Source organism: Amblyomma mixtum, chromosome 10 (assembly GCF_055824585.1).
Source record: "Amblyomma mixtum isolate Tamu chromosome 10, ASM5582458v1, whole genome shotgun sequence".
NCBI classification, from domain to species: Eukaryota; Metazoa; Arthropoda; class Arachnida; order Ixodida; family Ixodidae; genus Amblyomma; species Amblyomma mixtum.
Genome location: NC_143021.1, coordinates 86,088,896 through 86,160,519, shown reverse-complemented (window position 1 = coordinate 86,160,519; position 71,624 = coordinate 86,088,896). Strand labels below are relative to the sequence as shown.

General features: G+C 46.5%; 3 protein-coding genes and 1 pseudogene across 4 annotated transcripts; 2 read left to right on the top strand and 2 right to left on the bottom strand.

Annotated features, from left to right (window-relative positions):
• Positions 1-11,240: 11,240 nt before the first annotated feature.
• Positions 11,241-13,118, top strand: LOC149326352 (uncharacterized). Its single transcript, XM_089564546.1, has 3 exons — positions 11,241-11,692; positions 12,158-12,314; positions 12,753-13,118. Exons 1-3 carry the CDS (start codon positions 11,421-11,423, stop codon positions 13,116-13,118), a joined length of 795 nt encoding a protein of 264 aa, XP_089420672.1. The 5' UTR covers positions 11,241-11,420.
• Positions 13,119-13,818: 700 nt separating this feature from the next.
• LOC149326351 (uncharacterized) lies at positions 13,819-16,410 on the bottom strand. Its single transcript, XM_089562968.1, has 2 exons — positions 15,683-16,410; positions 13,819-14,436 (listed from the first exon to the last, which is right to left on the bottom strand). Exons 1-2 carry the CDS (start codon positions 16,384-16,386, stop codon positions 13,845-13,847), a joined length of 1,296 nt encoding a protein of 431 aa, XP_089419094.1. The 5' UTR covers positions 16,387-16,410; the 3' UTR covers positions 13,819-13,844.
• Positions 16,411-26,725: 10,315 nt separating this feature from the next.
• On the bottom strand, positions 26,726-28,105 carry LOC149326350 (uncharacterized). Its single transcript, XM_089564545.1, has one exon. It carries the CDS (start codon positions 28,103-28,105, stop codon positions 26,840-26,842), a length of 1,266 nt encoding a protein of 421 aa, XP_089420671.1. The 3' UTR covers positions 26,726-26,839.
• A 2,640-nt stretch (positions 28,106-30,745) lies between these two features.
• Positions 30,746-53,297, top strand: LOC149326349 (uncharacterized; annotated as a pseudogene). Its single transcript, XR_016286529.1, has 9 exons — positions 30,746-30,929; positions 31,007-31,095; positions 37,408-37,661; positions 38,340-38,438; positions 39,206-39,556; positions 46,268-46,329; positions 47,691-47,913; positions 51,229-51,345; positions 52,968-53,297. The product of XR_016286529.1 is annotated as an uncharacterized LOC149326349 (transcript).
• Positions 53,298-71,624: the final 18,327 nt, after the last annotated feature.

Sequence of the window (71,624 nt, the reverse complement as noted above, 5' to 3'; positions counted from 1 at the left end):
CCTGGCGTTGGCAGAAAAAAGAGATTGTTTATCGGCGCAACCGTATGCCTTGCAGGGGAGGGCAGGGCGTAGTTAGACCTGTTGCGGATGACGAGGCACCTGCGTGTGCTCAGTGATACATATTTATGTTGTACAAGTGTCCAGTAAAGATAGTTGAAGTCTAGCGGGTGTCCTGTGTGTGTGTGTGTCTTGGTGTTGTGTGTGTTTCTTACTGCTAAGAATATGATTCCTTCACTATCAGAGTTAGGCGTCTAGTTGCCATTAGAGATTTATAGCAGTTACATGCACTGGAGGGGTTTCTTTCCCTGTGTGCTTTCAAAAGCGCATGTATTTTCGAACGATGCAGCCAAATTTTGTCGAGCCACAGCGGCGAAAGTAATCATGTTTTGTACATTCCAGAAACTGATATGGCTACTACGAACAACTGGCTAAAAGTCTCTAACTGCAACCAGTTGCAAACCTGTGTTAGTTAAAAAGTTAATTATCAGAAATTAGTTAACCAGCTTACTAAATACACCTCACCGGCTTTCTGGTGTCTGCTAACACTGGTAATATTATGCAGCAAAAGCCATATTTTTGAAAACTACTTATTCTTCCCTGAAACATTTGGTGCATATAAATACTGCTCACTTTCCTGTACAACACAGAAACGAAATAATTTCTTCTGTAACATGAAAGTTCCATGAGCCACATAACAAACCCGTGGAAAAAAACTGCATGCATACACACACATCTCTCCAAAACAGCTAAAAAATCCCACACAGTGAAACAATGCTTACACTGTCTTAAGACCAACATTAAAGGCTGCAAACACTAGCGAATTAAAAGTCAAACAAATGCCAAACATATGCTAAATGTCCCCATGGATGTAGATATTAAGCTATGAGCTGATTTTATTAAAAATGCATCAGCACAGAACTGCTTAAGAGACTTTGTTGGTGCACTATCCTGACACTTGTCCTCAATATCAGGCAGCCTGCTTGTTGTTCATCATCATCATAAGCCTGACTATGCCCACTGCAGGGCAAAGGCCTCTCCCATGCCTCTCCAATTAACCCTGTCGTTACTTGTCTGCATCACCAGTGGAAGAGGTAGCGTCCTAGTGATGAGACGTGTGCACGAACAGGTAGCCTTCTCCATGGCAGAATGCAGCAGCAAGAGAACTGCACAAGAAAACATTCAAAGTATACAGTTATAGTAACTTCTAATAGAATCAAACACGGAGCAGCAACAATCAGTTAAATGTGCACTAAAATGCAGCACTCCGAGTGAGTTTGATAAGGCTGCTGAGTAATAGCATAAGCAGCAGTCACAAGACTAGAACTAAATGTAATGCGTCCTTGAACAAGAAAAAGCTATAACATGCTGTTGTGTTCAATTCTGCCCCCACATTCGAAGACTGAATGATATTCACAGGAACTGACATTAACGTGTTACATCTAATTAGGCAGGCTCGAGACAAGGCGGTAGGTGACTATAGGTTCTAGGAACAGTAGGGGAGAGTTATTAGTACAGTTCGCAGATAGAAATAGTTTACGGATTATGAATACCTTCTTCCGCAAACGAGCAAACAGGAAGTGGACGTGGAAGAGCCCCAATGGTGAGACTAAACATGAAATAGACTTCATACTGTGTGCACACCCTGGCATCGTAGAGGATGTGGAGGTCCTCGGTAAGGTCCGTTGTAGCGACCACAGAATGGTAAGGTCTCGTGTTAGCTTAGATTTGAAGAGGGAACGGAGGAAACTGGTGAAGCGAAAGGCTATTAACGAGTTAGCATTAAGAGGGAAGGTAGAGGAATTCAGACTGTCGCTGCAAAACAGATTTTCCGCTTTAACTGAAGAAGACGACCGCAGTGTAGAAACAATGAATGATAATCTTACAGCTATCGTTACAGAGTGCGCCGCAGAAGTAGGTGGTAGGATGGTTCGACAGGATACCAGCCAGCTATCTCAGGAGACTAAAGATCTGATTAAGAAACGCCAAAGCATGAGGACTTCTAACTCCACAGACAGGATAGAACTAGCAGATCTATCGAAGTTAATAAATAAGCGCAAGGTAGCCGACATAAGAAAGTTTAACGTGGAGAAAATCGAGCATGCTCTAAGGAAAGGAGGTAGCCTAAAATCAGTCAGGAGAAAACTGGACATAGGTAAAAACCAGATGTATGCGCTAAAAGACAAACAGGGCAATGTCATCAGCAATATGGATAAGATAGTTGAATTAGCCGAAGAATTCTACACAAATCTATACAGTAGCGAATGTAATCATCAAGTTACTGAGGGAGGCAGTCGAGCACAGCAATGGGACATCCTGCCAGTAACGAAGGAGGAAGTAAAGAAAGCCTTAGGAGCAATGCAAAGAGGGAAAGCAGCTGGTGAGGATCAGGTAACAGCAGATTTGTTGAAGTATGGAGGAGAGATTGTGCTACAAAAACTAGACACCCTGTATACGCAGTGCCTTGTGACCTCGAGAGTACCAGAAGCTTGGAAGAACGCTAACATTATCTTAATTCATAAGAAAGGAGACGTCAAGGACTTGAAGAATTACAGACCAATCAGCTTATTGTCCGTTGCCTACAAGGTATTTACTAAGGTAATCGCTAATAGAGTCAGGAAAACCTTGGACTTTAGTCAACCAAATGATCAGGCAGGCTTTCGTAAAGGATACTCGACAATAGACCACATTCACACTACCAATCAGGTGATAGAAAAATGCGCGGAATATAACCAACCCCTATATATAGCCTTCATTGATTACGAGAAAGCATTTGACTCAGTGGAAACCTCAGCTGTCATGCAGGCATTGCGGAATCAGGGTGTGGAAGAGTGTTATGTGAAAATATTGGAAGATATTTATAACGATTGCACAGCTACTATAGTTCTCCATAAAGTCAGCAATAAAATTCCAATACGGAAAGGTGTCAGGCAGGGAGACATGATCTCGCCAATGCTCTTCAATGCCTGCTTACAGGAGGTATTCCGGGGACTGGAATGGGAACAGTTAGGGATAAGAGTTAATGGAGAATACCTGAGTAATTTGCGATTCGCTGATGACATTGCCTTGCTAAGCCACTCAGGACAAGAACTGCAAAGCATGATCAACCAGTTAGACAGGCAGAGCAGAACGGTGGGGCTAAGAATTAACATGCAGAAAACCAAAGTAATGTTCAACAGCCTAGCAAGGGAACAGCAGTTCGCAATTGGTAGCGAGGTGCTGGAAGTAGTAAGAGAATATGTCTACTTAGGGCAGGTAGTGACCGCAGATCCGGATCATGAGAGGGAAATAACTAGAAGAATAAGAATGGGGTGGAGCGCATATAGCAGATTCTCTCAGATCATGATTGGTAGCTTACCAATATCCCTGAAGAGAAAAGTATACAACAGCTGTATCCTACCGGTACTCACCTATGGGGCAGAAACGTGAAGGCTAACAAAGAGGGTTCAGCTTAAGTTAAGAACAACACAGCGAGCTATGGAAAGGAAAATGATAGGTGTAACGTTAAGAGATCGGAAGAGGGCGGAGTGGGTGAGGGAACAAACGCGGGTTAATGACATCTTAGTTGAAATCAAGAAGAAATGGGCTTGGGCAGGGCATGTAATGCGAAGGCAAGATAACCGCTGGTCCTCAAGGGTAACGGAGTGGATTCCAAGAGAAAGCAAACGCAGCAGGGGACGGCAGAAAGTTAGGTGGTCGGATGAGATTAAGAAGTTTGCGGGGATACAGGGGCGGCAAGTGACAAAGGACAGGGTTAATTGGAGAGACATGGGAGAGGCCTTTGCCCTGCAGTGGGTGTAGTCAGGCTGATGATGATGATGACCAAATTAGGCTACCACGAAGAGATATTTAGCCATTCCAGTCATATGAAGATAACATGCAGGCCATAAAATATAAAAATTATTTTGTGTTTCTGATTTGTCTGCACAAAAATTCAGGCAGCTTTTGTTTTCAAAAGTGATGGCACAAAGACATTGCAATATAATGCACATGTTGCTGTAGATAATGTATCATTTGGAGCTATACCAGGTGTTAGGGGAAAATGTATGAACAAAGAGTACAAAGGTGAGCAAATTCGTCAGGGCAAGAGTGGCACACTCTAAAGCAAATTAATCAAAATATTAAGGCACACACTGCGTCAGATACAATACTTGTAAGTAAAGCTGCATAGAACTACAAGCGATAAAAGCCTCAGAAACGTGCCCCTAAGGGAGCAGCTGGACTGGTAGTTTTTTATTTGTCCCGCAGCACATCCCTCTAGTGCTGAGGCCTGCTCATATCTGTTTAAGTTAAGAATACAAGGGAAACAAGCAAACAAGTGTTCCAAAGAAGATAAAAATGTGCACTTAGGTTGTTCTTTAGGAAATTACCTGTCACTAATTGCAGCAATAAATACCTCGAGAAAGAAAATAAGTTATTTACACAGCTTATTACAAACCTTGATGGCACGGGAGAAAGGCAACCTCAAATGCATCGGTTCAAGTAAAGCCAGGGGTCTTGTTAAGGTCACAGCAATATTTGTTGACTTAGGCTCAGCTAGTGTAATGCAATCAGTAACTGAACGTTGGCATGAATAAAAAAAACAATGCACCAATACTCAATTCCAAATGCATTTCAACTGTACAGTGCAGTCAGTTGTGACAAAGGGAGTGTGAAAGAAAACCTCAGCAATGCTCATGACATCGAATAAGCACCTTTCTTCTGTACAGCTAAAATATAAGCTTTGCAGGGTTTCATGTAATGCAAGGATAACCTGGTAAGGTATCAATTATTGATGCTAGCAACAAATATGCTTCTAAAGCAGAGTGCTCCACTTGAACGCCAATATTCAATTATGCATTGCCCGTTAGGCCATGCCTATCACATCACTGGTTCACTTCAAACATGCCATACCTTGTAAGAGGTAGGTACTGCTGAAGTAAACCTATAAAATTTATTTTCTGCTTTTAGACTGCTGTATAAAGGTCATGAAGCAGATAATTGTTTTAATTTGGTCTATACAGTGGTCAAGATTTCCAAGCACGAGAGGCATGAGGGAAAAAACTATAGAAAGCATTTCACACTATAACACAATGCACTTGACTAGGGGAGTGCTTTCATGACGCCCGCAATATCTTTTCCCTTTCTCTTGGTCCTCTTTGAAAAGAAAAAAAAACGAAAGAGAGAGGGAGCCTGGACCAGAAGATTTTTGGCAGGCTAAAAAAGACAAGGAAAATATACCCACTTGTCTACCTATCCTTTTACAAGTGGCACATGCTTGATATCCAGTGTCAATGTCTGATAGGCTGAACCAGCAGGTCTTGATGTCATTTGCCTCTGGTTGAGGTAGCATTGGCTCGATGACAGATGAAAGCTGGTGCAAAAGTAGCGTGATGATACCGGTGGAGCAGATGTACAGGGCTTGACTGCGGGTGCATTTGAAGAAAGGCTGCATTAGAGACATGCTTTCATAAACATCACAGAAGCCACATCCCATTAAAACCTCTAGCTGTTCAGTCCAATGTGTTCATGAGTGGAGGCTAATTATTAATTACCTATGCCTCCAATAGTTAGCAAAAAAATGGTTTACAAAGCTTGTCATACTTTTCTTAAAGCTATTATTCGCGAATCACGTTATACTTTTATCGCTTCAGACTGAAAATGGGGGAATGACATAAATGTAGTGAACGTAAAAAAATAAAATGACAACAAACCTTCCATTGTGCGATTACCTCAGCTGCACTGCAATGGAATGGTTCTGCTATTTTTAATCGTCGTTTCGTTGACCAGAACTATCAAGAAACACAGCACTTGATGTGACTGCGACGTAGAACGGGCAATGCTCCTTATCCAGTAAAAACTCAGGCAGCAGAATCAAAAGACGCACGCCGCTACAAGCACTTTTCGTTCTTATGGTCTCCTTTTCACGCGCTGCTCCTGTTCAGTCGGAATAACGAATCAAGCAGCACCCCATAGTTCTCGGCGTGCAACCAAATTCTATCACATAACTCCTGCGCCGAGGAGCTGACGCAAACAGCGTGAGGCGGCGGGTTAAAGTTGCATAGTTGGCAAGCGAGCGTGTCAGAACACCTTCTCTCTGCAAACGATCGCGTGGTGCCCGCATTTTGCACCTCACTGCGAACAAGACGTGAAGACCAACCCAAATGCATTCGCAGCCCTCAATCATACCCCCGACACATCGCAGAAGTCATTTTCCAGTTCTGTACTTACATTTGTCAACGTTCACGGCAAGCCGTTTCTTCTATCGGGCATCGGTCGCCGGCCGCTCTCGGCGTGGTTGCGTGCAGTACGCCAGAGCAGTTTTTGAGCACTGCGTGCGCGTAAGAACGTCTTCCGCAGCACTGGAGCCATCTGTCACCTTCCGAGTTCAGCCACACTACCACAACACTAACGAGGCCGCACATTTAACACAAACAAACTGAAGAAACGCACCCACATCACAACCGTCGCACCCCGCCAACAAAGAGTCGTTTCAGCGTCCTAAAAAAGATAGTGTAGCGCGCGGCCAACATGAGACTCGCAATCCGCCGCCAGCGAACGGAAAGGTGGCGCTAATGTCGCCTAACTTTACACGCGTTAAAAAAAGAATTGATAAAGCCCTTTTTGCCACAAATTTGTTGCATTAAACGACAAAATATTTTGTTTCAATTACAAAGTCAGCAAATTGGAATGATTGCGGTGAAAAAATGCGACTACTCACAAGCATCTGTTTCTGACGGCACTGCGAACGAAAGCTTGGAAAACCGGGCAGCATGCCGGGCAGCTACAGGCGACGCATCTGGGGCCAGGAAAGCCGCAGCCGCTGCACGGCTGCACTGTCTGCCTAGTTCTAAGGCTATAACTCAGCTCCCCGTAACTGCGTCGCAGAATAAGGAATGATGATGATGTTGCCAAACGCTACTGGTTTCGGTTTTTATTTTCGCATATTGTGTGGCTTAGCGTACTCTACACAGCTTGGCTCATGCGATTTAGTGTACGTGTGTGTACCTAGGGAACACGAGCGTTCGCACGCCGCTCTAGCGTGACGCGCGAAACTTTCAAGGCTGCGCTGCAGCATCGCCTCAGTTTTGTGTTTGTTTATATCACGTCATTGGACACCTTGCACGCTCTTTGCTCGAGCGAGCCCCGCCGACAGTCGCGCTACCGTAGTCTTCTTGTGTGCTTCCTTGATTGCTTTTTGCCTCTGCCTTATGCGGTCCTCGGCTCGGCCTCACGTCCGCTGATGGCAGTAAGAAAAGGCGAAGACTGAACACATGCTTTCGCGCGTCTACTCCGTATGACTACGTTAAAACCCAACACTTTATTCCAGGATTCCTTAGTCATTGCATTACGGGAAGATAGAAAATACAGCTCTCACCACGTTTTCCCTCGCCACAGCTTCGTACCGTGTTTGCGTTGAAGGAGATGCAAGTGAAGATGCGGAAGAGGCACTGCGCCTGTGTTTTAGCGGTGCTCAAAGTGGGGGCTGCTCTCACCCTAGCTTTTTCCATACTGGAAGCTCCTCTGTGGCTCAGTACTACCGAAAAATGTAACAAGTCAAGAATGAGGGCTTATAGTGCTCCAATTGCCGTGCACCTTCCTCATGCAAAGCCCTTGTTACCGCAGTTGAGTACAGCGGGCCGCTGTTACCTGTTTTGTTTCTCTATACTTCTCTTTATAGTATCGGCCGCCGAACATGAATAAAAATTAATATTGCCTTGCCTGAAATTTCGCATGTACAGTCGCTGAGGAACGAAGCAACTTGAGTTCTCGAAGCTGTAAGCCTGCACACGTTACACAGAATTTACTCAGAGCGCGAAGCGGTGCGGCCCTTTTCGCGCGGGGTTTTTCAGTCCCGTGCGATCAGCCATTGCTGGTCGCTCGAGGAGGAGGGTAGTGCGAGGGTTAAAATTGGGCGCTCCCACGTGGAGTCGCATAGTGTACCGGGCACTTTTGCATGGCGGGCAGTGTGCAGGGAAAGTGTGCTTGCGGTGCAGGTTCAGGAAGCTGGTGATATAATTTGGGCGCCATTTGGGCTAGCGAGAACGTGTCATTCAATGAGTGTGGAAACACATCGGTGCAATGCTAAACTTGAATTTTTTTGTAGCTCGCAACAATAATCCCTCTGAAACCTCAGAGCGAAACGCTCTTAATGCTAGTGTGTTTTAGCACCGTCGTACGGTACATCACTGTTCAACTGCACGTTAAAATATGACCTATCAAGAATTACAACAATATCAACACCAACGTGTTTCGAATTGGCAGAGTTGTTGTACAGCTCTGCTGAAATTCTTTGTTAGTTCTGAAATGTTAAATCTGTTTAATGACTGCCTGAGTACAGAATTTAAGGACGAATACGCAGCAGAAAGCATTGTTTTCGTGTAGAATGAGCCATCAGCGAAACTGATTCGCTGTAACGAAGTCATCATTGCGCTTATGTAACACAATATGTCACTAGCTCCTATTTTTTCTTAAAGTTCTTTTAATTTCCTTGAAGTGCAAGGCAATAATACTTGAGTATTCTATGAATTCATTCACTTTGTACCAAAATTATTTCGTTTGCTGGTAACTTTTTTCGTAGACTTTATACAATCAAAAATTGTCACTAAATGTCTTCAATTCAAGGCACGTTTCTGAATTTCGGGATAAATGTTCTGTTATGAACTTTTCCCTTTTCCCCGCACTCAAAAATGCGGAAGCAGTAAATCTAGTATTGAGAAAATTGAACTGAAATTTCTAAAAATCCCCAGCGTGCTCGGCTATGGGAATGTGATTGCAAATTTTTGTTTCGTCTTCAAGGTTAGTTAAGTTGCCGGTTTGAAGTTGTCGGCTACAGTACTTGATTATTTTTGGCTTTCATTTGTTTATTCGCATCACCAAAATGCTTTCTCGGTTCGTAGTATATTTCTATTGACAGCAGTATATAAGCAGTAAGAAAATTGTATGAACTTTCTATCAACAAATGTTGATAAAATATGCCCTAAGAAAATGTGACTGCAAATGTTTGTTTCGTGTTCAAGGTTGCTTTAGTTGCATTGACATGTTAGGCTAGAGTACTTAATTAATTTAGGCATTTATTCTCATTATAAAACGTTCTGTCGGTGTCTATAGTATGTTTCTACTGACAGCAGTACATAGAAAGCAGTAAGGAAATTGTATGAACTTCCTATCAACGAATGTTAATAGAATATGCTTGGCTAAGGGAATGTGAGTGTAATGTTTGTTTCGTGTTCAAGGTTGTTTTCATAGCTTTGAAGTGTTCGCCTACAGTACATGATTTGAGGCATCTATTCGCATGACCAAAAATGTTTTGTCACTTTCTAGAGTATTTCTGCTCACAGCAGTCCGTAAAGAACATAAAGTATTAAAATGGAATATATCTTCTGTTTTAAAACGTTTTCCCATATCCTGATTACATTCCAAACGCATTTGCTGCGAATAATGTTGGTCGCTTTTCGATATAGTGAAATTGTTGACTAGCTGCAACAGATTCCACCATGCAATCAGGTAAGATGTCGTCACGATTATGCGAACAAGATAGCGTTAATCACCTCGAACACCATGCAGTTTGTTCATTTACTTCTCTCAACGTGTCAAACTGCACCCAGCTTTTCTAGTAACTTTCTATTGACAGGAGTAAATACAAAGAAGTAACAGTCTACCAACATTGTATTGACAAAGGTACATAGAATGTAAAAATTATTTTCTAGTAACTTTCTATTGACAGGAGTACATACAAAGAAGTAACTTCTATCAACGTTGTATGAACAATTGTTGATAGAATGTAAAAGTTACTACAAGGTTACTAGAGTCAATAGAATGTTAATACAAATTCTAAAGAAAGTTGATATCCATTTTTGTAAGGGCACCCACACCCTCAATGCACCTCCTCACCCCTGCCCACCTTCATTCTTAAAACTGAACACCCATGCACTCATCAACTCAACTCTATCCCCCATAACAGCATCCAACCACCAGCCCAACCACCACTGCCCTCCACAAGGCTTCCACTCACAGCGAAGCGCTCGTAGCAGCGGAAGGAAAATCGACGAGGAAGTCCATTCAAATACGCAGTGGGAAAGCCAGCTGTCCTACGGATGCTCCAACCACCAGCCATGACCCCTCCCTACCGTTTAAGTAGCAGGCTGCCTGCCGAGTCATCACAACCATCGACTCACCTCACCTCTGTCTTCTATAAGCACCGACCACATCTGCCACCTTCACTCCCAGAATTATGCTGTTGTGTGAGTAAAGCCTCAGCTCAGAGTGAAAGAATCAATCTAATCATCGAGGGTTAATCAGTCGGTTTCCACAGGAACCAGAAGGCCTACCATCCTCCTTTTTTGTACAATTGACGCAGGACCCAAAGTTACGTGAGGGACAAGAGGGTTCCCCGAAGGCTAGGCACCAGTACATGGACAACAAACAAAGTATGATGCTGCACTCTTAAGACTTTTACTTCAACTCGGAAGTACCGCAGCGACGCATCAGATGAGTATCAAGCTGAAAAAATTGGTTCGAGAGACGATGAAGCCATCCTTGCACTTTAAGCACAAGACTCGCCAACGCTCGTTTCTGCGAGTGCTGAAGGGGTGGTTGACAAGGCCGAATACCGACATGGGGTGAGTGTGGGACACCTTTTGTAACATGAAAATCCTTGAAAATTTTGTCATAAAAATGGCTCAAAACGCCGGTTTTTTAAGCGCCTCATTCGATGAGGTCCATTGATCGCACCCCAATGTCTTTTCTTTCCGACGATGTACACTTGCCCGAACTCATGTCTAGAGCGCTCAAACGGTGTGCCCTGATTAGCATTAAATGACAAACCGCCACTGTCTAGTGAGCCCCATACATTTTTAAAGCATGAGAAGGTTAGCTTAACCCCACTGAATGCAGAGTCGCTTTAAGATCAGGTTTTGAGTGCAGGGCAACTACTAAACTAAGTAATACCCCTGTCAAGCGGGCAAGTTAAGTGCACTTAACGAGAGTGTACTTCGCTGTAAGTACACTTTGCCGCATCTAAACGACGCAAGAGAAGTGTCACTCGCGGGAGAGTGTACTCCGCTGAGAGTGCGTTCGCGGACCACACTTTGCTGGCCGAGTGCGTAGCCTCGACGCCAGCCGTTTCAATGGTACAAAATATAATGCATAGAAAAAGTACACAGAAGTTCATTTTACTTCTTTACTACCTTTTAAGAAATTAATTTGGTTTGAGTGATAAGCGAAACAGCACAATAAAGAGACGAAAATAATTTATCGTGTACGCAACTATCTACGCGATGCGGAACTGCGGCGTCGCCATTTTCATTTCGGTCGTGTTTATGTTTTGATACGAGCACGTGCTACCCACGCCGGTCGAATTTGAATCGCGTGGCGGCCTTTGCGGTGGTGTCGCGACTGGTGATCTCCGCGAACTCCGTTTTTCTGCCGAGATCAAGAACGCCATGGCATGCTCTGAGGATTCTTGTGCCACGCCTGCTTCAAATACGGCGGTGGATAATGATGAAAGCTGCCGAAGCAAGGAAAGAACAACGTGGACGGACGAGGAGACAAGAGCATTGATCAACATATGGGAGGATATGTTGCCGGACCTGCGTGCCGCCAAAAGAAATTTAAAAATTTATATGACGATAGCAGAGCGCCTCCGGGCAGTAGGTGTCCGGAAGAACACCAAAGAAGTGAAGAAAAAAATCCAGAATATGAGCAACAAGTACAGGTAAGAGCCTGTTTATGTTCTACTCTAGTACCTACAGCCTCATTGTGCATGTTTTACCTGTGGCAGTTAAATTATTTCATTTATTCGCCATCTCATCCTTGCTGGAATTTCCGTTTGCCCCAAAGCTACATTTGGGCCACTAGAGAAGGCATTGTGGACAGCTCCGGTTAAATTTAGACGACCCGGGGCTCTCTACCGTGCAGCGACATTGCACAGCGCTGTCTCACATTTGAAGCTCGCCGTGTAAATGCAGCTGGAGTTGGCAGGATTTGAATCTGCGGCTCAGCAGCCGAAAGCCAAAGCCGCCGCGGCTGGTAAGAAATTGCGGTCGCAGCAGTTACGCTACAGAATTAAGTTTGCGGCTGCTTTATTTCGCTTTCACAACAAAAAAAGTGTTCTTGAGGTTGTGCATTGCTGGAAACGTTGCAGCAACCTGCGGAGCCATTTTTTTTTTTGCCATTTCAGGCTGCTCACCAGGACGGGCACCAAAACCGGATCCGGGTGCATACCATGGAAATTCTATTGGGATCTGCACCGCTTCCTTGGCTCCCTTCCTGCGAATGATGCGAGCCTAATGGAAGAAAGTGGCTTTAGTGCCATTGATGATGTAACTCCAGAAGAGGTATTCACCATAACAGCATTCAGTAGTAACTGATGCAGGTGTCGGACAGTCGAGTTTATTTAGTACAATACAGTGACTTTCAAATTCATATTCAGTGCAAGAGGTATTTTGTTGGCTAAAAATTCAGCCTTTGGCAAATTCTTTCATCCTCTTACACATTCAAAAACAGTATAAAAACAGATAAACAAAGAACATCAAGTAAAAAGGCAAGTACAGAATTAATTTATTGCCAGTAAAGTAACAGAAGCCATCGCTCTGTGAGCACATATATTGTTCAGAGATGTTGGTTTATCCGTACACTTTTTTTTTTGCTTACAGCAATGTGTTTTCATTCTTGAAAGAAATTCGTACACCAAAAAAGTACATTCTTTCAAGATGATGTACCAACTAACCCGTCAAAAAGTTCTACTACAGCATCTGTTTTTATTCTTTCTTCAGCTCTTCGACGGCATGGTGCACAGTGGCACAGGCCCAGGTCTGTCCCAGGAACTGCAGACAGGTGTGCTGCTTGCTGAAGAGAGTTTCATTCATCAAGAGGGCGAAACCGCCCCGTTGGAGCCTGCTGCTGCTGTTGCACCCGCAGCACCACCAGATACACCAGTTGCAGGAAAGAAAAGGCTGGCTGCGCCTGCTAAGCTCATGGCACAGCTATTGGAAGAGCAGCGCCAATTGCGCTCTGCACTAGAGCGCCACCGTGCCGAAACTGTAGCAATCCAGAAGGAGCGGCTAGAAATACTGAAGCGAAATGAAGCTCGCGAAGATAGGCTGCTCGATATCTTGGAAAAGATGCACAAAGACAAATAAATTATGCGTGAAAGGGTGTATGTCCTTGCAGTTCTTTGTCTGTTCCGTTATGCCATCCTCTGCTGCGCTACAGCTTGCTTGTCAGGTAAATACATAAGTATGCTTTTGTTGCCGCTGTCATGCATTTCTTTTCTGTGCCTGCCTTGGGTAGCACTTTATTTCTGAAGACATGCCACGGCAACACGACAAAACTGCCACATTAGTTGAAGAACACATCACGAGCTAGTTGGTTTTCCACCACAACGAAAACAGCGCAAACTTCACGAACGACTGCAGAAAGAGGAGACGAGATGGAGGCGCTGACTAACAACTGAAATTTTATTGCTCTGACACATTGGTAAATATACTCAAGGCATCAAAAACAACAAGAAGGATGAGACATGACTCACAGACAATCGCACCTGGATAAGGAATTTCGTTTCCTTTCGACAGCTCAGCAGTCGTGATTTTCTGCTCGTTTCCTGCTGCAATTGTCTATGATTCATGTCTCATCCTTCTTGTTGTTTTTGATGCCTTGAGTATATTTACCGATGTGTAAGAGCAATAAAATTTCAGTTGTTTGTCACCGCCTGTGTCTCGTCTCCCCTTTCTGCGTCATTTGTGAAGTTTGCACTGTTTTCGATGTCACATTAGTCGAACAACAAAAGCCAGCATCCACCTTAAAACACTACAATGACCTAGTCAAAAACACCTGCTTCAGTTTAGTCTGGCTGATATTGCGCTCATTCATGGCACGTGTTGATGCTGTGCCTTCTTCCAAAAATAAGTTGCTAGGGCGTCCCTCACAGCTTGCCCTCCCCCAGTGCACTCTTCGGTGTTGCGTGATGGCTGGGCATACAAGTCCAATGCACGTGCTTCACTTTCCCACTGGGGCTCTACGCTGTCTTTCATTGCCTCACAGATATTGTGAAGGATACAAGCAGCCCGAACAGCCAGTTTTGCCTTCTTCAGCCGGCACTCCATCCTCTTCATCACAAAGCGAAAGCGTGCCTTTAGCCTCCCAAAACCATTCTCGACAATCCTCCTGGTCTTCGAAAGATTGTAGTTGAAAACTGCTTCACGGCTTCCAGGATTAGCATTTGGAAACGGCTTTTGGAGGTTTGGTGACATGGGAAATGCCTGATCACATAGAAGAATTGGTGGAACATTGGTGCCCTCTATCAGTGCCGTGGGAGAGCTGAAGGTCCCATTCTCGATTAGAGTATGGAGCTTAGAGCGGCCATAAACACTGGCATCATGGCATCTTCCGGGACAACCGATGTTTATATACCGAAAATGGTATTTATGGTCCACTACTGCCAGGAGTATAATGCTGTACCTGTGTGGGAGAGCAAATATGGGTTCATCAGCATTGGTTGCAAAGATAACGCATGCAAACAGTCATCATCACAGTTGCTTACACCCTTGAAATGGCTCCCTGTTGCGTACAGGAATGGCAATTTTTAGGTTTGATTTATTGGGGTTCAACGTCCCAAAGCGACTCAGGCTATGAGAGACGCCGTAGTGAAGGGCTCTGAAAATTTCAACCACCTGGGGTTCTTGCGCTGACATGCGCTGACATGCGCTGACATTGCACAGTAAACGGGCCTCTGGAATTTCGCCTTCATCGCAATTCGACCGCCGTGGCCAGGATCGAACCTGCGTCTTTTGGGTCAGCAGCCGAGTGCCATAACCACTGAGCCATCATGGTGGCCTTGCAATTTTAAGCAGGCACTCAGTAGTCAGGCGGATATGCATACAAATTGCCGTGTGAATTGCAATGCATTGAATATACAGTAGCCGAGCTAGGATTTAATTTTTTCTGTACTGATGCACACTGCTTTAGTAGAGTGGACAAGTGTGCTGACTGCAAAGAAATGCACAAAGCACAAATGCAAAAATGCATGAAGCACAAATGCAGACTTGCACAAATAAATGCACACACAGATCAAGGCATACTAGATTTGATTGGGAATGATGAACTAGGGAACAATGCAGCAAAGACAGCATGCAGAGAATCCCAACAGGAAATTCTGGTATTATGAGGCGAATAGGTTTAAAAAAATAATATTATTGAGATGGCTGCTGCTAATGAAATTTATATTCAAAGCATTAAACAGAAGGAACTTATTAAACTGGCACATACGAACGCACATATACAATATGAAGCATGGGTTGTTACAAATTATAGGAAGAGGATATCCATCAGAAGCAGTGCAGTTAAATATGCAATAATGAGACATCAGTCATTAAAAAATCAAGCACACCAGGAGTGCACTTTTACATCATCCACACACACCAGATACTTTTATGCACAAATCTCGAGTAACAGAAAATTTGGGGGTAATTACGGTGACGTCTTCTGCCACTGCTTTTAATATTCCATCATGAACAGAAGTTCGGACTCTATTAAGCACGCTACTAGGTAGTACGCAACTTGAACACATATACAATGTCTGATAAGTATATATACAATCCTGCATAAATCCTTCACCACAAAGAAAAGTGTTATTCATTATGGCGTGATAACGACGTAAAATTGTGCAAAGTGCAAAAATGAGTCTGCCGGAAGCAAAGGAACCTACCAGCCTTTGTAATTATAATAGTCCGTGGCATGCTCCTTCGGTGGCGACACGGGAAAGTGGCAGCCATCCAAGGCGCCGATGGCTTGGGGAAAGCCTGTTATAGCGTAGAATTCACGCATGTGGGCACTCATTTTCATCGGATGCACCATTTGCAGCCATTCCCCTTCAAGAAGGTCGACCACTGCGGCACAAAATTCTTGATGTAGGACGTTCACAGTGGAACGACCTACTCCAAAGAGGTGCGCAACAGTTCTGTCCTCTGCGCTTGAACACAAGCGGTACAGACCCACGGCGACACGTTTTTCCACAGAGATGGGCTTCATCATGGTCGTGGTTTGCCGCTCAAGAACCGGGCGGCACGATTCCACTATATATCGAAAAGTGGAAGGCGACACACGCAGCGCTTGCCTGAAATGAAATTCGCTGAGGTTCGGTAACGTGTCCTCAAACCAAGTGTCATTCCGTACAAAGCGCAACCGCTCTCGGTGAGCGGAAGGATAGTGCTCTGCCAGGACGGTCGCGATGGCGAAATTGTTGGCCATGATCTGGTCCTCCAAGTGCCTGAAAGTTGACACGGCATCTTCAAGTTCATCGTCTAATTGTTCTTCCTGACGTCGGCGCCGGGCTCTTGCGTGAAGATAACTGCATAGAATTTGCTCATATTTTCTAGCGGTACCACACACTCCCTCGTCGCACGCCGCCATGTTGGTCTGGATAGGCTAGGAAGTCGTCTTGGCCGGCTTTGACTTGCAATGTTCTTGTAATAAAAAACGTATTTTCGCTTTTTTTGACAAAAAATCGGTTAGATTTGTTTTTATCCACGACACGACGTAAAGCAATCAATTATTAGAAGTTTTTATATATTTAAAACAAATCTTTAAAAAAACGCGTCCTTAGCCTCTCGCCATTTTTTTTACTGAAAGTACACTCTCTTTTCCCGTTTAGCACCGCGTAGCCTAAAGTGTCACTCGGGGTCCCGAAGTGCGCTTTCCGTAAGTGCACTTAACTTGCCCGCTTGACAGGGGTATAAGTCTACTCCTGGATGCGTCGTTCGAGTGCTCTAGACAGGTGTGTTGATGACTGTGCGTCTCACCTGACGCTCATTTTACCTCAGCGCTACCAAAATAGCTGACCACTGCGCTGAGGGTTAAGCAAAAGCACTTAAAAATTCCGAAGGCACACTTAAGGGTGGTTACCCGATCGAAAAACACGACAGCAGTTTCTGTCGCACGACAGATTCTCCTGTCTTGCGACAGAGAGTCCGGTCGTGTAGTCTGTCGCACGACAGCGACTTGTGTCGTGGTTCTGCCTTGCGACAGAGGTGCCTGTCGTTGGTTCTGCCTTGCGACAGAGCCACCTGTCGCGGGTTTTGTCTCACGACAGAGCTGCCTGTCGTGGGTTCTGTCGCGCGACAGGCAGCTGTCGTGAGCTCTGTCGCACGACAGACGTACCTGTCGTGGCTTCTGTCGCGGGTTCTATCTTGCGACAGACTCCTTACACACCTGTCGCGCGAGAAAAGGACCTGTCGTGGGTCCTGTCCCGCGACAGACTGTACAGATGCCTGTGGCTCAGTGGCCACCGCTGTGACTCAGTGGTTATGGCACTCGGCTGCAGACCCGAAAGACGGGGGTTCGACCCGGCCGCGGCGGCCGAATTCCGATGCAGGCGAAATTCAAGAGGCTCGTGTACTGTGCAATGTCAGTGCAGGTTAAGAACCTCAGGTGGTTGAAATTTTCATTGCCCTCCACTACAGCGTCCCTCGTAGCCTGAGTCACTTTGGGACGTTAAACCCTCATAAGCTAAAAAATTGATGTCTGTTGTATGGGATTTGCCGTGACGTACTTTATTTTCTCACGACAGAAGTGTCACTATAGCCATCACAAGATGTATCTTCGTGGTCATGAAATATCAGCATAACCTTTTTCGATCTGCATATTTTCTGGGCTAAAATTTTTTCTTACTTGTTTACTTATCTTGGCACATGCCTCTTTTATAACACCTTCTGCAGGGCGTATTCAGCAAAAATTAGACTTGGTAATTATTTGGTGAGAGCTCTGGCAATCCGATTTATATATATGCATGCATGTAACTGTTTGAGCATGCAGAATAATTCTGGTGGGGAAACGGAACGAAATGCAATTCAGGCAGCATGATACGTATACATGCAAGCGAACTAATTTTTGTCTGCAAATCAATCATTATTTTGAGAATGAGCATTATGCCATTGTATGACACAACTAGAATATTCTGATGTTCAAAGCACTCGAGCAGTCATGGCAAACGTCACGATTAAATGCTCTCTATGCTCGTGTAATTTTTTGCCAGAGGCTTGAGCTTACTGCTTAATAAACTGTCTACAATAAATGATCATCATAAGAAATATTGCACTTTATTAATGTATGTACAATAGATTTTCAAGGACAATATGAAATATATATATGAATCACAATTAATACAAACATATGCAAGAGATGGGCTCCCAACAATTTTGAAACAATTTTTTTACAAAGGTAACAGACAAGCACATCTATACATGTCATAACTTATTTCACAAAACAACAATGAGCAATGAACATAATGTAGATGCCAGAGTAAAATACGCAGCAGACAATAAAAGCTGCCTGCTGCAAGCTTTCTCTAAAACTGCATAGCACTCACTTGTACATTTAGAGCTGATCTCCTGAGGAAGTGCTCCAACCAATCTCATACCAAAAGTGCACTGCAGCTTCCTTTAAATAGATGTGTCTGACATATGTTGCTGTATAGCAATGAGATACTGCACAGGCATATTCAAAATGACCCAAAAACAAAATTAAGATATCAACATTTGCAGACCTCTCTAAAAGAAGCAGTTTCAGCAGCACATATAACACAAGCAATACACTCGATCATGCCTCGTTACTGGGCAATAGTTCTAAGCAAAACTAAAAACTGCGAGTTGTCCATAAAAACAAATCATGATGAGAACAAAGAAAAGTACTTAAAAACACTTAGCCATAAACATCTGCTTCTGTACATAGTAGTGGGCAGTGAAGTGAAAACTAAACAAAATCCTGGGCATTTATAATGTACTAGTATCATATAATGTGATGCAGTATGAAGCGCCTAGTGATCTATGAGCCATGTGGTGGTGTCTCATGGAATGACAACATATCTCCTACAACTGTTCACATACCTCTAACCACTCACACATATATGGGCTCATGTCACCGCTTTCAACATAGCACAAGACGCAAAGAAAATTTATTCACAATTGTATGTGTAATATAGCAAAAGGTGAGGCGTCTCAACTAGACACCTTTGCAGTGCGAAGCATAAAACTAGATAAAACAAGTCCATCACTCAGGCATCTGCACTTTCTCAATACGAGGAAGGAATTACCTGGTTAGAAAAGTTGAGACTCTGTTCTTATTGCTCTCTATATTAATGTGACAAAAATATATGGGCACCAATAGGTGCTGTGCATTTTCACCCTGTCCACTGTCCAGACAGAGAGTTTCCATATTAAGTAGGCATTAACAAATTCAAAAATTTGGTCCCCAAAAAAACTGCCCGCAATACGAGTTTAAAGGCAAACAAACCATAAGTAAAATTTCTGATTCATGCCCACAAAAGCTTCAAATTCAAGGCTATCTAGAAAGAACACTGGTACAGGAAGAAAAAGCTTCTGATTTTTTTTCAAGATATATTGTTGCGGGAAAGAATATATTTACAGATATTTACAAATAGACAAGAACAGCTGCGAGCGGCACCGAGAACACAGTCCGAACTTCGTTGTCGTCTTCTACTCTTCCCACTCGTGGCATCGCTCTTTGTCGTCGTCGTCTACCCGCATCAGGACCTCCGGCTGCTGAAACGCCGTCTCGGCGTTAGGGCGGCGACGTATGGGCGTCGTGATAAGGTTTAAGGCGACAGACGTGGACGATGTCGGTGGTGGCGCCTGGGGACGATGGCGAGGTTTCAAGGGGAGCAATTTCATAGTTCACGTCGGTAACACGGCGCACGACACGGTAAGGGCCACGGTAGTGCGAAAGGAGCTTCTCGGAGAGACCGACGCTGCGAGAGGGCGTCCAGAGAAGGACGAGTGATCCCGGGGTAAATTCGACGGCCTGGTGACGGCGGTCGTAGGCTGACTTCTGGGAAACTTGAGAGGCTTGGAGCCTACTACGTGCTATTTGGCGCGCCAGCGCGGCCTGGTAGATGGCGTTCCGAGGGTAAGCAGTGGTGGGGGCTGAAGAAGGCGGCAAGAGTGTGTCCAAAGGCAAGGTGGGATGCCTACCAAACAAAAGGTAGAAAGGAGAATAGCCTGTTCTGTCATGAAGGGAAGAGTTATATGCAAATGTCACATAAGGCAAGGATCCGTCCCAATCTCGGTGGTCTGGCGATACGTACATGGCTAACATGTCGGTGAGCGTGCGGTTGAACCTTTCCGTAAGCCCATTGGTTTGTGGGTGGTAAGCTGTCGCGAGCTGGTGCTGAGTGTCACACGAACGAAGAAGGTCGTGAACTACTCTGGATAGAAAATAACGACCGCGGTCGGTGAGCAGTTGACGAGGGGCGCCGTGGTGAAGGATGACGTCTTGCAGAAGAAAATCGGCAACATCGGTAGCGCAGCTGGACCGCAAAGCACGCGTGATGGCGTACCGAGTCGTATAATCAGTTGCGACAGCGATCCACTTGTTGCCGGAGAGAGACGTCGGAAAAGGGCCAAGAAGGTCGAGGCCAACACGGTGAAAAGGTTCCGGAGGTATGTCGATGGGTTGCAGAAGACCGGCAGGCAAAGTGGAGGGCCTTTTCTGACGTTGACACAGGTCGCAAGCGGCCACGTAACGCTTGACGGAACGATAGAGACCAGGCCAAAAGAAGCGATGCCGCACCCGAGCGTACGTGCGGGACACGCCAAGGTGACCGGCTGTCGGCAGGTCGTGCAGTTCTTCAAGGACAGAAGAGCGTAGACGTTGGGGTATCACGAGCAGGAGCGGAGGGCCATCGGAGCGTAGGTTTCGGCGATACAAAATGCCGTTCTGGAGCACATAAAGGTTCAGAGACAGAGATCGGTTTGCAGAACGGATGCCATCAAAGATAGGACGTAAAGATGAGTCGTGGCGCTGTTCGTTGGCAATATCGGCAAGATCGGAGATAGCTAAGAGGCAGGGCAGGGTCTCAGCATCCTCTAGGTCAGGTGGTTCCACAGGGTATCGGGATAAACAGTCAGCGTCCTGGTGATGGCGCCCTGACTTGTACATGACGGAGTATGAGTATTCTTGCCCATGCGCCCAAGCCAAGCGACCAAGGCGACCGGTGGGATCTTTTAGTGAAGACAGCCAACAGAGAGCGTGGTGATCAGTGACAACAGCGAATGAACGGCCGAACAGGTAGGGTCTGAATTTAGCCACTGCCCAGACAAGGGCAAGACACTCGCGCTCAGTAATGGTGTAATTTTGCTCTGCGGCTGAAAGTAGGCGGCTGGCATAAGCGATGACTCGATCTTGACCCTGTTGACGTTGGGCAAGTACGGCGCCGATGCCATATCCGGAGGCGTCCGTGCGAACCTCTGTGGGAGACGACAGGTCAAAATGTGCTAAGATGGGCGGAGTGGTCAGCAGATGGACGAGGGATGAAAATGAGTTCTCTTGAGCAGGGCCCCAGGTAAAGGGGGTGTCGTTCTTCAGAAGATCGGTGAGGGGACGAGCGATGCCGGCGAAATCTTTGATAAAACGGCGAAAATACGAGCACAAGCCGACAAAGCTGCGCACATCTTTCGACGACCTTGGAAGAGGAAAGCCCTCACAGCTTGAATTTTGATGGGATCTGGGCGTACACCAGAAGCGTCAACGAGGTGTCCGAGAATAGTGAGTTGGGACGACCGAACTTGCATTTCGATGAGTTCAGCTGAAGGCCGGCATTACGAAACACTGTCAGAATATTGGAGAGGCGCTCGAGGTGCGTGGCAAAAGTAGGCGAGAAAACCACAACATCGTCTAGGTAACCGAGGCAAGTGGACCATTTAAAGCCACGAAGAAGGGAGTCCATCATTCGTTCGAAGGTAGCCGGGGCATTACAGAGGCCGAACGGCATGACTTTAAACTGGTATAAGCCATCAGGCGTCACGAAGGCGGTCTTCTCGCGGTCCTTTTCATCAACGGCAATTTGCCAGTACCCCGATCGAAGATCAATTGAAGAGAAATATTTGGCGCCGTGGAGGCAGTCTAATGCATCATCAATCCTTGGGAGTGGATATACGTCTTTTTTTGTGATGCGGTTGAGGTGCCGATAATCAACGCAGAAGCGCCAGCTGCCGTCCTTCTTTTTCACCAGGACGACTGGTGAAGCCCAAGGACTTGACGAGGGCTTGATGATGTCTTTTGTGAGCATCTTGTCCACCTCTTGATTTATGACGGTGCGTTCGGCGCTGGACACTCGGTACGGACGTATGCGGAGAGGAGCGGAATCACCGGTGTTTATGTGATGCGTCACCACAGAGGTCCGAGCCAAAACATGGGTATCAAAGTCGAAGATGTCGCGGAAAGATGATAAGAGACACCTAAGATCGCGAGCTTGCATTGGCGGTAGGTCAGAAGCGATCATGTCGGCGTAGTCGTCCGTTGGGTTCTCAGTTGATGGGGCCGCAGGCAGCCGGCATTGCTGAGTGGAAGGTAAGCAGGTGTCCACCACTGATATCACACATTCGGCAGCAGGGCACAGCGTGGCGAGTGAGATGCCTTGCGGGAGCGGTTGGATGGATGAACCAAAGTTCAGGACCGGAAGGTACGCTCGGTTGGCCGACATTGTACATACAATGTGTGGAAGCGCAATGCTGCGCGTCAGGGCGACGTCAAGTTCCGGAGTGACTACGTAGTGACCATCAGGTACGGGGGGAACAGATGAGAAAGAAATGTAAGTTGCGGCTTGAGGCGGTAGACGGACAAAGTCGACAGCACAAAGACGGTGTATAACTGGGGACGGCGACTCAGCAGAAAGAGGAAGGTCAAGCTGAACAACATTAGTGGCGCAGTCAATGAGGGCTGAATGCTCAGACAGGAAGTCGAGGCCAAGAATGACTTCATGAGGGCACTGGTCCAGAACAGAGAACAGAACGGATGTATGGCGGCCGGATATGGTCACACGGGCTGTGCATAGTCCAACAACATGAGGCGTTCCGCCGTCGGCAACGCGGAGAACGGCTTTGGGTGCAGGGGTCAGTACTTTTCGGAGGCGGCGTCGTAGGGCTGAACTCATGACGGATACGTGCGCGCCTGTATCGATCAGGGCTCGCACAGGCACTCCATCGACATGAATGGCGAGCAAATTATGGTGTGCGCGAAGGGCTAATCGAGGATTTTGGGACTGGGGCTGTACTGCAGCATCACCTCCAGACACTGCAGCGTCTAATTTTCCGCTTGCGAGCGTCCGTAGGGGCCAGGAGAGGAGCGACGGCGTTGGGGCGAACGAGACTGTCGACGCAGGGGGGACGGGGAGCGGCTGGAGCGGGGAATCTGGCCGTCGACTGAAGCACTGTGCTGGGCTGGAGGGGGCGTGTAGTGGCTGGGCTGTTCGTCGTCGCGGTGGGAGCTGAGAGGACGGTATGTGCTGCGACGGTACCAATAATTTCGACAGTGGCGGGAGATGTGGCCAATGCGGTGGCAATGGAAACAAATGGGCCTGTCGTCGGTTGTCCGCCAATCGTTAGGGTTTCGCCGACGTGGAGTGAAGTACGAAGGTCGTCCAGGAGCAATCGCAGTGATTTCGGGTGGTGGTGAAGACCGTACAGGGCTGACGGGCTGGAAACCAAGGTTTGCAAGCTCTTGGCGGACGACAGCCTGTACCAGAGAGATGGTAGGCAAGCGGTTGTCGCCATCATGTAGATGCAGGGGGGCAGGGCCATTGCTTCGAGCTCGAGTCGGATGATGCGGGTCACATTTTCTGGGGGCGCTGGAGTTTCCCGGTGTCGCAGGTCTTCACATGAAGAAGTCGCAGCCGTGTTGGGGAGGCGTATGTACGGCTGGCTTATACGCCTGCTTTTGGCTTCCTCGAAGCGTGGACATTCCTTAATAATTCCGTCGACTGTAGTGCAGCTCTTGTATACGAGCAAGTTGAAGGCATCGTCGGCGATTCCCTTCAACACGTGGCCGACTTTGTCAGACTCGGGCATGTTGGCGTCAACTTTGTGACAGAGGGCCAGCACATCTTGAATGTACGACACATAGGACTCTGTAGATGTTTGAGCTCGGGAGGCGAGGTCCTTCTTAGCGGCAAGCGTTCGGCCGAGCGGCCGTCCAAACAATTCGCGGAGTTTCTCTTTGCACACGTCCCAGCTGGTCAGATGGTCTTCGTGCGTCTCATACCAGACCCGGGCGGTGTCTTTTAGATAGAATATTACATTTGCGAGCATGAGGGTCGGATCCCAGCGGTTGTAGGTACTCACTCGCTCGTACATGTTGATCCAGTCGTCGACGTCAGTGTTGTCGGTACCAGAAAAGGTCCCAGGGTCACGAGGGGGAGAAAGAACGAGTGATGTCATGGCCGGGGCTGAGGTTTGCTGGGCGGCGTCTTGGGTCATGATGAGTGAAGGCAACTGGCGGCCGCTACGGAGCTCCGTCGTCGGTAGACGTAGGGGAAAGCCCGCACCTCCACCAAATATGTTGCGGGAAAGAATATATTTACAGATATTTACAAATAGACAACAACAGCTGCGAGCGGCACCGAGAACACAGTCCGAACTTCGTTGTCGTCTTCTACTCTTCCCACTCGTGCCATCGCTCTTTGTCGTCGTCGTCTACCCGCATCAATATCATCAGTGGTTATAGTGCTCGGCTGCTCACCATAAATACGCAGGTTCGATCCTAGTCGCGGAGGTCACATTTGATGAGGGCGAAATACTAAAGGCCTGTGTACAAACTGTGTGATGTCAGTGCACGTTAAAGAACAAAGGAGGTCAAAATTACTCAGAGCTCTCCACTACGACATTCCTCACAGTATGAGCCACTTTCGGAAGTCAAACCCCATCAACAAAGAATATACAGAAGACAATCAGATGTAAATAAGTTTCTGCAAACCTTCAATCCATCTTATAATTATTTGGTATGTCACAGACATAAGATGCCTCTCCCAGGTCAAGCAAAACACACTGTGAAGCAACATCTTCGAGAGAGTAGAGGAACATGTTACGGCCTGGAGGTGGAAGCTTGCTGCTATGTATATAAGTGACGTTCCTGATTGCAGGCTCAGAAATTACCAATTTCTGGCACACGAGATCAACCTTTTGGACATTCACAATGAATGCACAGATGTCAGTTATTATGCAGTAAGCTCCATCAATCATTTTCACACAGTATGAACACGTTTTTAATGCCCTACTGTACTGAGTGCTGCAAATATGGAAACCATTAGTTTCAGCACGGGCATAGTGATTAATGCTTGGCACCATTCCATACTCTCTGAAAAACATTCCTGCTACAACTTCTTCTAAATGAACAGGTCTCAGAGGGGCTCCTAATACCTGTGCAGTAGTTCCCTGCCTGTCATGCATGTTGATTATTTGGTTCCGTCTTTGAGCTAAAGACGTCGAAAGCTCAACAAACCTACTGGAAGTTTTGAGCCATGATTTCATTATGCAACGTTCTGCAATTTGTAGTGGCACACCCTGTGCAGCTGTCACAAGTTTCAGAATCTGTCCATTTCCATTTTCAAACGGGAATGTGGATGTACCCCACAAAGGGCCCAACATTTCCACACTTTTTGCCAGGTGTAAAAGCTGGTGCACATTAAATGTGGCACTGGTGTCTCCATACAATGAACAAATTCTGCTTACAAAGCAAGACAGAAGCTGGTCTGCTTCCTGAAGGTCAGCCTCACTTAGAGTAGTCTGAAGAAGAAGAAAAACACCTTGACATAGTAGAGAAAAATGGCTGACATATCTTAAAGGGATCAAACCGGATACACATGGTAGAGAGTAGTACAAAAGCCAGAATAGCCATTCAGTGGCTTTCCAGTTCTTCCGTTCTGAGATTGGCCGTGGTAAGCGACAAAATGATATCGGTGGCCTTAATACTTTAATGCGCCTTTCCAGCTCATGGAAATTCCGGCCAATATGGAAAGCTTTCCCAAAAGCACTCAGCCACAACTCAGTTATCTGCTGTGTAACGCCTTCCAATACACAGTGCATAAAGTCTGGTGGCAAGGACCACACAAGGTTGAATCCTTGGAGCTGATTTAGTGAAGAAGGCCCTTTGACACCATGAACTGGCCGGCCTTGCTCGTAGGCATCCCGCATATCTTCCAACATAATGCTGTGTGTGCGTGGAGCTGCTGGCATTTCTCCAGGAATGTAATGCAGGGTACCTGGGACGAAAATGAAAAAATACCAACATTCAGCACTTGAAGACGCTGAAGACACTGTAGATGGGAAAAATAATATATGGGAAAAATCTACAGTCCACTTCTAACTAGGACTGCATATGCTATCTAGCCCAAGCCCTGTTCTATGTTGCAGAAGATTAGTGCACAACTAAGTTCTAAAAGAGCACTTATAGTAGTGGACCAGTAGTGTGGAAACATAGGGGGAGGAGGTATGAAGGGTCAGTTTGGTTGCTGTCAGTCTGCAATGCCATGTTTTATCTGCTTGGAGCAGCTCTGAACTGTACAAGTAGAATGAAAGAGTGAATCCTGAATATTCGTGCCGTTCAGGTAAATTAAATTTAGTGATACAAATAAAATTCCATGTATCTAAGCATTTGAAAATATCTTCCCTATGCTCCTCTATTATTATTATTATTAATACTCAAGGCAAGCTTACTGCATCAAAATGCATTGCAATAAACAACAAACAATAGTTCATTCCAGACATATTTAACACAAAAGCATGAGGCAGCTTGTGCTTGTTTAAAACCATGTTGAGAAAGTATGAATAATTCCCATGTTTGCTTGCAATGAGGCACGTCGCTGCCACACAAAGCTGCGTTTTCATGAAATGATCACTAAGTAAGGAGATTGCACTGCTGTCTCAGCTGCGATATACGCTGCCTGCTCTGTACCGGTCTTACCAGATAGTGATCAATGTGGCATGGTTAGAAATTTACCAAGCTTCTGGGGGCTAAATCTGGCTTGCAATGAAGCTTTCTAAACCTTTTTTCCTCAGGACAGCACATGCCAATCATCTCAATCTGTTTTTTCAACTTCTAATAAAGTTGACTTACGTTCAACAACTGTTCCTTCTTCGAAGCACCAGGAGCAACCAAAGTAGCCGTTAAATTGCTTCATGTTGAGCAACGCAGCTCTTGCTGGCGAGTCCACTGAGCAACACGTCACGAACACCTTAGACAGCACTGTTTCTCCAGCATGCCGCCACGCTATCGATCCAATATTGTTGAAGACCTCCACAAACGTTTTCATGAACAAGTGCTGTGGTGGATGCTTCTTCGCGAACCAGAGAGCTCCGACGATCACGTTTTGAAATCGGACGTTGAACGGCAATTCATTAATAATGAGCTGAATAGGCCATACACTCGATTTGCTAGATTTGAAGACAGGTGATCCGTCGGTGTTTAGCGTGACAGTGAAGTCGCACCACTTCGCATTCACGCCACGTCTAATGCTTCGGTAGAGGCGGCCGTCGGTGATATCAGCATAAGCACCATGAACAACGACTGTGGCTTCTTTCAGCCGTGAATACAATGCTTGAGAGTAGCCTGTAATAATACTGTGCAGTTGCTCCTTCAGATTGAAAATTAGAAAAAAGCAGCCTTTCGCCATTAGTGACCGCACGGTCGGTGTGGTTTGGCAGGTGTCGCAGGTGAAGATGTGTGACCCTTCCTTCCTGTCCTTGCAGCCGAAATATCCGTAGCAAGTTTCGCAGAAGTAGTGGACTTGAAGCGAATCCAACTTGCCTTTCCACAGCTTCCTAAACAGATATTTGGTGTCTGGCACAACATCGGCTCCACAGAGAGTATTGATCAACTTAAGAAGACCCTCCACTTGCGACCACGAGAGTCCCGCGTAAACAACATACGTAAGAATCAGTAAAACGGCTTGGGCTTTGTTAATACTCTGATTTGGCAGGGTCTCTCTCGAACACCTCGTGAAATAGTCTCTCACGTCATCGTCGTGCGTTGTCGATTCGTCGATGTTCGCAGCCTCATCGTCTTCTCCTTCATCGTGCACATCGAAGGAGGAGGTGCTGCCAGTTTCATCGGGACCGTCAGCTTCGCTGTCCTCGCTTTCAGATGTGTCACGCGCTTCGTCTTCCAAGCAGAGATGGTCGGAGCCGCCAGCGCTCGCCGGCACGCAGTCGTCGGGGTCGCCCTCCTGAGCAGGCTGTTGAGACTGCCTGAGTTGTTCTTGGTACCGCTGAGTTTGCCTAGGTACTTGACGCGGTCGTCCAGGTTCCAAGTACTGACGGTACCGCTTGGGTTGAGGCGAACTCATAGCGAAATATAGCTAAACAAAGCACAAAACAGACCTTGACAAAACTGCGCACAACAAACGTATACACAGGATACACAAAGAAGGCAAGCTCACTACCGAGATGGATGGATGGATGATAATGGCTTTACCCTTTGTATCGGGCGGTAGCTTTCGCCACCTAGCCTATACTTCCCTCATTGTTAATTTCTTTTTATTTTGCCTTTCTTTCCTACAGAGTCTATGCCAGAGTTACTACATAGCTTAGCTCCAACCACATATAGCCAAACTGACTTCCGTAGTAGCCACAATTAGAGTGTACACTCTAGCCACATTGTAAACAAAACCGCAACCGAAAAATTTTTAGCGCCCCAAAGTATACAGAAGCTTTGGTCATTGTGAATTGATTCTTTGGACAAAATAAATTATTTTCCGCAAGGATATCTAGATACTAGTTTTTTCCCCGTCGTGACCTCTTGTAACACTGCACGTGGCTTGTTTTTTTTTTTTTTTTGCGTCGTAAGTACCACCACTGAAGCCATGCGCCACACCAACGCACGCATATGGAAGCAAAATCACGATAAGGCAAAAGCGGGGCTCATCACAGATACAGTATTTTCATTTTCTAAAGCGAAAAAATTCGGCGAAAAACAACAAACAAACTGTATGGTTCCGTACATAGAAGAAAAAGGCTAGAGAAAGATTTTAGCCATTGAAGCTGAAACGGCTAAAAAATTTTCTCGGCCGGGTTTAAAAGTCTTGCAACAGCCTCCGTTTCTCGCCAGGCGAAACTTCACTGGGAGGAGTTAACACTCTCTCGTTAGCCAAGGTCATTTTTAGATCACAGACTTTGGTGAACACTCGTTCCACTGTGGTTTGATGTGGGTAGCGATAACAAAATTAGAGAGCGCCAGCTCTGACATCAGTGGAAACGTCGGTTTGCCGGCAACATTTTTTTTTCCATTTTCGAGTTTACCCAGAATTCTTTATGGACCGGGTTTCCTTTGCCAGATCGCCGGCTTTTGTTCGGAGCAGGTGGCACTATAGAGCATGAACTGGTTAATTTGGTCACTATAAAAGCACTGAATTAGTCTAACGTTGGAATGATGTATGAACCAAATCGGAGGATTATTTCGATCATGTCTCTTATTTATTTATTTATTTATTTATTTATACAATACTGCAGGCTTTGGAATGGCACAATGCAGCCTAACAATACGAGCAGAGGTAAAGAAAAGATTATTAAACAGTGCACAGAATACCAAACCACTCAACCAGCTGTAAGAACAAATCACAGAAAAGGATGCATGTTAGCTCATATAATAAAAAAATTCCGAGAATCTACAGGTCGCTCAGAAGCTACAGGTACGCGCATGGGCGCTTCAGCACACATTCGCGCACTATACTTTCTTGGCTCCTTTCACTCAACTTTAACGGATCCGTTGAGAGAAGACCTTATGAAGCACATCGCGAAAAAGAAATCCCATGCCCCATATGTTCTGACAAGTTCTGCTCTCATTCCGCATGCATGGCACGTAGCTGCAGGCACTCTCTCTTGCCATTAGCGTTTCTGAAAGGTTCTGAAGCCTAGCTCGGGCTGAAAGAATTTGATCAAGCTCGAATTCATCTCACTCCATGCGTTTCGAAATTGAACAAAAAGTAATTTTGCTTAGCTGCCTGCACATTTCGCCTTATGCCTCATAGCAGCATTCCCTACATTGCATTGCTTCTAAGTGGGCTTGTAGCGCAGTCTATTGATTCACGATTGATCCCAAGGCAGGCGCAATGCTGAGCCAGCTTATCCGGTACATCGCGTGAGCTAGTTATTGTCTCTAACGTTTCCCACTTCTTTTGCTGCCTTTTTTTGGGGAATATATAGGCGAACCAAGTGCGACCGAGTTTCGCGAACAAAGCTAGTGTGGGTTGGAAACAAATCTATCGCCTAATTACAAGCTATGAGACTACGCTTTAAATAAATTTTGTGCTTTCATTTTTGGGTAAATGTTCTGCTGTCCACACGACACATGCCCTGTCTGTCCCGGGGCCCACAGATATCGTATACTGCCAGCTAACAGCGCCTACGATTAATGCATACCCACGGCCGAGAAAGAACAAAATCACACAATATATATTCTCTAGAGGGCAGATTAAAATGACTGTTTTTATTTTATATACGTTTTAAATTTAAATTTAATAAATTTAAATTCGTTTGTTACAACTACAAGCGAAGCGTGCCTAGAATATAATGGCTAGCATACTAACATAGTAGTGGAGAGAAGTGCTGCCTAGGGAACAAACTACCCAGTACGGCATTTACCTTAGCCATCCGCAAACTAAAACGGCAGCGCTACAAACGCTCACTTCTAGACACAGTTTGCTAGCAAAGTAATAACAAAAATCTATTTGTTTTACCTTTTTAAATTAGGGCGCGGACATTAATTTGGGCGAGAAAATGCGTACTCAAGCAAAAAAAAGGTCGAAAAACTGAAGTGTTCTTTTCGAGACGTGGTGGTAAGCGTTGGCGATCGCAGCGCCGCCGCTGCTGGGTTCTCGCGGAGACGTGCGCCTGCTGCACTATTCATTTCAGCGAGGTGTTGTCGCGGCGACTTGCGTGAGGCTTCTCCGTTGCTCCACGTGTTTTTATTTGCCCAGAAGTGCAGCGATATGTACGTGCTTGTACGCTACGTTGGAGAGGAGAAGTGTTATGTGCTTCAGCACACAGACGTGCGGAATTTTTTTCCGCACGACATTGAAGACTTCGACCGCAGTAAGGTCTACGAAGTGTATTGGGACGGCGACGCTTCTACCTGCGGAGGGTTCTACGAAGCAAAAATCGTCTTCATGACAGGTAAGCGCTGTTTCTAGGCGCGTTTTTAAGTTGTTTTCTAGCAACCATAAATTGATGATGTGCACTGCAAACCGCAGATACGGAAGAAGAAATGCGGCACTGGAGAGGGCGCCGCAAGGAGGCGCGAAAATGCGCCAATAAAGAAGACATTCCTCCGAGGAAAAAGGTGCGAATAGCAATCGCTTTCAAGCGAATTTTCTGTAGGGCGTGGTGCTTGGCCATCAGAAACCCTGCTACTAGCAACTTGCATCGATCCTGGCCGCGGTGGCCGCGTTTGAATGGAGGTGAAAGGCACGATGTCAGTGCACGTTAAATAACTTCACTTGTTCGACATCAGTCCGAAGCCCTCCACCCTCGTTGCATAAGTGAACACGACGGTGGCAAATTTTATGCTAAAACAAACGATGTCCAGAAAGCGTGAGTCTTTATGTATCGCATGCAGAGTGCAGTGTGAACGTCTGCATGAGTTGCGAGACACGTTCACCCGTGGTAAAAAAATATAAATTGGCACTTCGTCCACGTATGTTTTATTTGCTGGTTTGGTTTGTGGGGTTGTTGTGTCCCCTTATTGCTTTTGTGTGTGTGCGCCCCCTCCTAACGACCACTCGCATTCCCCTCCTAACGACAGTTCGCATCCTCCTCCTAACGACCACTCAATCCTCCTCCTAACGACCACTCGCATCCCCTCCTAACGACCGCTTGCCCCTCGTCGCACGCTGTCGCCGGATGCCCCCCCACGGTGCGCCCCCGCACCCTCCTCCTGTTCTGGGAAGCCACTCCCTGCCGTGGACGCTTCTCCACTCCCTCCTTTCTTCGGGCGGCCAGTTCGGCTCCTGCCTCGGTCGACGCTGGTCGCACCCTCATCGGCTTTAAATAAACGAAGTCTAAAAGTACCGTGTGCGTCTTTCGCTGCATTCAACACAGCGACCGGACACGACAGTGGCGACGAGAAAGTGGATTCGACCCGCGCTACGCAACGCTATTGACAAGCCATGGCTACGCGAGGGTTTCCCAATCAGATACCAGAGTTCAACGGCTCATCGTGGTCATCGTGGGTTGGACGCCTTCAGTTCTACTTTGAAGCTAACAACATCACAGACCCAGCCTTGAAGAGGGCCAACCTGCTGACGCTGTGCGGGGAGCAGACCTACGATACTGTCTGCGCCCTTATTCAGCCAAGCACACCAGCGGCAGTGTCTTACGACGACATCATAAAAGCGCTGCAAAAGCACTACGACCCAAGGCCATCCGAGGTCTACAGCCGGGCTCGCTTCCAACGACGAGATCAACTGGGAGGAGAAACTGTGAGCGCCTACGTAGCCGCGCTCAAGAAGCTCGCTGCCGACTGCAATTTTGGAACGCTGTCGACAACAGCTACCGGGCAGGAGGGAGACGCAGCTTCTTCTGCTAACACCACCATGCTTCCCTTGGACGTGATGTTACGCGACAGATTTGTGTGCGGACTGAGTGACGAGTCACTGCAGCAGCGCCTGTTCGCTGAGAAGGACCTCACATTCAGCAAAGCTTACGACATCGCCGTTCGAGCGGAGAGCGCCGGTCACCAGCAGAGAGGGATTCGCCGGAACACCGAGCCGGTACACCAGACAAGCAACCAGGTGCGCAAGCCTTCTGTTGTAAAAGCGGTCAAAAAGGCACAACGCTGCTGGCGGTGTGACGACCAACACAACCCCCAGGGATGTCGATATCAGTCAGCCACGTGTAATTTTTGCCACAAGCGAGGGCATATCGAAAGAGCATGCATTACGAAACGGAGACTTGCCAAGATAAAGTCACCTTCCCAGCCTAATCACAGCGTCAACGCCTCAGAGAATACGCCGCTATCTGATCTCCATGGAACAACATCAGCAACACCATCTGTGTTGTACGACCTGAACACCATGAATCTCGGCACGCGACCGAAGATTTTTACAGAAGTAAGCGTACATCACCAGCTGATTAAGTTCGAGGTGGACTCCGGCGCAGCCTGTACTCTGATCAGTGAGGACACGTTCCGAACTTCATGGCCATCTGACGCACCCGCCCTGCAACAAGACGACACGCACCTGCGAACGTGGTCAGGACAGAATCTGCCACTATTGGGCTCTGCCAACGTGCAGGTTAACTACAACGGCCAGACCCATACGCTACCTCTGCTTGTTGTGAAGGGCACAGGATCAAGCCTTCTAGGGAGAAACTGGTTTTCTCCACTAGGCGTGATGATATGCGGCATACACCAGACGCCGAGCCAGAACATGGTTGAGCAACTGCAAGAGAAATACGAAAGAGTATTCTCGGAAGAGATTCCAGGAAACGAAGGGCCCCCGGTCACACTGGAGTTGTTGGACAACGCGCAACCCAAATTTCTGAAGGCCAGGCCGGTGCCGTTTGCTCTCCGAGATTCAGTTGAAAAAGAGTTGGACAAACTGGAGCAGCAAGGTGTCATCGAGCCGACGCAGCATTCAGAATGGGCCACACCACTTGTCGTAGTTCGTAAGAAGAACGGAACCATACGCCTCTGCGGAGACTACCGGAGCACCGTCAATCTTGCGACTAAAGCGTCCTCTTACCCGCTACCGACACCTGAAGAAGTATTCAGTGTACTACGTGGCGCAAGAGTCTTCAGCACATTGGACCTCACCCAGGCGTATCAGCAGCTGAAGGTGAGCGAGTCAACTGCTGAATTATTGGCAATTAACACACTGAAAGGCTTGTACAAAGTCAAGCGACTGCCTTTTGGCGTAGCTGCAGCCCCGGCAATATTTCAAAAAATCATGGAGACAGTGCTTCAGGGCATCCCAGGAGTTTGTGTCTACCTTGACGATGTCATCATCAGTGGCACTTCCACTGAAGAGCATGCAGTGCGCCTAGAGCTCGTTCTCGAAAGGCTAGCAAACGCTAATTTGTGCATAAGCAAATCGAAGTGCTGTTTTGCGGTGCCAGAGGTGCAATTTCTGGGACACCGAATTGATGCGGAAGGCATTCACCCTACCGAGGACAAAGTGCGAGCGATCACAGAAGCACGAGCTCCAACAAACAAGCAGGAGCTACAGGCTTTTCTCGGACTCTTGACGTTCTACGACCGGTTCTTGGAACAAAGAGCTACCGTGGCCAACGACTTATACCAACTCCTTCGGAAAGATGTGACATGGACATGGTCGCCACGCCATCAGCAGTCATTCGATGCCCTGAAAGACCTGATTCGAAGATGTACAGTCCTCCGCCACTACGACGAAAGGAAGCCTCTGCTTTTGGCTTGCGACGCATCACCGTACGGAGTCGGCGCGGTTCTATCGCAGACTGACGAGCAAGGAAGGGAAGCTCCCATCGCCTTCGCCTCACGTACGTTGTCGCAAGCAGAACGCAACTACGCGCAACTTGACAAAGAAGGGCTAGCCATCGTCTACGCGGCGACGCATTTTCACCAGTACATTGCCGGCCGGAAGGTGACCTTTATAACCGATCACCGACCGCTATTGGGCATTCTGGGACCACAAAGGCCTATGCCACCAACTTTGTCTCCGCGAATGACACGTTGGTGCATCAAACTCTCAGCGTACGACTACGCTCTGGTCTACCGCAATGGGAGTAAACATCAAAACGCCGATGCGCTAAGCCGTCTGCCACTAGACGCAACTGTTGACGAACCATTTCCACCAGGAGACGTTCTGATGTTCGAAGCACTGCCAGAACCTCCGCTTACAGCAGGCACAGTTGCAGCATCTACGCAGAAGTGCGCAGCTCTCCGGCTAGTTTACACAGCTGTTCAACAAGGCAACGTGCATAAACTCAAAGGGGACAACTTCGACGCTTACCGCAGGCGAGCTACAGAGTTGAGCACCCATCGCGGCTGCATCATATTTGGGTCCCGAGTTGTGATGCCGAGAGAACTACGCGCACAAGCTATGTCTCTCATCCACGCCGGACATCGGGGCATCGTTGCAATGAAAAAGTGTGCCAGAAGCTACATGTGGTGGCCTGGCATTGACAACGACATCGAAACAGTGGTGCGAGAATGCAAGCCTTGCCAGAGCAGCCGGAGCGCCCCGCCGAAAGCTCCTGTCCCAGAATGGGAAAAGCCAGACACACCATGGCACACACTGCACATTGATTTTGCAGGACCAATTGAGGGCTGCACTTTCCTTGTGGTCGTAGATGCCTACACAAAGTGGCTTGAGATAAGGCAAATGGGACAGACGACTTCGGCAGCAGTCATTGACAACCTCCGATCACTATTTGCAACGTTCGGCCTGCCGCGCAAGGTAGTGTCGGACAACGGAACACCGTTTGTGTCTGCGGAGATCCTCAAGTTTTATCGCGACAACGGGACCTCATCAGTTACATCGGCCCCCTACCACCCAGCGACAAACGGACAAGCCGAGCGCTACGTAGCCGAGCTAAAACGCGCCCTTGAAAGAGATCAGACAGGCTCGCTGCAGCGCCGCCTTGCGCGCTTTCTCTTCAAGCAGCACACGACGGTTCAGAGCACAACAGGCGAGACCCCCTCGAAAATGATGTTCGAGCGTGAAATGCGAACCCAGCTCACAGCCATCCTCCCCGAGCCAAAGGCAGAGACGTTCCGGGAAGAAAAAGCAATTCCGCGCTGCGGCACGCTTAATGAGGGGCAGCGCGTCCTCGCCCGACAGTTTCTGAAAAAGCCACGCTGGGAGGAAGCTACAATTGTCAGACGCATAGGCCTGCGCTCTTGGCTCGTCAACATACATGGCACAGTAGCACGCCGACATCTCAACCAGCTGCGTAGATTTACGACGCCGTCTGAGAGCTGTCCGCCAGCGGAGAGAACACGTGCTCCATCTTCCCACATAGCCTGGCACCTCTTCCCGGAAGAAGAGACTTCGCCCAGGACAGACCTAGGAGACACAGCGAACAACAGCCAGCCTACAAGTGTTTCTCCCCCGAGCGCACAAAGCCAGCGCGCCTCCACGCGTGAGCGCCGACCCCCTGCACGATACCAGGCAACTTTCTAAGGGGGAAGGAAGTGTTGTGTCCCCTTATTGCTTTTGTGTGTGTGCGCCCCCTCCTAACGACCACTCGCATTCCCCTCCTAACGACAGTTCGCATCCTCCTCCTAACGACCACTCAATCCTCCTCCTAACGACCACTCGCATCCCCTCCTAACGACCGCTTGCCCCTCGTCGCACGCTGTCGCCGGATGCCCCCCCACGGTGCGCCCCCGCACCCTCCTCCTGTTCTGGGAAGCCACTCCCTGCCGTGGACGCTTCTCCACTCCCTCCTTTCTTCGGGCGGCCAGTTCGGCTCCTGCCTCGGTCGACGCTGGTCGCACCCTCATCGGCTTTAAATAAACGAAGTCTAAAAGTACCGTGTGCGTCTTTCGCTGCATTCAACACAGCGACCGGACACCTCCTAACGACCACTCGCATTCCCCTCCTAACGACAGTTCGCATCCTCCTCCTAACGACCACTCGCATCCCCTCCTAACGACCGCTTGCCCCTCGTCGCACGCTGTCGCCGGATGCCCCCCCACGGTGCGCCCCCGCACCCTCCTCCTGTTCTGGGAAGCCACTCCCTGCCGTGGACGCTTCTCCACTCCCTCCTTTCTTCGGGCGGCCAGTTCGGCTCCTGCCTCGGTCGACGCTGGTCGCACCCTCATCGGCTTGAAATAAACGAAGTCTAAAAGTACCGTGTGCGTCTTTCGCTGCATTCAACACAGCGACCGGACACGACAGGGGTTTAACGTCCCAAAGCGACTAAGGCTATGAGAGACGCCGTAGTGGAGGGCTCCGGAAATTTCGACCACCTGGGGTTCTTTAACGTGCACTGACATCGCACAGTACACGGGCCTCTAGAATTTCTCCTCCAAAGAAATTCTAGCCGCCGCGGCACGGCAGTAGTTCACAGTGCGAGTCAGTTGTTTAGCAAGATTTTTTAAAAAGAGTTGCTTTCAAGATAGCATGTGCTCCTAATTGCGGGATAATTTGTATCGTTTCCCCCTTCGTCAACAGTTTCATACAAGGATTACATGCTTTCAGTAAGGCTTGGTTGTGGGCTTGTTGGTACTGCATGACGAATGTGACGCACTGTCCAACTGCTCTTAGGGCATGCAAAAAGATCATTTGCAAAGGAAATGCAGGACTGACAATGAATAGTGGCTTTGTTCTTGTAGTGATTTGTCAGCGGGTTATACCACGATATACCGCTTGTCTTGAATATCTACAGTGACTAGCACTGTCTTCGGTGCAATCACGTTGAGCACATAAGGCGATTTGAATGTTTGGTCTCCTCGATTTGGCTGCACTTTCTGCACTAGTTCACAAAAGTGCCGTGTAAGCAGTTCCTTTCATTTCGTTCAAGTGACAGTCGGGGAAGTGGTATCTTGCTGTAACTGGTTCATTGTTTCCTGCTGAAATGCTGTACGTAAATTTTCCAATGAAATTAGGCCTTGGTGAGCTCGCATTTGTTATTGTGTTACTTGATTTGCATTCTGATTATCTTGTTGTAGGCAAGACTAGAAAGTCAAGCTAAAGGAGTTGCAAAAAAAAGCCGAAAAGCAATTGCTGGGGCTGGGGATTCAAGACCAGGAACCAGGAGCAGGCAACTCAAAGGTGGCTCAGTTAGAGGCGTTGGTGGACGACCTCAGGGCTGAGTTGGAGGTGTCAAAGAACGCCATGGCTGAAAAGGCAGAGGAAGTCCAAAAGCTGAGGAGGCTCAATGAAAGCCTCCAGAAAGCACTCTGTGCGAAAATTCTTCGGAATGGTATGTAAACCACTATATAGTATGCTGCTGCTTCCATGCACCGGCTGTTGTCAAAGCTAATCTACTTTTGTGAAGTCGAGTTATACTTGCTTATTCTTGTTGGTGCATTTTTAGGATAATGTTAACACCGCTTTAGAAGGGCACTAGAACGAAGTGCTGGACATGGTTTCACTAACAGCTGATTTGGGGGCAAAAAAATTGTGGCAGCAGTATGAAGTCTTGTAGACGCATCAAGTGGGAAGAGGAAAAGAAGCATTTGGGAACATTCCATTTGCTTCAGTAGAAGTCATGTGAAATACTGAGCAGATTTCTGTACAAGACTGATGCAGCAATGACTTGCCGAAAGTGCTTTTTTTGTCACGAAGTGCATCTCATTTAGTTTTAGGGTTCCATGGTTACATCTCTTTCGGCCATTTGTCCAGATTTTACCTTGATGTGGCAGTCATGACCCAGTACCATTCATGATAATTCGTGCCCATGTAACCATTCATTTAGGTACAGCCGTGGATGACCAGCATAATAATATCATTGTGTACCACTGGCTAGTTGCTATAATGAGTGCTTAATAATGGAAATATTTTGTGAATGAAGGCAAGACAAAAGAAAGGGAAATTCTGCTGCCTTTGCTTGATGCACATATTCTTGAGCCAGTGCGCAAGTTTTGGCCTTTTCCTTTAGATCATTCACAGATGAATCGGGGGTATGTGCCCTGTGCTGTGGAAGAGGACGAGCTGGGCTGCGAAGGGGATGATACTGCTGCAACTGTCAACTCTGCATGTAAGCATACATGCTTGGTACCTAGACAACCTTTAACCTTCAATTCCTCTTCTAGTTATGTGTAGATTGAAAATTACGCTTCCTTGGAATTTCTATCCCATGTTTCTGATTTAGATCACAGTTTAATTTTGTGACCACGTTTTATTTTTTGAAACAGAGTTTTGTATTTGCTGGTTATGTCTGTTGTATACTTTTCTTTTGGCAGTTTACCAATATCCCTCAAGTGAAAATTATAGAACAGCTGTTTCTTACCGGTACTCACCTGCGGGGCAGAAACGTGGAGGCTAACAAAGAGGGTTCAGCTTAAGTTAGGGACAACGCGGCGAGCTATGGAAGAAGGTGGCTTGGGCAGAGCATGTAATGCGCAGGCAAGATAACCGCTGGTCCTTAAGGGTAGCTGAGTGGATTCCACGAGGAGGCAAGCGTAGCAGGGGGCGGCAGAAAGTTAGGTGGGCGGATGTGATTAAGAAATCTGGGGAATAAGGGAATAAGGCGAAGGACAGGGTTAATTGGAGAGACATGGGAGAGGCCTTTGCCTTGCAGTGGGTGTAGTCAGGCTGGTGATAATGATGACCCAATGTAGGGTTTCACTCTTGAGCATTGAAGCACTGCTTGTAATGGCTTGTTCTTTGCCATTCTGGCACTGTGCGTGCATAACTGTATGAGATATTTTCAGTGTGCATTTAAATGCCACTCACTAATGATCTAGTGCTGTCTTCGCTTTCGCAGGAAACAATGTCTTCATACCTGTACCCTCATTTTTTTAGTGCACAGTCATTCCCTCGACACCGTGGCTCCTGTGGTGCCTCTTCGTGCCACCTCGCCACTTCATGTGAGGCCGCCAGCTGATGTCACCACTACGCAAGCTGACGCTACGCCTCCACCCGCTGTTGCCCCCCCTGCACCCGCTGTTGCCCCCCCTGCACCCGCTGTTGCCCCCCCGGCACCTGCTGTTGCCCCCCCTGCACCCGCTGTTGCCCCCCCTGCACCCACTGTTGCCCTGCCTCCACCGGCTGTTGCCCCGCCTCCACCCACTCCTGTCCCGACTCTTACCCACCAAGGGCCCTCCACAACATTGCAGACCCTTGCTGTGCCACCAGCTCGGCCAGTGTCAAAAGGTATTTATTTTGGCTGCTCTAGGATACAGCTAGCTTGTGTGTCTGTTCACTTTGGCACAATGTAGCTCGAGTGTCTTATTTAGCAGCATCGTGTACCTGGTAGTATCAAACTATGCATCAGCACCTTGCTTTGCATTGTACTGCCAGCACTGGCTTCTAAAGGGGCCCTGCAACATAGATAAAGCATGAGGTCTTTATTCTTTGTATGTAGAGTAAGAGACGTGACTCCTGTACACCCAGAGAGATTGCCAAAATCGTAATATTTAATATTTTAATCTCCAGAAATGCTCATTTAGAGCTGATGGTGTCGCAACGCAGTGGCCCAAAAATGTGAAGAGAAAGGCCGGAGAGGAGATGGGAGGGGGGGGCCAGCCGACAGCCGTTCAGTTCTACCAACACATAGACGTTCGGGAGTTTTTTTTTGTCGTTAGTCACCCCTGCCCTGTCTACAGCCCTGTCGCTGGCAAACGCGTGCATGCAAAGTAGGCTTTGTGAAATTGGTCTCTTTAGTGACCTATGATGACCAAACATAGATAGGTGTTGGGAGTGCAGTGGGATTTCTGGCTGATTCTACTGAAAAAAAAATGGCAAGAAATTGCCTATTTCTGTTTCATATTAGAGAAAACATATTGCAGTGGGGTACAGGGGAAATACATTCCAGCAATGCTTTGATTTGAGCTAGTTGGTTGTAGCATGACATGTTTACATAAAAAGCGTTCTGGCGCTAAAAGACGAAGACAATACACACAACAAGACAGGACTGGCGCCAACTTCCAACTGAATTTATTCACGGAAAAAACCGCTTAATAACCACACGGCATGCAAAAAGATAAAGGCAAACCAGATACAAGGGGTGATAACAAAGACACACCGGCCAAAAGCACCAAAGGAATGATTATAACAGTGACAAAGACCCACTAAGAAAACTAATCTCTTCATCTGACAGCGACACAGGTGGCTTGCTTATGCAGATATGGCCCCTCTGTTTGATGTTATATGCTTCGATTAGTTCACGCTCTAATCTATTTTTAGACCTTGCAATGAATCTAGTGTTTACAAAACCGGGACGGCATTTGCAGCTTTTACAGTGAGTGGCCATGTGGCTGCCATAGCCATTTTTTACACCAATCTTGTGCTGGCCGATATATTTCTTACCGCAGCTTAGAGGCACAACGTACACAACATCAGCCAAGCATTCAGTGGCGCGGATTTGGTGTTTCTTTTTGCACTGCCTAACCATTGTTACTTTGTTCAAGATGCAAACGCGCGACAGCTTGCAGGGAGCAGAAAGCACCACATTGATCCTATACCTGCTGGCCACTTTCTTCAAGTTGTGCGAAAGCCGATGAATATAGGGAACCACCACTGTCGATTGTTTTTCGCTATCCTTGTTTTTTTGACACTGTTCACCCTTCAACGTCCGCTTGCACTTCTTGATTAGGTCCACACTAATACTTGTGATGAGGTGTTCTGGATACCCGGCTTGATGAATGCGTTCAGTTTGCACATCAAAGCTCTGTGCCATCTCATGCTCACAAGATTTTTCCAATGCTGCATTCAGGCATGTCGCAACGACTCCCCGCTTGATTAGCTTGGAATGTGCACTACTAAAAGGCAGTAGCTCTTTGCACGATCTCGGGTTGTAGGACCAACAAACATGGCTGTCCTGCTTAAATTCAAGTCTCAATCAAGAAACTGTAGGCTATTGTCGTGGGGAACTTCATGTGTGAAAAGGAGCCCTTTTGATTCATTGATGAAAATGGTGACTATGTCTTGAAGGATGGCGCTTGGTTTTGAACCTACATGATCGTTTAGCACAATTAGGTAGTCATCCACATATCTGAATACCCTAAGAACGTTAGAGGTCAATAAAAGCCGGTCACTAACACGTTTGTCAACACACGATAAATAAATGTCACTCAATATAGGCGCAAGGGACGACCCAATACAAACGCCATCACACTGAATATAAAACTGATGGTTGAAAAAAATGCAGTTGGTGAACGGTAAAATTCTTAAAGTGTTAAGAAATCCCACAGCTAATACCTGTCTCGTCCTGAAATGACAGTTCGCCTATGCATGCGATCTTCTCTTTGATAGAAATTAACATTTCGGTATGCGGTATGGAATAATACAGGTCAGTAACATCAATCAAAAAAGCAGACTGTGCTCCAGGCAACCCATTCCTAAGTTCTTGAACAACCTCATTGGAGCTGCCGATAAGAAACGGGTCGTCTAGCGGAAGGGACTTCTAGTGTCGCTGAAGAAAACGGCTGCCAGGACCCTTTCTCTGAAACAATCGTGCGTAGGGGGCACTCAGGCTTGTGAGATTTGCCCGTGAAGAAAACATCCAGGAACTCTCCTGTCAGCATCCTTCACCAGTTTCTTGAGAGGATCCAATTTCATGTCAGTTAACAGCTTTACTGCAGTGTTCTTAGCCTTGGCGGGATTGAACTTCACTGCGACGAAGTGCTTTTGTAGAGCTTCAGCTGCTTTCTGTTTCAAAAGCTTCTCGGGAAGGACAATAAAGCCACCTTCCCTGTCGCTTTGAAGTATCTCAAGGTTGTTTTCCCTCAGGTACTCCTTGATCTTCTTAAAGGGAGGATAGAAAGTCCGACTGCGACTCACATGGTGCATCAGGCAATCCAAGGCATCCGAAGTCGCTCGTTCTTCATCCTTGTCTCCAGCTCTTTTTGCTACCTTCCTGGTCATGGCAAGGAGCTGTATTGGGTCGTCCCTTGCGCCTATATTGAGTGACATTTATTTATCGTGTGTTGACAAACGTGTTAGTGACCGGCTTTTATTGACCTCTCACGTTCGTAGGGTATTCAGATATGTGGATGACTACCTAATTGTGCTAAACGATCATGTAGGTTCAAAACCAAGCGCCATCCTTCAAGACATAGTCACCATTTTCATCAATGAATCAAAAGGGCTCCTTTTCACACATGAAGTTCCCCACGACAATAGCCTACAGTTTCTTGATTTGAGACTTAAATTTAAGCAGGACAGCCATGTTTGTTGGTCCTACAACCCGAGATCGTGCAAAGAGCTACTGCTTTTTAGTAGTGCACATTCCAAGCTAATCAAGCGGGGAGTCGTTGCGACATGCCTGAATGCAGCATTGGAAAAATCTTGTGAGCATGAGATGGCACAGAGCTTTGATGTGCAAACTGAACGCATTCATCAAGCCGGGTATCCAGAACACCTCATCACAAGTATTAGTGTGGACCTAATCAAGAAGTGCAAGCGGACGTTGAAGGGTGAACAGTGTCAAAAAAACAAGGATAGCGAAAAACAATCGACAGTGGTGGTTCCCTATATTCATCGGCTTTCGCACAACTTGAAGAAAGTGGCCAGCAGGTATAGGATCAATGTGGTGCTTTCTGCTCCCTGCAAGCTGTCGCGCGTTTGCATCTTGAACAAAGTAACAATGGTTAGGCAGTGCAAAAAGAAACACCAAATCCGCGCCACTGAATGCTTGGCTGATGTTGTGTACGTTGTGCCTCTAAGCTGCGGTAAGAAATATATCGGCCAGCACAAGATTGGTGTAAAAAATGGCTATGGCAGCCACATGGCCACTCACTGTAAAAGCTGCAAATGCCGTCCCGGTTTTGTAAACACTAGATTCATTGCAAGGTCTAAAAATAGATTAGAGCGTGAACTAATCGAAGCATATAACATCAAACAGAGGGGCCATATCTGCATAAGCAAGCCACCTGTGTCGCTGTCAGATGAAGAGATTAGTTTTCTTAGTGGGTCTTTGTCACTGTTATAATCATTCCTTTGGTGCTTTTGGCCGGTGTGTCTTTGTTATCACCCCTTGTATCTGGTTTGCCTTTATCTTTTTGCATGCCGTGTGGTTATTAAGTGGTTTTTTCCGTGAATAAACTCAGTTGGAAGTTGGCGCCAGTCCTGTCTTGTTGTGTGTATTGTCTTCGTCTTTTAGCGCCAGAACGCTTTTTGCGTAAACATGTCATACAGGGGAAGCTTGCTAATTCAAACTTCGTTATTTCATATTTCTGGATAATTCAAGCTGCATGAATTGGTACATCCGTGCTTCATTCGACTATATGTCAAACATTGGCCATTAATTCGAACACAAATAGGTGCCGCCACCAATAATTCAAACTTGTGCCAGCACACCTGGGCACAAAGCCAGCTGTGAAATGCACCCGTGAGGCTTGCACCTCATCTTCACAGAAGCTGTGGAGAAGGTAAAAATGGCATGTGAGGCTGGGGAAGACAGGTGAACTAGTGTTGTCGTGAACAAGTTTAAGTGTGAAGGCGGGCTTTGTGGTAACATGGCAAGAGCAACTACCACTTCAGAGGTTTGTACTCGAGCACTGTCAAATCGGCTGCAGCTTGCAATGTCTACTTTGATTGGGCGTCATCAAACATGTGGCTTGTGGGGACGATCAATACAATCTAACCTACATGTAGCACGTACGGTGTTGCAGTATTGCAGTGACGCTGAAGAACAATTAGCAATGCTGCAAATTGACCTGGCAAACGCATTTGATCGAGTGTGCCATTCATTTCTTTTTGCACTTTTAAATCACGTCAATCTCGGTTCAATACTTTCTACTGGCATACGCCTTTGTTACAAATCCTGTACCACGCGCTTGATTGTTAATGGCTGTCTCTCGCAACCAGTCCCAATTCAGTCTTCGGTGAAACAAGGGTGCCCACTGTCTCCGCTCCTGTTCGCATTATACTTGGAGCCACTTTGCATAAGTGTTATAAACAGTAGAGCTGTCAATGGTTTCCGAATAATGGGCCACGAACTGAAGGTATTGGCTTATGCAGATGACCTTGCGTTTTTTTTGTACTGATAAGCCAAGCATCGATGAGGTTATTCGTTTAACGGAGGACTTTGGTTCGGTGTCAGGAAGTCGGATTAATCGCTCTAAGAGTTGCGGTCTTTGATTTGGTAGCTGGGGTTCGACACCTGCTGAATATGCTGGTATAACATGGACATGCAGGCCACCAAAGTACCTTGGCGTCCCTCTGAGTGCCTATAAGCATAGCGCACAGTATTGGAAAGACCGCGTGTCAACTCTTCAGCGCTATGCTCAAACGTTTGTCCCCCATGGCCTCTCAATTTTTGGCAGGGTGACCGCCTGTAATCTGTTTCTCGCCACTAAAATATATTATGTACTGCAAATTATTCATTGCACAAGACTTCCTATCCAGCGTTTTCACAGGGTTTTCGGTACTTTTGTGTGGGATTCGTCTTTTGAATCCATGAGGCGTGATAACCTTTTTCGGCCTGTAAGCGCTGGCGGCCTTGGTCTAGTTCACCTGTATGTCCGACAGATAGTGTCACGTTTCATGTTTTTCCATGACACTACACACCCAATAGTGCGTTCATTCCTGCAAACAAATTTAGTTCATGTTTTACCCAACCTCATTGTGTCTTCCAATGTTTGTGACCGTCCGTGTTTGTGGGGCATAATGCAAGAGGTGTATTTGGCTGTCCGTTTCCTACTTGTTCGTTTTTCTCCTGAGTTCCTTTTTTTTAGTGTCGAGGAAAAAGTTGTATAAGGATTTGATTAGTATGCTCTACCCTGCGCCGATGTACTGCTCTCTGTACACGGCGAGACTGGCATCTTACGTACTCTTTTGAGTACGTCATGCCCCGGTAAACAAAAATACAAAGACCTTTTTCTTTAGGTTACACACCGGTACGTTGCCCGTTGGAACATGGTTAGAGAAAAAGGGCATTTTTGTGTCTACCGTTAATTGCCGCCTTTGTGATGAACCAGAAACAATTGAGCATTGTTTCATCAGTTGCAAAGATGCAGTACTCTTCTGGGATATCCTGCAAGGCACATTTAAAAAAAGAATTCATCTGACTCCACATTCTGTTCGCTATCTCACTGCGCTGCCATTTGTTGGTGAACCCCTGGACATGTTTTTTCTGATTGGACTGCACAGCCTCTGGAAAACCCGCATGATGGACAGACTCTGTGAGCCTGTTGTGTCTACAAAGGATCACTTCAGTCGAATGGTTGTTAATTTAAGAGACGTGTATGCCCAGACTGAGTACGAACCGGAGTGGCACTCACTATTAGTGATGTGCTCTGCATTGCCCCTTTTATAGTGCATGGTCTTTTCAATATGTATTGTTTAACACTGTTTTCATAATGGCTTGTATATAGTTCATGTACATAGAACATTACATCACTGTAATGAATACCATGTTGAAGAAAAAATTGCTTGGGAGCCGCAGCAGTGGCTTAATGGTTATGGTTTTCAGCTGCTGACCCTAAAGACGGGGGTTCAATCCCAACCTATTCGATAGTCCCATGTGCTGTGGGATATCAGTGCACGATTGGTTAATTTTTTTTTTACAGCAGTAAAATAGGATATTCTCACTACCGAACTGCTTCAAGATTGCAGTGTACCTCATTTCCTGTTCACTTTTGTTAGCTTGAGCTTCAGTTTATCCAGTGTGCATTTGTATCCCTGTACACATTGAAGTAGTAAACTTTTACTGTAATGCAAACTGCAGCTTTCATTGACCATATTTAGCTTGCATGTTATTTGTGATGTTGCTGGTGGTTCCTCATTATTTGCATTCTAGGTTGCTTTTCAGTGTTCTGCCAACAAACAGCTGCTCCATGTCCCTTCATCGGAGGCAGGCGTTGAGAGGACGCAGTGCATTTGCATTGCATGAGGCCGACTTCCTTTGTGTTTTTTGTGCAGCTCCTCGCAAGGCAGCCCAGGAGCTTGACCTGACGGTTGGAACTGCAAATGAGACTGGGGAGGTGAGCAGTACCTTGCAACTTGCTCACTAAATATGGGCATATGCTACTGATGATTGCATATCTTCTGCAGAGATTAAAAATCTCTGCAGTCAGTACATGACCAGTATTATGACATAACTAATGACATGGGAGTTTTTGCTCTTTTTTTCTTTACTTTGTAAGTTGGTTTTTGTTTCTTAAAATTTCATTTTTAGCACAGTGTCATATGCCAAGGCGAATTGTGGTACTCTTTTATGGGCCCATGCACCGCTTACATGGGCCTGTAGTATAGTGTTTTTTTGTGTGAATTTGTGATTAAACTTTTGTTGCTGCAAATTTTTTCATTGGTAGTGCTTCTATTTACTTTTATACTTCATCACAAACCTGTTTGTTTGCCATCATTCTGCAGCTATGTGTAAGTTTGGTGCCATGCATCATGTAGTGCACCAGCTCATTGATCGGGATCGAGTTCGAATGCATAGGAGTGTTGTGTGTCCAGTGCACTGGCAACTTCTCTTGGAACAGACTTCATCGGTACTAGAAGTGCCCCTGTCACAGTAGTATTATTCACCTTCCAGTTCACATCGGGTTAATGATGACGGTTCATTAAAGCACTCTAGACACCAAATTTTTGCTTGCATGTTTTCTTCTTTAAAACTATATGTTAGACATTCGTATTCATGGAGCACCCTGTGGTAACAGAGCGCAACCTCTAAATAATTTATAATTGAATTTCTTCTTGACACTTTCGGTTTCATTGGTCGAACAGTAACTGTGACCCGTAGTTGGTGTTTAGGTCACATGAGGCATTTAAAATCAGCCATATAATTGCTGACAGGTCATTTTTTGTCATTTCAGGTCTTGGAAGAGGCTGGATTAAATGTCGTAGTGAATTAAAACTACATGTCAGCTATTAGTTTACAGTTTTTCTAGTGGATCATGTGACCAAAACATCAACTTGACATCACAGTCGTTTGGTTATTGAAATCAAAACTGAAAAAGCATGAGAGAAGAAATTTAATTATAAATTATTTAGCAGTTGTAGGCAAATACCCCCCAGTAATCCATGTATTCTAATGCCTAACGCATCGTTGACAGTAGAAAACCTGGAATAAAATGAGGTGTCTATAGGCGTTTAAATTTGTCGAGAATGCAAGCAAAAAGCACTTAGTACTTAGGACACAACCAAAAATTGGTGCCACTTCTCCAGTGTATGTAAATGTTCTCCAATCAGCAGAATATTTCTGACATGTAGTGACTTGGATTGTGCAGGAGGCTGCTGAAGACACCCATTAGAAGGTGCAATGCTGCGTAGAACATGAGACGCTGGGAAAGAGCTACCGAGGTACACTGATAAATCATTCCTGTTTTTTTTTTTTCAGATACACATTGGGCATGGCAGTTACATCGACCCAGGGACTTGGGAACGGCTACTTACAGCAAGCAATGATTCGTCGTTCTGCAAACAGCTGGCAGTGCGAGTGTGGGGCAACGAACTGCTGTCGGAGAGGAGTGTGACGGGAACACTTTCAAACAATGCCATCTCCAAAGGTGCGACGAAAGTGTTCCCGCCGCTCTCCCCTGCCAAGGTAGCTTCAATGGCTGGTGAGTGGAAAACACTTGGTTCTTGCTTAGTTAATAACATTTTCTAAAAGCTCCAATGTTTCCTTCTCATGCTTTTTCTCTGTGACATCTTAATATCATACAGTAAAACCTAGTTAACTTGATGTCACCGGAATTGCAGAAAAGATTGAAATTATCCGAATTCAAATTAACAAGTTTGAATTATTCAGATCTTACTGTTATCAACACTAGAATCACTACCCATGACTAGAGGTTGTAACTTTAAGTTTATATTTTGTGAAACTTTGGCGTACTTTTTTATGTTTATTTCAGAATGCAACTTTCGGCTTTTTTGGTGAATGTTTGTTTCTTCATGGAAGTTTTTTTTTGTGATATGTATTATGTCCCTGTGCAGTCGAGTGAAATATAGTGTACCTTCTTTTTTTTAGAACCAGCAGCTCGTGTTGCAGATAAAGAGAAAGGATAAACCCAGATTGTTGTTTTAAGAGCTATCCTCTGCAAAGGATAGTTGCTCTCGTAACAAAGCAGTTCTAAAGGAAATGCTCGCACCATGAAAGAGAAACAACCGAAGTTTAGTTCTAAAAACTTGGTTGACATCTTCTGGGTTCTGGCTGTACTCTGTGCTATACAGAAGGACTGAAACCAGAACAGGACGCTTGCTGTTTATGCATGGTTTTGCATCGACTGTAGCTTTTTAAAGCAGTTCTGAAACGTTTCAAGAAATTTATAACAATGTGTATACCGTATAAACGCGTGTAAGGGCCGCACTTTTTTTTCCAGATTCGGGAGCCAATTTTCGGGGTGCGGCCCATACACGCGATTTAGAAAAAAAAAAAAATTTTTAAGCAAAAACACAGCAATAAGGGAATGAACGGCATTTATTCTGGTGCACGCTCATCCCAAAGAAGCCGCGCAGCATGTCCGCTGTCAACGTGTAGCCGTTGTTCCACATTTCCATCACTAGCAGAGCAGTTCGGGAAACTCACACGGCTCGCCTCGGAAAGCGCGTTTTTTTGCAGCTTGTGTTTCTCAATGCACCCTTTTGATTGCACGGTCATCGGACGCACTTCTCGGCCAAGTCGAGTTCCCTGCCCGCCCCACGCTTGCCGCGTTCGAGAGCTAACTCCCAGCTGTGTAGCTGATAAGGTGCTTACTCGGCGGCAGCACGCGAAAGCCACAACTACAGCGAACACGCTAATCCGCCATAAAAGGCTGGAGCTGGCGATACTGATGCTGATTAGATAGCGGAAAGTCGCGGGAGGGGGGGGGGGGGAGGAAGAAAAAAAATTGACGATGATGATGGCTGCGGCCTCGGGCGCCATCCATGGATAGTTTTTGGAAGCTCTTGTGCGCGTGCTTGGCCTCCGCGATCGAGCGCACCGTTGTTCGCAGCCGGAGCCGATCGCGAGGCCACGGCGCGTGCATTTAGAAGGCTATTCCCGCCTGGGTCATGGAAAGTTGGGGTGCGGCCCTTACACGGATTTATTTTTTTTTAAACATTGCCTTCGGGAAAACGGGGTGCGGCCCATACACGGGTGCGGCCCTTACACGCGTTTATACGGTATTTAGAATCCTGAGCCTTCATTCAGTGTTACACCGTGATTTGATTTCTGGTTTCCTGGCGTATCTCTTTTTCAACTAAGTGAAGCGCCGTCTTAGCCAGTGGAACTTCTGTTGCTGCCACAGCATGGGAACGCAGCAAGGCATCTTGAGCCATAGTTGATTGAGGTTGGAGCACCATATCACTTTGACTGCGGTGCCTTTATGACATGCACACATGCGAAGGCTCCGGGTGAAGACAGCTTGTTCAGGCGGAAAAGTAGTGCGCCTTTTATGTTAGTGTTCTGCTGGATATTGCCTCAGTGTTTTGTGCTTTTGGTTTGAAGTCGTAGCTGTAGTGCACTAAAATTATAAGCTAGAGATATCTCAGTGTATTTAATAGTGCGGAATTAGGAAGAGGCCCCATCTGTCTTCATTTTCTGGCTTGGTGGCTACCAAGCCTTGATGATCACATTATAGGACATGTTGGCAGTTGTGCACATAGGTAGTTTATTGCCTGGGGAGACAGGCACATGGAGTCATGTTATGCTGCATTGTTGAAGAGCGCAAAATTTGCGCAAGCTCAGTCAACTATTAGGGAACACAGAAGATCAAGATGCACCTCTCGTGGGCTATATATTCCGAATAAACCCATTTAAGGGCCGCACCCTGTTTTCCCAAAGGAAATGTTTTTTTTCTAGATCTGTGTAAGGGCTGCACCCAAACTTTTCATTACCCACCTGGGAATAGCCTTGAAAATTCATGCGCTGTCGCTTCCGCAATCAGCTCTTGCTGCGAGCAGCGGTGCACTTAATTGCGGAGGCCACACGCGCACAGGTCCCTCAATGTGCTGCCCACGGATGATGCCCGAGGCCGCGGCTCATCAAATTTGTTCTCTGCCATGAGCTCCCGCTATTCATATCGGCATCAGTATCACCAGCTTTTGTTTTTTGTGGCTGTCAAATGTACAGGAGGTGTGGTAGCGTGTTAGTGGCTAGTGGCTTTCATGTGTTTCGTGTTGTGTTAGGCTTTTGTGTTCAAAGTTAGTGGCCTTTTTATGCTGCTGCCAAGCGTTGCAGTTTTAGCACGATAGGCAAGCACCGTAATAGCGGCACGGCTGGGAGTTCGCTCTCGCACATGGCAAGCATGCGGTAGGCAGGAAATTCGACATGGCCGAGAAGTGTGTCCGACGATGGTGCAACCAAAAGGATGCATTGAGGAACACAAGCTGCAAAAAAACTTAGTTTCTGAAGCAAGCCGTGCAAGTTTCCCGAACTGGAATAAGAGCTGCTCTGTTATGTGATGAAAGTGCGGAGCAATGGCTGTGCACTGACAGCGGACATGCTGCATGACTTGTGGGATGAGCGTGCTCCGGTGCACAGCACCAGCTCGTAGTTTTAAGACTCCGCGAGTGACGATTGAATGTAGAATAAATGCCGCTCATTCCCAGATTAGTGTTTTTACTTAAAAAAAATTTTTGCACATCGTGTGTATGGGTTGTACTGCAAAAATTGGGCCGCACATCTGGGAGAAAAAGTGCAGCCCTTACATGCATTCATACGGTATATATTTTTTGGGGGGATGTACCTATGTCTGTTTTCAACTCCACCAAAAAAGGCCAAATGGTAAAAGTTCAACAGATAACATGAAAGGGGCCTTTTCATAGCAATTTCAGATTAGTTGCCTGTTATGTTCTTGAATATAGTTCTGAAAAAATTCATTTGAGGACACCTGGGCATCATTTAAACACCTTTCTCTCTGATCTGCCACATAACTTTTTTGTGCCTGTCTTTGCAGACTCCTTCTGGCACTACCTGAAGGTTAAAGGCTGTCCAGATGAAGACATGCAGAAACGCCACAAGCGTCTAACCCGCTACTTGGCACAGAAGTGCTCCGACTTGCGCCGCTGATCAAGTAAGTGAGCTGCTAATTTTTTTTCATCATCATCATCATACTACATCTACTGCAGGGCAAAAGGCTCACCCATATCTCCATTAAACCTGTCGTGTGCCAGCTGCGGCCGCCCTATCCCCTCAATTCATAAGCTCATCCGCCCACCTCACTTTCTGCTGCACCCTGCTATGCTTGCCTTCTCTGGGAATCCATTCTGTTACTCTTAAGAACCATCAGTTATCTTGCCTTCACCCATTTCGTCCTCTCTATTTCGACTAGGATGTTATTAACCCGCGTTGGTTCCCTGACCCACTCTGCCCTCTTCCCCTTTTCATAGCTCACTGCGTGGTCCTCAATTTAAGTTGAACTCTTCGTTATCATAATGAGTATTTCTGCCCCATAGGTGAGTACCAGTAACATCCCAGTTGAGCTCGCTTATTACGGCTGCAGATATAAAAAACGCATGCATATTACGAACGGATGTGCTCTCAAAATATGCATAAGGGCAATGGCAGTAATTCGCAGATACAGCGAACAATTTGGCCACACCACTCAATTACAGCGAACGAAGAGGCCCCGAAGCTCCCCCCGAAATTGAAGAGGTCATGTACAGAGATCAAAGAGCACTTCTCAAGCTTCCCGACACTGCCCGGTAAAGAACATGTAAGGCCCGGTAAAGAACATAGAAAGGCGGCATTTAAACACTAAGTAACCGCCTGTCAAGCCCGTGGTGATGGCCCGTGAGGGCAATCATTGCTTGCACGTTCACTGGCTGGGCAAAGTAGCCTAAGTGGTAAGAGGTGCGGTGCACGCAAAACAGGGGAACCGTTGAAAACAAAGCTACTGGATCAATCAACAGCAGTGATTTGAGAATTTTGAAAGCCTTGCTGGCCATGCTTGTTACATAGCATGCATCTCCTGCCCAGTTGGCAGTATCTTTTGCGCTGAGGTGAGCGTCTTGGCTGCGGAACCTTCAAAAAGGTGACAGTGAATAGGGAATGCTCTCCTCCACGTACGTTAGCGTACTTCGTCTAATTTAGCAAAGGTAAACTGAAGGCCGCTCCCTGCTGCTGCATGCTGGTTCGTATTTCAGTCACCCTTGATGAAGGGGCCTAATTGGTCCACATTATTGGTGGTTAGTTTCAGTATTGAACTTCTGTTTCAAAAACCCTACCAGGGAGATTTCCATCGAAGATGTCTCATTCAGTTCTTTTGGTCCCTTTCAATAAGTCTCCATTTTCTTAACCATCATTAAGACAAAAATTGCGGCAGCCTGAAAAATGTAGTAGCTGGGCTTGATCACTCGTTTCCTGTGGTTGTGAAGTTTTTCTCCTGCATGCTGGCTATTGTGGAGGCTGCCACCATTCTTGCATCCTGCTTGCTTAGTGCCTATGTTCAACTCTGTTAATGTTAAACCTCTCAATGTTCCACTGCAGGAAGCCAGACAGCATAAACACAGTGGGGCAGTGTAATTTATGATCTTGCTTCGAAAAGTGCGGTTTTCTCCTGCCTGTAGTTTTGGGATGGTCTCCTTTTCGCACCTTTTCTTGCATCAGTTTTCTTCCCAATTCATTTTTAGAATGTTTGTGCAACATATGGGCTTGGGCTTGCAATACAAGCTTTCTTGCTTATTTTTTTCTCAGGTGACCACAACGTGGATCTGAGGTGGATCGCATCGCGGGAACAGGGGTGGAAGTGCTGCGCCAATTGCGCCATGCTGCCCCAATTTAATCTCCTGCGCCAAGATACGCCTAAACGGCAATTTACGGCCATTGCAAGTATACAGAGCCAAATTTAGCCGAGTGTTATTGTCAGCTGGGCAACACTGGGCGCTTGCTACGAAACGGACGCAACTGCATTGGCATCGACAGTTGGGTTCGCTCTTGGAGGAAGGAAAAAAATTACCGAATACACTGGGCTTCTTCGATTATCCGCCTCTGGCAGCCCACGGGTTGCTTGCGGGCTGCCCGAGCGCGCTCGATTTTCTCGGGTTGCCCCGCCCACTTCCGGTGGCTGCCCGGAACGCGTTCGTTTTTCTCTGGCTGGGCGGTTTCGGGCAGCCACCGGAAGTGGGCGGGGCAACCCGAGAAAATCGAGCGCGCTCAGGCAGCTAGCAGACGACAGAGAGGTGTATGGTAGCGGGAAGCTCGCGCGGCCATTTTTGTAAGGACTAGAAGGACCGCGGTTCTTCATGCGATGTTTTGCTCGATGCAGGCGCTTGTTTCGACTAGGCCACGGTGCATATCGACTGTGTCGCCTGCAATGGCAGCTTTTGCGGTAGTTCTCGCTGTTTATTGATATGTTTTGCGTGCGTATGCGCAATCATATTTCGATCGTCTCACCACCTCGCAAGCACAATTGCTCACTTCATATTACGATCGCATACTTCTGATTCACAAAATATTTCGGCTGTTAATTTCGTGCGCCCGGCGGATATTGCGATGGTGTTCGAGGCCTTTCACGAGAGCAGCCTGATTCCAGTTCCGAGCACGCGTTCAGACGCGCGCATATATGCATGTGCTGAACGTGTTTTACGAAGTGTTGGTTGAGTGCGATATGGGAGCGTATGGTCTTCATTACGTTTGGCGCAGTGCAAAAGTGGATATGCTTTGAAAAACGCTTGACTGAAACATGTCCTTTATTAAAAGCCCTCACGAGCACATTGCTCGAGACATCTCTGCGGGCATATGTGGCAGTTGTCGCGCCGACCAAAAAAAGTGCTGATTTTGTCGTCGCCAACTGTTGTACAGCGTCGTGCTCAGGCCTTCTGCCACATATGCTCAAAATATGTGAGAAGTACCGCAGGCATGCACCTCCTCGCATTTGGCTCATTAAAAAAAAAAGATAAAAATGAGCTCTAGCGCTGATCGTCATGCAAACACACGCGGGACGTGAGGTGCCGACACACAGGGCTTTATTTTAGCGCCTTTCATTCCAGTGCCAGTTCTCTGCTATAAAGCTGTATTATTGCAGAAACGATACGCAGCTAAATTTATACAGTGCACCCGCTTGTTCTAGGTGGACGTTCAACAAGCTGATATGCGCTTTTGCCGAGATTGTGCGTTCCTTGCCCGCAGCAAAAGCCGGCGGCCTACAGACTACAGTTGAACGAACGTATCCCGATTCTTTCTGCTTACAGCTTACAGAAAGCAGGTTATGAGCGTAGAAATCGCAACGACCATGGCAGAGTCCACCAGGGTCGATCGTCGGCGGTCATACCAGTACTTACTGCGTAGTAAGCAAACACGCAATAATCCGAGAGTACGGCTTGTCGTTTGATAAACAACGCACGGGCAGTTTTTCCGTCCTATGTGGTGTCGACTGAAACACGTTAGATTGCGATTGCTCATCGCATGCTTTTGAGGATTTCTTGAAGCTTACAAGGTGCACCGAAGGCACACGCTCGCGTTGTCGTTGCCGATGTATACGAGTGCGAGCTTGATCAGCTGCATGTTCTGCAGTCTGCGGCACGCAGACCCCCTCAATAACTGCAAGTCGTTGTTTTCGATACCAAGCAGCCTATTTCTACCGTACGCGTGCGTAGCAATGAGACGCAGAACGCGAAGCTGGAGAGAGCATCTGCCCTCCGTGATCCGCGACTTGCTTGCCGCCGTGATTGCTGACCGGCTGGTTCCGGTGGCCACCAGCCCACGTGACCATGATGCGTTTTCCTGTCAGAGACGAACTTGCGGGCCGCCAGCGGGCTGCCCGAGCGCGGTTAATCGAAGAGGCCCACTGGAAATTCTAGTGTGCTTGGCGAGAGCCTTGTGGTCAACCCACAGCTGCTTTCCCGAACCACTTGGCGCGTGGCGGGCTTCCCGCGTGTGCAGTTTTTGTCTTTGGTGACTGCGGTATCTATTTTGATTGCAATGTTTTAGAGCGAGCTCTTTGGCGCCTGTTTTCACCGTCGCTGGTGTTCATTGTGTTCATTGGCATTGACATTTTACACTCTGATCGTTTTAAGGAAAGGAAGCGTTGCAGTGTTTTAGAACCAGTGTTTTAGAGCGTTGTAGTGTTTTAGAGGGAGCCCTTTGGCGCGCATTGACATTTTACTCAGATCATTTTAAGGAAAGGAAGCGTTGCAGTGTTTTAGAGGGAGCTCTTTGGCAGAAAGGTTGCCCTTGCCATTGTCTGTTTGTGTTCACTTTGTTCATTGCCCTTGCCATTGTCTGTTTGTGTTCAAATTTTACACTCTGATCATTTTAAGGAAAGGAAGCGTTGCAGTGTTTTAGAGCCAGTGTTTTAGAGGGAGCCCTTTTCACTTTGTTCATTGCCATTGTCTGTTTGTGTTCACTTTGTTTGTTGGCGTTGATGTTTTACACTCTGTTGATGTTTTACACTCCGATCATTTTAAGGAAAGGAAGCGCTCATAACTGGCTCCCTGGGTCAGTGCACGCCTGAATCCCACAGGAAATTACTGAGGAGGTTGTGCCAAAATGAATTTGAGGAAAGGAAATTGTTGGAGGAGGTGGTTGTGCTGTGGCGCTAGCCTGGAGGAGAGGCCACAGTCGGCACGATTCCAGCGCAAGCACAGACACTGTGAGCATGAGCCATTAAAGGCTTTCACTCTGGAGATAAACAGCGTTTAAAACGGCGTCGTTGCCATAGGCCTGGCTTACTAGCCCCAAACCGAATCGGTTGTTTAGGATTCCGGACACCTTGACCTGCAAAGCAACCGCCAGCACGGGCAGGGTAAACGGCGCGCGAATATAATTTTATTTACCTGAGCTAATTTCACAAACGAATTACGGACTTCTTGCACGTGGTGCTGCCAGGGAATGGAGACCTGACTTACTACCCAACGTGCGAGGTACTGTCGTGCTCTTACCTCGCACGCAGTTGGCGTTGCTTTGGTTTTGCCTGGCCAGTTATGGGGTTACATCTTTACAGCGGCGCGGCTGGCGTCCCCTCGCTACTCACACCTTTCACAGCTGTACAGAGCAACGCGTTCTTCCACAGCCTGCCTTAGGTGCACCCGCGTGTACGCTGGTGCATTTTTTTTTCATATATGCTTGGGTGTTAAATTCTTGGTGCGCATTTACGTGAGTACCTTCTTGTTGGTTTGGCTGCAACAATTTTCCGAATTTTAAAATCCACTGGTTGGCGGGTATTGATTCTTTTTTTTTTCGGTCCTGACATAGTATATTCGAGATTCTGAAGCACTCTTTTGACGGTTTTGACGAACTGTCGCCAATATGATGTTTTCTTTTTTTTTTGGAACTGAAATTGATGACAGCTAATTTACTGCAACTACTGTTTGTAGCAGCTGCCACATGTCTATTTTTTTATGAACTCTAGCAAATATCTTTAGCACGATTGCAGTCCTTTTAAAGAATTCTGGCCTGTAGGATTGATGATCAATATTTCTGCAGTTTTTGGGCGAGTTGCAAACAAAATTGCTCTCAGTCGCATTTAAATGTTGCCAGTGTGCTCCCAAATAGCCTACAAATTGCTCCATATCTGCTCCAAAATGGGACTTTTGCTGCTCCAAAATTAGACTTTTGCTGCTCCCGTGCCTGCTCCAAAAAGCTGGAGCCTGCTTCCACCCCTGCGGGAAGCATTTTTCAGGAAATAAACATGATTGTGCTCAAGTAAGGTGTTTTTGATGTGCTCTGGAATGAATACGCATACAGAGCCAAACAGTCAGCTGCTCAATAACTAGGCAATGACTGCAGTGCAGTAAAATCTCATTAATTTGAAGTCTTTGGGACCACAAGGCGTGCCTTGTGGTGCCGTCGGTTTGTGAATAAATCGGGATCGGACATCCTCGCATGGCATTAAAGATATTCGAATTAACTGGCTGCTGCATCGAACTGTGTGTTCAAATTTATATTAGGAATTGCAGTACCGCAGAAATCCGTTGAATTATCCGGGATTTTCAATTAATAGGTCTAATTATTGGGTTTTACTGTATATTCATTCATTATGCCACGACAAGAATGCCGCACAACAGAAGACAGGACAACACAATTACGACAGCACAGACAACATCAATACGACACAACAGAAAACAGGACAACACAATTACAACACAAGACAGACAACATGTTTACGACACAACAGAAGACAGGACAACACAAATAAGACAAGACAGACAACATGTTTACGACACAAGACAGACAATAGAAATACGACATGCCAAAAATACGACAAGACAAGTTTTTTGTTGTGTTTTTGTTGTCTTTTTCGACTGGGTACATGTCAGAATGCGAAAGGACTGAAGTGCAGAGTCGTGATACCTTACCCTGCCGAATGGAGGAATCGTGAGTTATGACTGTGACTACGAGGCATTACTATGAATGCTGATTCGAACTCTATAACCTTACATTAGATTAGTTGTAAAGTGCTGATTCATGCTACGTTGCGGAAAGATGATTCATGACTTTCATAGGTTACGTTTTGTTTCATCGTTTAAGACTTACACGTGTTAGCATACATGAGCTGTGACGTCGTACAGAGTAATTCTGATATCATTTGAATTTTGCGCCATGGAGGGCCAGCATTTGTGCTGATGGCACATATATTGCGTTTGCATTAATAACAACACGCGCGTTTGCGTCAAGCTGCGCTGAAATTTAAAGACGAATACTTAAGCTTTCGTCGGGGCTGTAGGGAAGGAATAACTAGTCAAAGCTGCCAATGCACACATCACGTGACTATAGGGGTTTCAAGGTAGTACTTATCATGAGGTATGAGGTATGATAAGGTGTCATAAGGTATCACATATGCTGTCCTTCAGGTGGCCTCCTCGAAAAGCGTGAGGCAGCAAAAGCAGGCCTCCATCAACAACAATGCCCTGAACGTGGGCGCATCTATTCGCAAAGTGTCGCACGTACTGTCGCCGCAGAACTTATGCGGTGGAATTGTCCCCCACAGAAACAGATGCCAGACAAGGGGCCCAGCACCAGGGGACAGCGTGGGCACCCAACGGCCCCTGGCTGACGCAGCTCCCGCCACACGAGGCGGACGCAAACGAACTGCGGCTGGTGATACGAGGAAAATTATTGATCACTATTCATGTAGAAAAAAAATTACAGAGGCACTAATTACCTATAAGTGACGACAATGCGTTAGCACTACGTCTTCTTCCTTGTAAAGCTGAGGTTACCGGCTTAGCCTATTAATCAACAAAAGTTGATTCCCATTGGCTTAATGTCCCTCCTTTACCTCGGTAGCCACGAGCTGGTAGTTCACGAGGCAATCACGCTTAGTTTGCGCATTCCTTCACCCACGTAACAACCACCTCCTTCCACTGTAGCCATCTTCTGAGTTCTTCTAGTCGCAACAAACTTCTACCCTAAAAGTGGAGAGAGGATTTTCTCTTCCCAGCTTTGGTAACTGCCAACCGTGGCAGGTGGTAGGTGAGTACGCAACACTACAACGACAGAAGCTACGTTTTCTTATTAGTGGTGCTCGTTGCAAGAGGTCCCTCCCCTCCTTTCCCTAAGTGTAGGCAGAATCTTCTAACCAGAATCTTCTAAAGAGAAAATTGGGAATCGGAACGGAAGCCCAACGGGCGGCTCAGCGACCAGGAACCGGCGTGGAAACTGTGTGAAAATCTCGATGGTGAAGCTTCTGTTACACGAGGCGGACGCGCAGGAGCTGCGGCTTATGACAGGAGGAAATAAACATTGATCAGTATTCATGTAGAGAAAAGTGCTACACATAGTCGACAGACTGTGCTAAGGAGGGGCGAGCGCCGCAGGGCCTCCGCTTTGGTGATATGAAATTTACTGTATACGATCTAGGTACCTGCGCTGTTGGATGGATAGACTGTACTCAAGCAAGTGACTTCTACATTGATGGTCACGAACACCATCACCTTCATCACACCCTACATAAATCGCCCCTACAGTGGCCTTTTTCCAAATCATCTTAACTTTCCCCCGGATTGAACCTGCTGGTAGACGCTGTCGTTGACAATTCTGCAGCGTCTACTTGTTACGGTCCCTGACAACATTGTCCTTCCATTAGAACTTACGCTGCCACCCTTACTGACCACCTGTCATGAAAGCTGCTAAGTAATAGTGCAGATTATGTGCCGTAACCATGTCCATTGTCATTTAGTAATTTCACACAAAATGTCTTGAAGCCGCTTTTTTTCTTGAGCACATGTTGCTCTATCTCTTCTAGTTATGTAGTTTATCTTTGCACTCGCTGCATTGTGGTCTTAGCCTCTCTTCTGGGCTCCCTCTTAACATTATGTTTTGGCGCGTTTGGTGATTGCTGGCACTTTCAATCTGTTGTATACTTCCCTGTTCGGCGTCAATATCTATAAGACGTTGTCTGTCAGTCACTCTGAAAGTGACAGCGAAATGATTACTACCGCATTCTGATAACCTCCGAAGGGATTTCCCTCATATGTACCTATCTATACGACGACTACTTTGCCCGGACTGCTATGCCCTCTACGTCCAGGTCTTTACAATGCTCCGTAAAGTCCGGCTTCATAGCCAAAATGCCAGCATCAGATTTTCTTGCATACCATTTGGATCTAAGGCGCACTGCATTTCGGGAAGACCGTACAAGACAAAGCCAGTTTCGACTGTAGCGTCGCAAGCTCTTTGGCACAACAGTGCGTGTGTGTTTGATCACCATGCCTCTGGAGCACTTCTTGGTAGACAAGAGACACAATGCAGCGCATGACCTCGTTGTTGGCGCGCTTTTTCCTTCTGCACGTTCTTTTTAACCCTCGCAGCGGCGAACCACGTCTCGCTCCCTGGTCCGCCGCAGCTCACCTAACCCAGAGAATTAACAGACCCGGACCGCTCGGACGTCTCATCTTGGGCAACTTCCATTTCATGCGCTTGCTTTGCACGACAAAACAATGATAGAGTTCATAGGAATTTTGCTACGGACCATACTGTGATTCGTTTTGTTGCTTACGAGAAATAATTCTCGCCTTCTTTCAAAACATGCCATGCTCACATTTTTTTTCGTGAAACCAATGTTTGCACCAGTGGAGTACGGTAAGCATTACATTTTAATGCCTACAATTTGAGTTGATTTTTGAGCTGTATTGCTGAAAAGCCATGAAAGAACGCACCAATTTGCGAGTACTCTTGTTGGGGGCCATATTCAATTCTATTTTCTTGCTTAGAAGAGATATTATTCATTTTCTTCGAAAACTCCAGACACTGCCTCTTAAGAATGTTGGCTATTACTCATCACGTTTCGAGATTTTTTGGCGTCTACTAACACCCTTAGATCACAGCGTCATCTGTGGCAGCAACTACTCATCACGTTTCGAGATTTCGTGGGGTCTGCTGCCACCCTGAGATCACAGCGCCATCTGTGGCAGCTACTAGAAAACAGCACATCTCGCATTGAGACTTTAAGCGTCATCTACATTAGCATTATAGAAACAAGCACCTGCCGCATGCCAATGATGACGTCACGGTTCTATATGGTGGATAGAGGTGTTTGGGAGTGTGTTTATCTTATGGGGAAATAAAGGCGCAAACTCCCATTTCCTTGGTATACATCCCTTTAATCTCATTCTTATTAATTCTAGTAAAGCAAACAGCTAACGCTCGTTACTTCAACGTCTTCCAGACAGTGGCGACATTTTTTTCATAATAGGAATGGTTCATTTCTGTTCTTCATGACTGCGCTCCTCCCGAAAAAAGATTTTGACCACGGTAGGGAAGAAATTAATGATGAAAGAAATGGACACAAGTAATAAAACAACCAGATTAATAACTAGTGTCAAATTTACCCTGTAATGAGTCAATAAATAAAGAAAAGGTCAGATAAAAAATCTTAAGGCATTTTGCAGTACGGCAGGAGGCTCAAACAATACCAGCTAGAGAGCATTTCTGCCGAGAGGAATCTGTCGCCAGCGCTGCCAGAATTAAAAAAAAAAGGCAGAGAATCAAGGCATCACTCATGCGCACCGCGAGGTAGGCTGCTCGAGTGTGCAGAATCCACGAGAAGCCAAAGGAAAACAAGCTGCAGCGCAGAAATAGCAGCAGTAGTAGTTTTGACACCTTGGCGTAACGCACAAAGACGGGACAAGAAGAGAAATGGAGAAGACGAACACAAATTTGCAACAAATTTATTCGAAGTGACGTTCTCGAGAAAGAAAATGTGCATGTACACACGCTTCTGTAGAATTACATGAACTGTCATAAAAGGACTGAAGACGCATATCACTACAATATTGTACTGCGAAAAACCATATAAATATTAACGTGCCACATGGCCAGTGAAGGACGAAAATTCCGAACAAATCATGTGCTTCAAGAAACCAATGAAAAACAAGCAAATTACGAAAACTACAAAAACAAAAGTGCTCTTTCGAGAACATTAGCAGACTGAACACTGAAGAAACAGTGGCTTGTGAATGAGTGAGACCTCAGAAATCTACCTCGCTATAGAAGATTTAAGCGTTCAACAACCATTGTGTTCCTGAGCTCCAGTCAGCAACCGTATGTTCTCGGTGCGAGGACAGACATGCCATAGATGAAACTGAGTTATCCTGCGCGCTTTCTTAGCCGGCCGTTAAGGCAATGATCGGTATACGTGAGCACAGCCATAGCTTAAAGGGGTCTCGTAAACCGCAGTCACTTTTCAGTCGACGAGCTTGGCAATAAGCTTCGTACTGCAAACAAATTTCTTTCTGCTACTAGGCCTACATGAACCTCAAAGGGTCGAAAGGTTTGGCAGGTTACACTGGGCTGTGGAGGCTACGAGTGTTGAAAATTTCTGCTGTCCTTTTCGAATTGTGCGAGAGTCATTGGACGTAATGCAACATTACCATTCTTTCTCTTAAATCGAAGCGGTAACACAGGACCCCTGTGTTATATATCTTCTATAATTTGTTACTAAGGCTAACCGCAACTTCAGACACCACTCACGCAGGAAAAGCCGCTTTCTTGAGGCGTTGAAAATAAAACCTCCAGTTAGCTCGACGGAAAAGACAAGGAAGAGAGGTTCTGTGAAATGGTAAAATGATTACGCGCTTAAGGACTTTAGAATTACCTCCCTTTCCAACAGTTTCATGCGAGAAATGAACAAAATTTAAGGTGCTGCATTGGGGCAATTTCTTTTCGGCGCGAAAGCTTGAGAAAGCCGATTGCGTCCCTGTGTAGCCAACTATCTGCAAAGTCACTCACTCCTATTCCGGGCTCTCTGGCGGCGGCAGCGGGCATTCAGCGCCATCATGGGCCGCCGTTGCGAGTGGCTGCACGTCTGTGCAAGAGGTGGATTCGTCCAGGAGGTCGTCGTGGTCACCGTCATAGCAGCCGACGGACCCAGCTCGCGTCAGCTCTTCCTTGAAGCGGTCGAACTCCGCATCGAGGACAAGCAGCTCACGAAGGCACCGAACCTCTGCGGAGGCAGCTGCAGAGCCACGGGCAGAGATTTGTTGAATGGCGACCCAACATTTCGGCTCCTTCGAGGTTAAGAACTCATGCACGTTAGCATTTGTGCACCTATACTTCTGTAATGAGATGCGGTCCACAAACAAAGGTTTTTAATGGGCAAAGGTATGCTCAGCTCCAGTTTTTATGCGTAGCATATTGCAATCACTCAGTTCAGCCCTTGGGCGCGGCCGGGCAGCCACCAAACCACGTGACGTGACGTCACGTGGTTTGGTGACATCACGTCACCACTTGACGTGACGTCACCAAACCACGTGAAAAAAAAAGACGGCTGAGCATGGTGGCGGTTGCCACCGCCCCGTTTCAAAGGGGGCGCTCCTAGCCATCCATCCATCCATCCATCCATCCATATGTCACGGAGGAAAAGCTGCTGAGAAAATCGAGTGCCGCCAAGCAATACCTCGCGCAAAAAGACCGCGCAATATGCAACGCATTCTTGGCTTAACCAAGCTAAGCCTGGGCATCTTTTTTTTTCAGCTGATGGTCAATCAATCAATCAATCAATCAATCAATCAATAAATCAATCAATCAATCAATCATTTTATTCAGACATGAACTTGTATGCACAGTACATTCCCACGAGATGAGACAAAAGGGAGAAGCTGCTGGCATTCTTCCTGACGAGGCCTCACCCCGGGTCACACATCAAAGGCAGAAGGGTAGTTACATTCATTAAAAGTCAACAAGCTCTTTAGTTCAATTTTTACAGTAGTTGAAAGTCAATAAAAGCACATGGGATTACAAAGAGAAAAGAAAAAGACCAGTAACGCTACAGTTCGCAACACAATAGAAAATATGACAGGAGTGAGGCTATCACTGTAAACACTACATATCACAAGTATTTGATGGGTCAGTAGTACGCGTAAAAAGCATCTTCATTTTCTTTTTGAAATGACAAGTGGTATTACTAGTTACAGATTCGTCAATTATGGAAGGATACACCTTGGAAACTGCAGAAATTTGGTTATCAATGTCTTGGGTGCCGTAGTTTGTCCGGGCACGACTGGAAATGAAAGAAGTGACTCGCAGACTATATCGTACGTTTCTGTTGACGTACTTGTTTCTGAAAGATGTGATGTCCTGCTTTATTTTATGATAAATATGAACAGCAACTGAAAGCTTATAGCACAATGGGAAAGGAGGAACATTGAAGGACTGTAATAAGCAGTCGCCCGAGGAAGGATTAGGAGAACATGCGCGCAGAGCTCTTTTTTGTTTTATGAAAATAATCTGGCTGTGTCAGTTTTCTTGCAAGTGCCCCAAATTAAATTGCAATACACCAGTTGTGAATGGATGAGGGCAAAATGCAACTGCTTTTTAGCCTGTACGGGCAACAAGTACCTGATGCGATTTATCACACCAATAGATCGAGCTACACGCAAACGGACGTGATTCACATGGTCACCCCAGCCTACATCACTACGAAAGAATGCGCCCAGGAATTTACAAGAATTTACGGATTCAATCAATGTATTGTTGAACTCGAGTCGGATGGGACAATCTATAGGCTTATTTTTGGGACGGAAAATGATAAACTTTGTTTTCTGGACATTCAATTCCAATCTGTTGACTGCAAGCCACAACATAAGTTCATGTAGCCAGGAATTTGAACGACGCTCGAGTTCAAGAAGATCTAAACCGGAAAAGAAAACATTCGAGTGATCTGCATACAGAGCAATGCCAGAATATGATGAAATGTTTACTATATCATTGATGTATAGTGTGAAAAGAAGGGGCCCCAGTATGGATCCTTGAGGAACGCCAAATTTAATTAATTCTGCGTCGGATATGGCATCATTTAGTCGCGTGTACTGAGTGCGATTTGTCAAATAGCTTTGTAGTAACCTGTGAGGTGTTCCGCGGATACCATACGTGTATAACTTATGAAGTAATATGTCGTGCTTGATTGAGTCGAAGGCTTTGGAGAAGTCAAGGAAGACACCAACAGTGTAGAGCTTATGTTCAATATTATGGATCAGACTGTTTTTTATCTCGAGCAGAGCTGCCTGTGTGGATTTTTCGGGCTGAAATCCATATTGCTCCTTGCAGATGATATTGTTGGAATGCAGGAATTTATATACCCTCGTGAAGATCACTCGCTCAGCAACTTTTTAGAACAAAGGCAGTAAAGATATCGGACGGTAGTTATTGGGATCATTTTTGTTGCCTACTTTAAATATTACTGTAACACGGGCAGACTTCATTTTATCCGGGAACTCTCCTGTAAGAAGCATTTGATTACAAATATGCGCAAGAGGAAGGGAAATAATCTTAGCAGCAGCTTTTATTGCGAGTGCAGTAATGCCGTCTGTGCCAGGAGAGCATGTATTACGAAATGAGTTTATAATGAAGAGAATTTCATATTCAGAAGTGGGGGATAAAAATATTGAATGTTCACAAGCTGGGACCAAAAAGGAATCGACTGATTTTACAGCTGGAGGAAGATTATACGAAGTGCAATTTTCTACATTTAAAAAATTGGCATTCAGCGTACTGGCGAGAGAGACACCGCTATACATTACTGCATTCATTTGCATTTCCGAAAGAAGAGCATGTAGCTTCTTTCCAATGAGTTTGTTGATGCTTTGCCACAGTGATCTGGTGTTTTGCATTGATGAAAACTTTAGACGACAAAAAATCGACTTTGCCTTTTTAAATCAAGGTTTAGTTTATTTCGAAACTTTTTAAACTCCTTAAGATCATCTTGCTTGCGTGTGTCAAGAAATCGTGCAAATAACGCATTTTTTTGTTTAATACGCTTCAGAAGGTCACCAGAGATCCACTCCTTTCTTGCTTTCCTACATTTCCTGACTTCTACAACTGGAAAGGCTTTGTCGAACGCATCCAGTGCATTCTCAAGGAAGATGTTATACGCGGCAGATGGGTTTTCTGTTTTAAATACTTCATTCATGCCAGTTTCAGACAGAAGTAAACAAAATTTGTCAATGTTCTTTTGGTCATATGTTTTGCGTATAAAGACAGAAGTATTTGGTTCCTTGGCACATGAAAAAAGTGCAAAAAGGGAGGTGATCGCTTATTCCCGAAGAGAAAACACCAGACTTGGTATTGCAAGGTGAAAAGTCTGTGAAACATACATCGACTAAGGTTTCCGATTGACAACTTATTCGAGTGGGAGTATCAATGATGTTGTCACAGCCATAAGATAACATCATTTCCATTATTCTGATTTGTGTTGGATTAACGTTCATAGTATCAATATTCAGGTCACCTAGTAATACAACATGCATTTTTTGTTGACTGGTAAATTCCAAAAAAGGTTCAAGAAACTGGAAAAACATATCCAGATCACTGTGAGGGGGACGATACACCACCATTATAGCTATATTATAATACAGGATGGTAAAAACTTCAAAATTGTCAGTAACCAGTGAATAGTTGTTCAGTATGTCAAAACGCAGGTGCCTCTTTATGAACAGGGATACTCCCCCTCCTCGTTTATTTGCCCTGTACTGAGATACATCTTCATACCCTGCCAGTGGGATAACATCCTCCTGACAGCTAAACCAAGTTTCCGTAAACGCTAAGAAATCAAATTTGTGCGATAAAGTTTCTATTTCGCCTTCGATATGCTCCATTTTATTTTTCAAGCTCTGAGCGTTTAAGTGATAGATAGATAGATGCAGACTTATCTACAGAGCAGCTATCATTAGTGAGCAAGTCTTTAAATGTATTAGTATTGTAGTAGGGCATGGTGACAAAAAGCGGATCCTCGTATAAAGTGCGTATACGAGATCAGACTACACTAGCTTAGCCAAGTCTTCCTCGCGCCCAATCCTGATGGCCTTTGCACCTGCTTACTTTCGAACGTAGACCTTCCCTTCCTTTGTCCAGAAAATTCGTACCTTTTTTCTTTGGCAGCGGATTTTGCAAGCCACAGCAGTTTTTTGTTCAAGACAGTCAGGTTGTCAACAAAATAGACACCGTCCTTGAGGCCTGCACGCTTAGCCATCCAGTTTCTTTTTGTCAATCTTTTCGCAAACCTAATCAGTACAGCCGGCACAGTATCTGGTCGAGCGGACAGACGGTGTAATCCCTCAATATCGCTCTCAGTGAGGCAAGGCAAACCAAGCTGATTGGCAAGGTCGTTCACTTTTTCCAGCAAGTTTTCATTTGCTGAGAGGGACAATCCTCGAATTTCCATGTTTTGGCAACGACTGTATCGTTCCATATCATTCAATTCAAGTTTCAACTTTCCAATGTCTTCTTCGTCCTGTTTCTTTTCAATTTAGTCGACCCTCTTGCGAATATCATGGATTTCTTTCTCATGCCTATCAGACGTTAGTAGCAGCTGATCATATGTATCTGACATGTGTTGCACAGACACTTCAATGCTGGTGACAGTTTGTTTTAGGGATGATAAATCACCCACCTTTGCTGTAAGAGCGACTAAGGCTTTGCTTACTTCAGCGAGGTGCTGAGTCAAAATTGGGGAGGGAGAACCTGAGTGCTGTCCTTCATCGGTGCGAGACTTTGATAAACGACATACCGGGCATCTCAAGGTTTTTCTTACTTCAATGCTTTTCTTTTTATACGCCTGCTCACTAATACCCGCACATTTGCCGAGATGGTAATACTGGCACCACTCTGCGCATTGCATCATTTCTTCCCCTTCTTGAAAAAACTTGTAGCAGGAAAGGCACGTATCATCGGGCAAAGTTCCCATGACTATGAATCAGCTAAGAGCGTACAGTGAGGCTCCACGACACAAAGACAGAAACGGTCCGGTGGCAGCAGCGGCAACGGCAGTGACAGAAGAAAGTACAGTGAAGCAAAACCAACCTGTAACATGAAGGTTGATATGTAAAGTTGCTCGTCGATAGCCGCTGCCGCCACCGCTGCTGCCAAGCGTGTGGGCTTTTGTAGGCAGCACAGGCGCTGTAGTCCGCTTGTTGGGGGCGTAGGCCACTTGATGCTTCCGCGAAGATAACTCCCTTAGACTGTCTAGTGACGTCAGCCCTCGGAAAGCCTGGCCATCCGTTGACACTGTAACATGAAGGTTGGTATGTAAAGTTGCTCGTCGATAGCCGCTGCCGCCACCGCTGCTGCGAAGCTGTGAAGGGTTGCTGCAAGGCACACGGGCTTTTGTAGGCAGCACAGGCGCTGTAATCCGCTTGTTGGGGGCGTAGGCCACTTGATGCTTCCGCGAAGATAACTCCCGTAGACTGTCTAGTGACGTCAGCCCTCGGGAAGCCTGGCCATCCGTTGACACTGTAACATGAAGGTTGGTATGTAAAGTTACTCGTCGATAGCCGCGGCCGCCACCGCTGCTGCCAAGCGCGTGTCTGACTGATTCCTTCCGGCTAAAGAATAATTTGATATCACAGGATGGCCTTAATTTGCAAGAACAGGAATAATCAGGAGGCGTATGACTAGGTGGCATAAACGATAAAGAAGAAGCTTTAGTGCTGTCTCTTTGCACACGGAGGACATTCGCTTTCGCTGCTGTACCGTGTCCCCAAAAGGGGCGAGAGCAATTTTACAATCTTGTTAAAAAGGGGGCGAAATACGCCCTGAAGCTTTTAATGTACGAATCTGGGAACAGCGCTCGTGCTGGAGACACGACTGTGGTTTGTTTAGGCTTTATTTCTTTTGCTGTAGCAGGAGCCAACCTAAGATTCCAAGAGTCCAAAATCGTCGCCGTTTCAGCTCTCACGCACACGAGAATTACTGCATGCCCCGGCGCCAGCGCTGCGCATACAGTAACAGAACAGCAACGTTAGAGCGCCGTACGATATAAGGAAGAGCCCGACCGGATGGCTTCTTTTGTTTGACCGCCCGGTAAATTTCGCGCGGGAATAAAGCCGCGTATGGCGCTAAAGGTCACCTGAATTGAGTAAAGGTCACATGAGATTCAATTTCTCGCTTTCTTGAGTAGGAACAGGAGCTCAAGGTAGATTTGCGAAGGTAATATTTCAGGCACAGTGTCTACAAAGACGATGTGCTGATTATTGCAGTAGGTAGTTGAAAACGCAATGCATTTTTTCAATTAAGTCACGTATTTGTAAAAAACATCTTTTCGCTGAACATCCAGGGAGGAAAATGCTACAGCCGTCACACCAGAATGCTGATGAAGAGTGCATAGATTCAAAAACTGCTGTACCATTATACTGGAGTGCGTGTCAACGTATATAATTTTTCTTAAGTTTTGTTATAATGCGCGTTGTATTGCTCTTATTCGTGTGTGAAGTGGGCTGCAGCAATCAATCGGAAAACTTTGCAGAGTTAATCACCCCGCATATGAGTATTTAATACATAAGATTACTATTCTTAAAATTTAATCTGTTTTAAAGTGGGTAAATTGGAACGATGGCCGCTAGCAGCGCAAACTCCGCGCAACTGCAGTGACATTCTCCAATCGTGAGCAGTCGCTCTGCTACGACACGTGCTACTGGCGTGAGAGGAAAAGAGATGGCTTCAAATGTCCATGATGATTTTGAGTGCGCAGTCACTACTTTCATTCTTCGTGAAGTCACAGGTGTCAAGCGGATTCTGCAATAAATTTTGCTTGCAGCAAAAAATGACATACCTATCTTACCTCTAAGGTGGAGCATACGCCCTTGTGCAAGTTCATACTGCAGACTTTTCCTTACCAGCCGCTTGCTGGCGCCCCCTACGTTAGGGAGCCTGAAGGGCGTTGTGAAAGCACGGCTGGGAAGAGAGAGGGGACAGTGTGTGTGTGTGTGTCGGGGAAGGCGGCTCGTCAACGTGCGTTCTTGACGGAATTTCCAGTGAGTTTCGAGCGGCAACCGTGCGTTTTCTTTTACCACGTTAAATGTGCGAAAGTTAGTAAAACCCTTCGATATTTTCTAACTGGTGTGACCTGTGTGTGTCAAAAAAGTGTTAACATCTCAGAAGCGGGATACTCCATCGAAGGATTTTCGGCCTAGCGAACTGAGCGGCAGTTGTGAGACGTGAACGACGCCATGAACAGAGACGAAATTTCGACCAGGGATTCTCAGCTGATGGCGACAAAGAGAGTGGCGTGACTGGCGTTGATGTGCTTGATCCTCTTTCGGCAATAAGTGCCGAGCAGGGTGATGGTATTTCTGTGCGCGAACTATTCAATGTTCTCATGGAAAAGGGCCGTATCGTGACGACTCTATTGGAACGCTTGACTCAGACAGCGACGCAGCACCGGTGTCAGCAGGGACGCCGGGTGGCATCGCGCGTTCCAGGTAATGCCCGACCTCAGTAACAACATAACGACCTTTGACGGCTGCGAGGACGCACCCTCAGCAGAGGACTGGATTGAAAATCTTCGTACAACGGCGACCCTACACAGTTGGCCTGAGTCTTTCATGCTTGAGGCCGCGAAGTCCTGTTTGACCGGACCTGCGAGATATTGACTGCGTTCGAGGAGATCCGAAATCGAAATTTGGAAGGATTTTGAAGAGCGTTTTCGGCGAACCTTCGTGAGCCAAACACGCGCGGCAGAACGCTGGCGGAAAATGCACGAGGGTGTTCCAGAGCGCAGCGAAGGCTCAGTGGCTTATTTTCACGCCAAGGTGCGATTGTGCAGGGAGGCGAACATGGACTTCTAGTAGACTCGGGAACAGGCGATCACAGGTCTACGCTCGAAACAACTCAGCACGATGCTGCTCGGAAAAAGTCATGAAGACGACGAGGACATCCTGCACGACATACAAGAATTCGAGAGGATTGAGCGTGAGAGGGAAGAGTTTTTCGGTTCAGCGCGTGAGCGTAGACCCATGAGCGACGATGCACGTGCTGAGAACGCTAGCGCGTTGCATGCAAGGAAATCAGTCGACGAGGGAAGTACCAAGGATCGGAGGCCTCCTCTGTCAAATTAAAAAGGAGAGCGAAAGTGCTACAACTGTAGCCAGCTCGGTTATATGGCGAGAGACTGTCTGCAACCAAAACGACTAATGAAGTGTTTTCGCTGTAACGGAACGGATCACACTGAGCGTCACTGCAAGGAAGTATCGCAGCGAAATGAAGCAAATGCTGTCAGTGAGCCAGTATGGCAGGCCAAGAGCGCGAGCGTATTACTGAAAGAAGTTACACTAATGGAAGGTTCACTCTCATTGCACTCATTGACACAGGCAGCTCTAGCTGTCTCCTGCGTGCATCTGCAGCAGCGCGATGTTGCTCAGAAATTGTCCCTGAGGCAACTGCCCTGTACGGTTTCGGAAGTAGCTCTGTGCCCGCGACAAAGAGCATTGGAAAATGCAAGGCGGATTTAGCCATCGACGGCGTTTTGTCAAGGGACATACCCATATTTGTAGTCACGGATGAAGCCCAGTCCGTGGATCTGTTAGTCAGAAGGACATTCACTGAATTGCCTTATGTCACACATGCAAGAATAGGAGGTTGTTTGCGATTTTGGCACCGCGATGACTGTCTGTTCACTCACCTGGAGCCCTATGAAGTCCCCCAAAGACTTCGGTTGAAGTCTAGGGAGGAATCTGTTTTACAGAAAGACACTGTGAACTGGATTACTCTGACTGCTGAGCAAAGCCTCACAACCCCCGTGCTGTACAGACATTGTGGACAAGATGTTCTACTTCACATGAAGCTGGGCGAAGCCACGGTTCCCATGCAGCCAATAGGCGATGGTGAAGCTGTCATACTGAAAGTTCAGCCACTCGGGAGAGCAACACCGGTAGAGGTACTGGAAGTTTTTGCTGGAGGCCCGAGCGTGGATTACGCAGAGAAGGGAAATAGCACGAGCTAGGAAGTGTGCATACTACCTGAGCAGCAGCCGATACGGCGCTGTGAGGTGCCCGTCGGACCTTCTGTGACGGAGTGACAGCATTCAGAACTGGTGGATGTTTTGAACGAATTCCGACAATGTTTCGCAATGAATGCGGCAGAATTGGGTTGCACGACGGCATTGTAGATGGACTTTTTTGAGGTCCAGGGTAGCACCCCTGT

Bases quoted from the DNA above. Each gene is read 5' to 3' on its own strand.
- LOC149326352 (XM_089564546.1), top strand. From the start codon at position 11,421: ATGGCATGCTCTGAGGATTCTTGTGCCACGCCTGCTTCAAATACGGCG. The intron at 11,693-12,157 runs GTAAGAGCCTGT...TTGCCATTTCAG, and splicing joins AATATGAGCAACAAGTACAG to GCTGCTCACCAGGACGGGCA. The intron at 12,315-12,752 runs GTATTCACCATA...TTCTTTCTTCAG, and splicing joins ATGATGTAACTCCAGAAGAG to CTCTTCGACGGCATGGTGCA.
- LOC149326351 (XM_089562968.1), bottom strand. From the start codon at position 16,386: ATGGCGGCGTGCGACGAGGGAGTGTGTGGTACCGCTAGAAAATATGAG. The intron at 14,437-15,682 runs GTAGGTTCCTTT...TCTCCCACACAG, and splicing joins TATTATAATTACAAAGGCTG to GTACAGCATTATACTCCTGG.
- LOC149326350 (XM_089564545.1), bottom strand. From the start codon at position 28,105: ATGAGTTCGCCTCAACCCAAGCGGTACCGTCAGTACTTGGAACCTGGA.